A 72089-nucleotide genomic window follows, 5' to 3' on the forward strand; every position below is an offset into this window, starting at 1 on the left:
CTTCATAAAATTTAACTGTCTGTTCTCACAGAGGTAAAATGTTGGCTAACACCTGTCCCTGTGATAACCAATGCACTTTAGAATGATGTAGCAAATCCACACTGAACTTCAACTTCAGTTGCAAAATTGATGATGATATCTTGCATTTGCATGAATATAGTTATCAATACTTATAACTTGTTGCAGTGTCATTTAAAATAGTAGCTTTAGCACAGAGATTTTGCTAATACAATGAAAAGAAATGAAAGCATCTGGCTCTGTTAATACTTCTTTTTTTTTTTTAATCTGGCTCTGTTAATACTTCTTTTTTTTTTTAATCTATGCAATAATCCCTTCATATTTTCCTGTCATGGAAGGTGCATTGTCTGTACATACACTCTCTAAATTTGCCAAATTCAGTCCAATCTCACAACATTTATCTTGAAAGTTGTTGAAGCATTTATTCCCCATGTTCTCTTTACAAGAGTGCCCAAACCGAGTAACTCTTCATAGCAAAGAAAATCTTCTGTTATGGCCCAAATGAAGTATAGAACCTGTACTGAGTCAGTAGTATCAGTTGATTAATCCAAAGCGATTGAATAATATATACTTTCCTTTTGAAGTATTGCATGAAATTGTTCCTTTAAGTTGAAGGCCAATTCATGCTGCTAATCAGTTATGGTTCTCCTTGAAAAAGGTAGTTGTTTGTACTTTGAAATGTTATCCTGTGGCCTAAGCATCCTACAACTTCAACAATGCATTCTTTCACAATTTCTACATCACTGAATGGCTTCCTTTTTTTCCTGAGTATATAAGCTACTTTATAAGTTGCTTCAATGCCATTATTTCCAGGTCTTACTGCTGCTTATAAGAATTGCCTTTGCTTTTGCTTTTCATCTTTTAATTTCTGCAATACAACCTTTTGCACCTCTCTCTCTAATTTAAAATATTTGTGGTCCTGAGTATTATGATGCTGATGAGCATTGAATTTCTTCAATCTTGCTATTGTTGAAGTATCAGAAAGCAAGCAAATCATCTTATCTTTAGCAGAAACATGATAATACTGCAACTCCCAATCCTCATTAAAACATCTGTTTTCTTCCTTCAGTGTTCTCTTGGTCTTCTTTGACATGATGGGCTGTTAAGCAGACAGACTGAAAAATTATTGTTGAGCTGTGCAGTTACTCACAAATTCCACTTCAAACAGAAACACAGTGCACCATTTTAAAAGATAATAACAGACTGGTGTACTCGATTCCCACAAACTCTTGCCAATCAGCCTCATGTGGTAGTGGCACCAGTCAGGCAGGGGAAGTTAAAACTAAATCATGAGCGTAGCAGCCCTCAATTTAGCCCTTAAGGCATACCAGTGTTCTAATTGTGCCGGTCAATCTGGGAGGATTATTTTGCTGACACTTATTTTATTCTTTGGTATTTTAAATATTCATTTTAAAAATAAAATAAAAATATAAAAGATGAACACAAATGTTTTAATAAAAATAAAAGGATTTGTTCTGCAAAATTTGGATTCGGTCAAAAGGCCACACTTAAGGACCCAGAAGGCCACATCTGGCCCTAAGGCCACTGGTTCCCCATCCTTGGTATAGCCTATTACTCCTAGACTACAAAGCTGAACAGCATATTACTGTACTGCATACTGTAGGCAGTTATAAAACAATAGTAAGTATTTGTGTTTTTAAACATAGAAAAGCTACAGTAAAAATATGATATTATAATCTTATGGGACCACCATTGTATGTGTGTTCCATTGTTGACTGAAACTTCATTATGTGGCACATGACTGTGTATCATTAATGCTTATCATCATTTCTTACATAGATATGTCTCCAGTCATTTGAGTTGTCTAGAGTTTATTCCCTGATAGATACCTCTAGAAGGGCTCATGGGAACAATATTCCTTGAGTTCTTATATGTTCCTAATAGTTTTTCTGTGGCCTTTATACTTGAAAGTCAGTTTGGGTTGATAATATTAATAAAATCCTTGGCTCACATTTTCTATCTTCGAAGATCTTAAATATGTTATTTTATTGTCTCCTAGAATAAAGTGTTGCTGTTGAAAACTGATGATAAATCTGATTTCCTTTCCCTTTGCCTGTGCCCAAAGGATATTATATTTCTCTTTTTATCCAGTATTTTACTAGAATATATCCAGGTATTGGTCATTCTGTGATGTAGTGTGTCCTTTCAATATGTAGCTTAATTTTTTTTTTCTGGAGAGCTTTTATTTAATTACAGTATTTCATATTTATTCTGTTTCACCACTTTGATTTTCTTCTTCAGGAACTCCTATTGTATATACGCTAGATTTTTTTTTTTTTTTTTTGAGACAGGGTTTCACTCTGTTACCCAGGTTGGAGTGCAGTAGCCTCATCATAGCACACTGCAGCTTTGAACTCCTGGGCTTAAAGTGATCCTCCTGCCTCAGCCTCCCAAGTAGCTGGGACTACAGGTGCGTGTCGCTATGCCCGGCTAATTTTTGTACTTTCTGTAGAGAGGGGGTCTCACTGTTGCTCAGGGTGGTCCTGAACTCCTGGCTCCAAGCACTCCTCCCACCTCGGCTTCCCAAAATGCTAGGATTACAGGAGTGAGCTGCTGCACCTGACAGATTTTTTCTGAAACCTATTTTCTGTATTTGTCATTTTCTCTGAAATTCTTTATCTTTTTATTTCTCTTTCTTCTTTTTCTCTCTGTTTTCTTTTTTGAATCTGTTTGTTTTAAGGCAGTGTTTTTTATATTTATTTACTCTTTTGGTTCTTTTGATGTTTATTTCTAAAATGCTTTTTTCTTTTGTTTCTAATTCTTGTCCAAGTTCTATCACCCCACATCAGAATTTTTCTAATTGTGATTTATGCTTTTTAAATATATTTTATCATTTTCTTAATTTCCTTTACTGTGTTTTGAAGTATTAGGTTATAGTTTTCATAGTTCTCATGGGTATGTCTTTTCTGGCATGATTTTATTATTTCTAGGGAGGTTGTCAACTTTATTTAATTTTTTTACGATACTTTTCATGAGGCTGATTATGATTCATTTTTATTGCTCATTTTTATGCAAAATTAGTTTTTTTAAACTTATAGGAGAGTGTGGTGAGTGAGTGGAGTTTTTCTAGTTTCCACAACTGTAGAGCTGTAGAACTCCCTTGTGTTTGTGTGTATGTGTGTGTATGTGAGTGTGAGATTAAAAAGTATGGCCTGGCTGGGCGAGGTGGCTCATGCCTGTAATCCTAGCACTCTGGGAGGCTGAGGCGGGTGGATCGCTCGAGGTCAGGAGTTCGAGACCAGCCTGAGCAAGAGCGAGACCCCGTCTCTACTAAAAATAGAAAGAAGTTATATGGACATCTAAAAATATATATAGAAAAAAAAATTAGCTGGGCATGGTGGCACATGCCTATAGTCCCAGCTACTTGGTAGGCTGAGGCAGAAGGATTGCTTGAGCCCAGGAGTTTGAGGTTGCTGTGAGCTAGGCTGACGCCACAGCACTCTGGCCAGGGTGACAGAGCGAGACTCTGTCTCAAAAAAAAAAAAAAAAAAAAAAAAATGGCTATTGCTTTCTGAGATATTCTGATTTTGTTTCCCTCCTCCAGTTTTATTTGAGCTTTCTATTTCCTTTGCCCCAGTTGTTTATGTTCTGTTCAATATGGAGTCTTCTCCCAAATCTTTCTTAATAGGGGATTTTATTTGTGGAAGTTTTGGCTTGTTGGTTTTGTGAGTTCACAGGGCACGGAGTGCTTTCGGCCCTTCAGACTTCCCATGGATATGTGAACCCACCCATAACTTGGGGTATACAAAACATGCTTGCTTTCTGTTGCTATTTTAAAATATGCCTGCTGCCCTGTCCCATGAGTATGTGTTTGAGAGCAAGGAAGAGCATGAACATGAACGACAATGTGTAGGCCAGTTAGGAAATTTCTAGGAAGGCTTCTAGGGGCCAGATTCTCTATGCCTTACTATGCTCAGTGAAAATGAACATAATCACAGGTATATACTTAGTTTTTATGTATTAGTAAATGTTGTGTATACAATTAAAAATTTACAGAGAAAATCAAATTATCAACTTTGCTTTTAAAAAGGGAAATAAAATTTCTTTTGTACAAAATATTAATATATGCTGTGTCATACAGAAGCCAGTGTCAATTTAGATCAAGGAGGGAAAGCTGATTAAAATGTTTAAAGACATGCTACATTGATTTAAATGTTCATTAATTCTAATTAAATATATAAGCCCACTTACTTGTTATGTAGACTGATTCAGAATATCCCAGTGATTGAGAGTTTAGCCTCTGGAATGACAGACCTAGATTTGAATTTCCAAGCTACTACTTACTAGCTATTGACTTCTGGTGAGTTACTTAATTGCTCATGAAGTGCTTTGTACAGTGCCTGGTACTTAATAAGTACCCAAGAAAGTTGGTGATTTTAAGTATTATTCTTGGTCTGTGTGCATGGTTAGATAGATTTCCTACCTGAGAGAATGAAGGAAGCACTTAACAGTGATATTAACTTTGTTTTCATATTGAGTCTTCCTCTGGCAAGAATAGTTTTTGCCTGCTTGCACAATCTTATGTGTGTATTCTTTCTTCATGATTTGTTTTGATTCCATCATGCCTTGCACATAGTAAATGCTAAATAAATATTTGATAACTGTTTTTGTCTTCACAGAATATGAGTAGCACATTATCTGTTCTTAGATAATCTAGTTAAGGTTCTGGTGAGCCATGCCCAGTTTTATCTTCATGTTCATGCTTTCTCATCACCTGTACTTTCAGTCTTCCCAGCCACTGGGGGTTGTTTCTCTAGAAACTGATGGCTGTTGCTAGATTTGAGATTGCTGCTTCATATATCATTACCCTCACAAAGATGTATAGGCACATCTGTGGATATTTTCATATTTCTGACTGATCTATTCCATATTTACAATTGCTTATTCACCATCAGTGACAGAAACTCTGAAATTCTGTATTCTTTGGAGTATTTACCTGGTCAATTTCTGTTGTCATTGACTCTGGAACATCATTTTATTAATGGCGTATTGGTATTGCATATTTCTTTCTTCTCTTTCTGTGGGCTGCGTGTAAGTGCTATGTGGAATGCAAAGAGGAGTTTCACTACAATTTTAAGGAACTGAAGAAGTTTAATTGCTTAAAAATTAGATAAATTTAGCAAAGCACAGCAGAGCAGCAGTAGTTCAGAAAGGTCTTCTAGAGTAACGGAGCTAGGTTCTATTTAGCATCCAGGTGATGCTGAGACTGTTGGATCTGTGGACCATACTTTGAATATCAAGGCCTTAGAGCAAAAATATGATTTTATCAAATATGTAATGAACTATTAAAACACATTTTGCCTTCCATTTATATTTTTATGGGAATTAATTTTATGAAATATCTTGGAGCTGGCAAATTATTTATATTAAATATAAATATCAAAGGTATATAAGAGTAAGATCTCTTATTTCCAGTTTTTATCTTCATTGGGGATGGATTAGGAAGTATATTTAAGGGTTGAGCTTACGTATTAAATTTTTTTCTGACGTTGCCAGAGTATTTTATTTTTATATGTACCCCAATGAATTATTATTATAAGAACCCTATAAATTAGATTAATATTCCTATTTTACATATAAATAAATTGAGATTCAGGAAATTTAAACAACTTCCTTAAAGCTTTTTAGTACATGGTAAAGCTGGGATGAACTTAGATCTGACATTGAAACTAGTTCTTTTTGCACTGCAATCAGCTGCCTTCCTAAGATTGTTTTCCTGGGAAATAGTCTTTATATAAAGGTTTGAAAATGTCTTATGGAAGGAATCCTTTAAAGGAGCTTACATGTTTGTCTGAGAAAATTTCGATAGTTTAGCTTTGCGAGTCTTTACTGTGTAGAGTTCTGTGGTCCTTACAGTAGTGAGGGAATGGTATGTGTGTGTGTGCACATGAGCTTGCTTTCCTTAAATGAGATGAAATATTGTAAGGAGTTATTTCCTCCTTTCTATATCCAGGGGCCTGAACTAGATGATTTCTAAGATTCCTTCAAGTCCAAATATGCTACCATGGATGTGATATTTTTATTTTAGAAAACAGCTTGTGTGGTATATGGGGGCTGGGAGAGAGATGTAAAACATTTCTACCAGCAGATGGCACTCCAGCATTTCTACAGCTGGCAACCTTTAGCTAGCCCCAAAGTAGAAATGAGGCAAAACTGGACACACAAAAAGAAAAAGGAAAAGGAAAAAAGTATGAAATATTTCAGTCATTGTTGTGATGCAAAATTACAAATATATCAACTAATAGACTCCTATATATACATAAACTGATTGTAAGCCATAATCCTTTACTGGGCTCCACAGCACTTTTCGCCACGCTATTATAGCACTTACCAAATAGATTTGTTAACCTGTTCATTTTTCCAGATAGACTGTGAGATTTCCAAGGGCAGGAGGTTCTTATTCATCTTTGGATTCCAGGATTAGGAGAGAGTACACAATATTTAGTCCATAGTCAGCACTTAATAAATATTTCTCCCTTTCATTCCCCAGAAAATTGGTTAAGTATTACCTTGAATGAGGGAGAATATTTATGAACATTGGTCCATGCAAAGCTTTTTGTTTTATATTCTTTTCCTTTCAACAGTTACCTTATAGGCATCAACTCTAATGTGTTTCATGAATGAACTTGGATATTTTTATATCCTTGTGAAATGTATTGTTTCATGTATGTATTTAATTTCTAGTAACATTATTGTTTTATAGATATCATTCTGTTTTCTGTATTTCTCACCTATCATTGTATTTAAAACACTTAGTTTTAAATACATTTAGTATTTAAATTTAGTTCATTTAGTTCATTGCTTCTAACAGTTGCCCTTCTCATTTTACTTATCCATTTCCCTTGTAATGGACATCTAGGTGCCTCTAATTCCTCACTATTAAAGTCAATACTTTACTGACCATCCTCATTCACATTCTTTTATAAGCTTTTTGCAAATTTTACTACTGGGGTTTATGACCAGTAGTGGGATTTTTGGCTCTTAGGGACTACACATACTTAATTTCACTGAATATTGCCAGATCACGTTCCAGAATGGCACAATTAGTTTACACTCTCATAGCATGCAAGAAGGTTTTGATTTTCCTACACCCACAGTTAGTGGTAAGCAGTATTTCAAATTTTGCCAACCAGGTGGTATAAAGTAAAAATATTTCTTAAGTGAAAGAATCATCACTGGAGAATCCATTAAAGCTAATAGGATTTTACGCTATTTGTTTGCATAACTTTCCCCCTTAGAGAATGGTCCATCACTATTTTAACTTTCACTGTCTAACCTTAGGGAACAGAATAGATTCCAATATATATATGTTTTTAGATATATCTCTTATATTCTGAACTCTTGCTCTCCTCATTATCTGAAATCTAAGAATCAAATAGATTCAAATAACATGGTGTCCCTTGTCATCTAAATTTGCTCTCTGAAACTAGAAACCAAATGAATTTGTATAGGATATGCTCAGGCTCCACTCCATATCAGTTATTAAAAAGCTCCTTAGATGATTTTAGTGTGCAGCCAGGGCTGAGAATCACTGATCTAGACTCTCACATTATCATTTCTATCTGAAAGGGAAAAAGATTATTTTTAAGTATTTAAACATAGGAAATACTATTTTATTATGTAAGCCAGGCTTCAGAAAATCAAAATTTGTATGATGAAAATTAAACATACTTCCTAAGAATCATCAGTATGTCAGTGTCTGTAGGTAATCAAAAGGACTAGAAGAATTGGAAAATTTTGGTGAGAGTTAATGCTGATAAGGTTTAACATAACTGCACTGAAATAAAGAAGGACTTGGATCTGCTTATGTGGAGACACAACTACTCCAAAGAATTAAGAGTCTAGATGTTAATTCAGACAAAGGTAAAGTATTCAATTAAATAAGTATTAATATATACCAGTAAAGTTTTATCAGCTGATTTTTATTATTGAAGAGTGGATTGAACCAGTGGTAAGCCTTCTATTATCAACATTTGCTTAACTTTCATTATTATGAACTAAGCACATTAGGGTATTTAAAAAGGTCAAAGTGTGCCATTAGTCTAGGGAACAAAAGAAAATACAATCACAGCTAGTCACTTTTTTTGAGTCAACAAACACAATTATGTTCCAGGAAAATATTTTATTACAGGTCCAGTTTCTCAGTGTTGAAGTTAATATAGTGTACATATTGAGATAAATATATATGATTTATATATTTAACTTTCTTAGACATTATCTTTAGCATTAATTAATGCTTAAGAATTATCTGACTAGGAAAACGGTATGTATAAACAACTTATACATACATATATAGTTAATGAAGCTATAGAACATGAGGAAAACAATCTGAATTTTTTCTCTGGGATATTACATATAAAAGTTGTCAAGTATTTTCAATAACAAACATACCAAAAGTGTAGTCTAGTTGTCAGTCAATAGAGCTGGCTTTAGTTTTAGGTTCTTCAAGAAACATCTTGAAATTTCTGATTGTTTTCTTCCCTGAATTATGAGTATAAAGCCTGTCTTATCTATGCTATGAGCATAAAATGAAATGGCATGCATGTAAGTTATTATTATAATAGTTCAGAGCCTTAGGTTATAATTTCCTTCCATACTATCTATGCAAATTATATTTGTTTACACAATAAAATCAAACTAGGAGAAGGAAAATGACCTTTATTGAGTAGCAGCTATATGCCAGGTACCAAAGATACTCATTTAATTCTCACAACACATGTGGAGGGAAGTATACTTATGGCTATTTTATACATGGAGAATTGGGACTCAGCGAGGATAAATGATTTGTTCAACCAAGATCACATTAGCATCTAGCAAATTGTGAATTAGATTTTAATCAGTCTTTTTCCAGACTCCAAACTCCAGATGATTTTCAGGACTTATCTGAATGTACAAAAGGCAAAATGGGCTATGATGGTAAAAGATAGGCTCTTCAATGGGTGTGACTAAGACTTGAATAATTTTAATCTGTTTTTCTGTTAGTTTGTTTTTTATCTATAGCAGTTTCTCAAATAAGTGTCATCCCTACCCCCAAACATGCTAAGGGATTTCAAACTGAACTCATTAGAATTAACCATATTTATTACGGTTATGATCTTCCCCACATAATAAGTTCACTTCTTGATGGCAGTAATGAGGACAAAGACTATCCAGCCGGAGTTTTATTTTTTTATTTACTTCAGCATATTATGGGGGTACACAAGTTTAGGTTACGTATATTGCCCTTGCCCCCACCCCCCACCCTCAGAGGCAGAGCTTGAAGCATGTCCGTCCCCCAGATGGTGCGCATCGCACTTATTATGTATGTATACACCCATCCCCTCCCCCCTCATCTGCCAAACACCCAATTAATGTTATTCCTATATGTGCTCTTACATGTTGATCAGTGAAACCAATTTGATGGTGAGTGCATGTGGTGCTTATTTTTCCATTCTTGGGATACTTCACTTAGTAGAATGGGTTCCAGCTCTATCCAGGAAAATACAAGACGTGCTATATGACCCTTGTTTCTTATAGCTGAGTAGTACTCCATGGTATACATATACCACATTTTATTAATCCACTCATGTATTGATGGGCACTTGGGTTGTTTCCACATCTTTGCTATTGTGAATTGTGCTGCTATAAACATTCGAGTGCAGATGTCTTTTTTATAGAATGTCTTTTGTTCATTTGGGTAGATGCCCAGTAATGGGATTGCTGGATCAAATGGTAGGTCTACTTGTATCTGTTTAAGGTATTTCCATATTGCTTTCCACAGAGGTTGCACTAGTTTGCAGTCCCACCAGCAGTGTATGAGTGTTCCTATCTCTCCACATCCATGCCACCATTTATTGTTTTGGGACTTATTGATAAAGGCCATTCTCATTGGCGACAAGTGCTATCTCATTGTGGTTTTGATTTGCATTTCCCTGATGATTAGAGATGTTGAGCATTTTTTCATATGGTTGTTGGCCATTGTTCTGTCTTCTTTTGAAAAGTTTCTGTTCATGTCCTTTGCCCACTTTTTGATAGGGTTGTTTGATTTTTTCTTGCTGATTTTCCTGAGTTCTAAATAGATTCTAGTTATCAGCCCTTTATCGGATGTGTAACATGCAAAAATTTTTTCCCATTCTGTAGGTTGTCTATTTGCTCTCGTGACAGAGTTTTCTTATATGATGAGGTGGAACAATCACAGAGTTATAAATTTCTTTCTCCTTCAACATTATATATGAAGAAAATGTTATCATCCCTTGCTCCTCAAGGCAGGACACAGACACTGTCTTTGACACAATCTTTGATGGTAAAATAACATACTTTGTAACCAGAGGTCCCTAGCACTGTCCTTTGCCTATTCCTGTCTCCCCTCTGCTAGTGAAAAATTGATGACATGTAAAACCTACTCAAATTTTCTTCCTTTTTTAGAAGCTAGTCACAGGCAGATGAACCTACATGGTTAAAATATGTTATGGACTTGTTTGATTACTGCATTTATTGACACCATATTAGATAGTGTTGACTTTTTTTTTCCAAGTTTACCACTAAGTCATTTATGTAACTTAATTCTTACCCTAGTCATCAGTTAAGAGGGTGTATTGTGGCAAGTGTGGAAGACAGGGAATAAGAATGAACTAAGAAACAAATAGCATAATTGTATAATATTTTAGAATTTATAAAGCGCTTTCTCTATACATAACCTTACTCAGTTCTTACTCTACTCTTGGACATTATATTAATTGTATAGGATAGGCAGCTGAGGCTTAGAACAGTTAAAAATTTTACCCAAGGCCACAAAGCTAGATCTGGCAAATCAGGACTTAAAACTAAGTCCTACAACTCGGCCGGGCGCGGTGGCTCACGCCTGTAATCCTAGCACTCTGGGAGGCTGAGGCGGGTGGATTGTTTGAGCTCAAGAGTTCGAGACCAGCCTGAGCAAGAGCGAGACCCCGTCTCTACTAAAAATAGAAAGAAATTATCTGGCCAACTAAAATATATATATAGAAAAAATTAGCTGGGCATGGTGGCTCATGCCTGTTGTCCCAGCTACCCAGGAGGCTGAGGCAGTAGGATCGCTTAAGCCCAGGAGTTTGAGGTTGCTGGGAGCTAGGCTGACTCCATGGCACTCACTCTAGCCCGGGCAACGAAGTGAGGCTCTGTCTGAAAAACAAACAAACAAACAAACAAAAACAACTAAGTCCTACAACTCATAGTTCAAGTTTTTTTTTCCACTATACATTAATAAGTTATAGAGGCTTAAGCAATATTTTAGCCACTTACAATTAAGTGTGGTGGCTTAAGAACACAAACATAAGCTTTTGAGTCAGGTTGCCCTGGGCTTAATCTTGTGTTGCCACTTATTAGCTGTGTACAATGAGAAAGTTGCTTAACATCTGAGTCTGAATTTTCTTATATGTAAAGTAGGTATAATAAGGAATTATGGATACCTCTCAGAGTTATATGAGAAGATTAGTAGGATAGTCCTGAGCACCATGCTTGAATCATTAGATCTCAATAAATAGTAGTCATCATGAACAAGTACACTGGCAGTGAGTGATCAAACAGTGGACTGGCTGTTACATCTTCATGTTTATCAATCCTGGCTGTGGTGGAAGGTATTTTTTTTTTCTTGCTATAGACAGCTAGGTATAATTATTTAAGAAGGGGATAATGGGAATAGTGATAACTAGGCTTCGAATGTTTAATAGAAGGAAAGGGAGGAGGTATATAGAGTCCATGAGTTTGTAATAGGCTGCAAGTAAGAAAAAGGTATAGGAAAAGTGAAAAGAAATCATTGTAGTCAAAATGTCCATCAACAAAAAGCATTTACATCTTGCAGCAACACTGTATGTGACAAAGCAGAATTTGGCCATAAACCCAGGATATATCAGTAGTCCAGTCACTAGTCCTAGTACCCATGTTGGTCACTGGTATATATTTCCACTTATCTGAGATGAAATGATAAAAATGATAGTATGGTGATTTTTCATAAAGCTACATTTATTCAGTTTAAACTCTTGCTCTTTATTTTGACATATCATCTCAGCTTTTTTTTGAATATTGAAATGTTCTTTTCTTTTGGAAAGTAATAGTGATAAGTAGTTGATAGTTTTTTTTAAGGTCCTTACTAGACAAAATAAAAAGTTGGCAAACATATGTCCATTCCTCCCCACTAACTAATATTTATTTTGAAATCCCAAAGTCTAGAAATGACTGAATCAGTTAATCTTCAAGTTTTCTTACAGTTCTGGGAACCTAGGCTCCTAGATATCAAAGGAATTTATCTATGAAGACCATTCAGTGGACACCAAGCAGTGTTACCAAGGAGACATCAATACATCTAGTTCTTAACAGTTCATATTTTATACAGAGCCCCAATTCTTGTCTCCTAAGGAAATTACAGTCTAAGACAGAACAGAGATGCAGATTGTTGTCACCCAGCACACAGAAGATAGGATAGAAACATCAATCTAGTATACAGATTAATAATGAGCTACTTAAAGCATATAATTTAGGGCTGGATGAGAGGCAAGACAAAAACCATGATATGGTGTGTGTGTGTGTGTGTGTGTGTGTGTGTGTGTGTGTGTGTGTGTTGGGGGGCTATTTACAAAGAATAGTTCTAGAGAGATCTGTACCCAAAAACTAGACCAAAGGACCAAACAATCATATCATCTTGGAGTCAACCAGGGCTATTCAATGTTATTGAATTGATTTCTTTCCCCTGATGTCCTGTGGCTGGACATGACTATAGCATTTCAATGGCTAGACTAGAGAAATGGTTTTAATCATGAATTAAGAAGACAACTGCTTTTTTTTGTTGGCTTTGATTTTAATACCGCATACAGGTTCTGATAAAAACATTAAATACTGCTTAAAGTAACTAGGCCAACAAACCAGTATAAAGTAGTTCAGTTGATAAGCAAAAATTGTGAAAATTTGTAATTAAGCAGATTCTCATTATATACCCAATTCAACCTTAGTCACAGGAGTAGGTATTTTTGAAAGGTACATTAATTATAGTTATCTATTTGGTAAGTGATTTATTTCATTTAAATAATCTTCCACTGGTCCCACTTAATGTGGCTCCTAAAAGTATATTTACTTGTAAGCAAGGGGGTGTTTAGGGCCTTGGAAAAATCTGGCTTATTGTTAAAAATACATAATTTGTTTTAATTCTGAATATAGCAAATGAACTAATGGCTTTGCAAGATAAGTATTTCTTGAAGGAAATGGCCAGGAAACTGTTAATAATTGGGAAAACAAATTATTGAACAGAGACCCCAAAACACAATTTACTGTGACAAATAAAAGTATTTATTTTTCACATTCTTCTAGAGAGTAACATATGATTTCAATGTGTTGAGCCTGAGTTGATTTACCGTTAAATTATTTCGCAGATATTTATTGAGTGCCTACTAAGTGCCCGGGTCTGGGAATACAAAGATAAAAGGCTTTGCTTACTAGGCTGTTACCATCTCTAAGAGGTGCTCAGTACACATGTAAAAATTAAAATAATTTCTGCTGGAACTTACACCACACCACACACCCACACACAGACATACACACATATTTTAAAGGATCTAGGTATTTTACAAATGCTCAGGAACTGAAGGAAACAGGCCTTAGAGCTGGCACCAACACCTAATACTTCAGTATGTAACAGATTGATTTAAAAAATGGTCTTTACACAATATCACTTGGATTTTCTTTCTCCTTTAGCCTCATTTTATGCAGTCCTGTTTCCATAAGGTCTTCACGGCACTTTCCAGTCTAATGCAACATATTTTAATTTTTAGATTTCCTGGATGCTTAAATTGGTAGAGACTCTTCAGGGAATCTCAGTTGAAGGTCATCTACTCCAGCCCTTTTCAGATTTGTTAATCCTATCTATGGGGAGGGAAGGGGGAGACAGGTTGCTGTTACAGCATTTGTTGGGCTCTGGGACTGTCCCTTGCGCATCCACCTCTAAGGAAAACCCTTGCTCTGCATTTTAGAGTTTTGCTTGTTTGATACCAAGGAGGCCCAGGCCTCTCCTGGGTACACACGCTACATAAAGTAGTTGTCTTCATCTGCCAGGTATAAGGTCCATTTTGTTCCAAAAGGAAGCCAAAAGTGGGGCTCAGCAGTGTGAGTTCAGCAAAGTATTTCTGCACTTTAGAATGGAACCCAGGGCTCAATCTGCCAGCTGTCGTGGGTTCGGGCTTGAGGAGCAGGGGGCGGGTCATGCTGCTCTGGCAAGTTCCCTGGCATCCAGCAGCTACTGCCGGCAAACTGGTTTTGGCTGGGGCCAGATTGAAACCCCTACAGTGCCACTCTTTTCCCCTCTGGCACCGTACAGAGCACTTCTCTGCAGAAGGGGTAAGCCCAGGGGTTGGCCCTGAGGAGGGGCTGGAGGAGCAGCTCTGCCTGTGCAGTGAAATACAGTGGCCATGCAGTGACACAAATGGGCGCAGAGCTGCCCTGACTAAGCCAGGCACAATGGAGGTGGCTTTGGCTTGTCCAAAGCCAGCTGTATATCGAAGCCCCCAAGACCTTATGCCTTGGCTGCAGGGAGAGCACAGAAGAGCCATGGCGCAGACCGGTCCCTTTTGTCCCATGGAGAAACCCTTTGACGTGGTCACTCTGTGTTTTCCTTCTGGCCACTCCTTGCGCTTTCGAGGTGTCAGCACACTTCTGTGTAGCTGCCCAGCACATTGCAGAGGTCTAGGCTCCTGTTCACTAAATCTGCTTCTGCACTCTATACTTTGGCAAAAATCACCACCGCCAGACCCCTTTGCAACTTAGCAACACTTCCTATTGCTGCTTCAACTCAAAGAGAAGGCCCCTGAGCGGACGATATGCCTTATGCTGTCAGGACAAACTAGCGCGGGGTCAGTGGGAACACGTTACCCCAGGGCCAGGCTGGGGCTTTCGCGTCTGGGTCGGAGCTCGAACCGCCCTCCCTGGAGCCTCGCAAGGAGGGAAGTGAAAACAAGACGTCCCGCCCTGTACCCGAGAAGTTACAATAGTTCTGTTTGGATCCCTCCCTCCGCTTTCTGGCACTAGAGGGTTAAATCAGGAGGGTACAACGTTATCCTTTCCTCCCCCTCCTCGCCTCCCACCCCCCTTTTACCTTTAAAAAGTTAAAAAATGTCTGCAGTCAAAATCTGTTAAAGGGGCGGTGCTGGTGTACGAGCTCTCTTGGCACGAGTCGCTGAGAAGGCTGGCTAGGGGCGTGAGTTCGCTCCACCAGCACCAAAACACTGAAAAAAGAGAGAGAGAAAGAGAGAGAGAGAGATCAGAGTGGGGGGGGGGGCGGGGGAGGCAGACACACACTTTAGATAAGGACAATTAGTCACTAGCAAAACCCAGTAGGAAGAGAGGTTTGAATCAGAGGGATTGAATGAGGGTGCTCTGTGCCTTCCCTGAAGCCATGCCCTCCAGCAACTCCCGCCCCTCTGCGTGCCTAGCCCCGGGGACTCTCTGCTTGGCTCTGTTGCTCCATCTCTCTCTTTCCTCCCAAGCTGGAGACAGGAGACTCTTGCCTGTAGCCAGAGCTCCAGGTTTGAAGGAAAAGACCCTGATTCTACTTGATGTGAGCACCAAGAACCCAGTCAGGACAGTCAATGAGAACTTCCTCTCTCTGCAGCTGGATCCGTCCATCATTCATGATGGCTGGCTCGATTTCTTAAGGTAAGGCAGGGGCTTCGATGGATCATTTTAAATTTTTTTAGTAAACACCCCCGCAACCCCTTCCTATGCCCCAGTCAAAAAGGGGAAGATAGAAGAAGAAAAAGAAGAAGGAAGAAGAGGAAGAAGAAGAAGAGGAGGAGGAGGAAGAAGAAGAGGAAGAAGAAATAATAATAAGCCAAGAGGATCTCTCAAAGAGAAGAAAGGTTTTACTTTTCCTGGAATATTTGCTGAGGCTGTAACTAGTGATTGAGAAAAGCAATGTTTTCTATTAAGATGCACATGTTTGCAATGCAGAAGGCATTTCAGAAACTTATCAGTTATGACTGAAAAAATGTTGTGCTTACATATATCCACAATTAGCCTCCCCGTCTCCTTCTGAAAAAGAAACAAGAGGTTCAGGTCAGTTACAAAAGCTAAGAAAAGGTCTTGAGCAACAAAGACCCGAAAGGAATGGCTGTGTGTGTGTGTGTGTGTGTGTGTGTGTGTGTGTGTGTGAGAGAGAGAGAGAGAGAGAGAGAGAGAGAAAGAGAGAGAGAGAGAGAGAGGAAAGAGAGAGAGAGTTCCTGTGTGTCTGAGTGTTCAAGCGAGTATTGCATGAAAGTGGACTTTTCCACGTAAAGATCGTTTTGTCAGTTCTCTCCCACTCCCAGACAGAAAACGAATTTAAGGAGAGGCTTGAGAGGTGGGCAAGTTGGATCGGAGTTTTAAAATTTTATTTTATATCCTTCGCTGTCATCTCTAGACTTTAGGACTTTGTAAGGCACTTTTTATAGACGGACCCCCACCCCCTTCCTCCTCCTTAAATCTCCTGCGGTAACTGCATACTTTAGGTTTGCTTTAAAGAAAAAAAAATCCTCGCTGGGGTCACAGCGTTTATAAGGGGAGCGGTAAGGGTCTTAGAAATTACTCCAGGGATGTTTCGGAGGTCTGAACCCGGCACCGGTGGATTAGCAAACCAGGAGATTTGTGATCTCCTTTGCTGTAGGGCTTGGAGTCTAATTGGGCTCACCCTTTCCCCGGGTTGTTACAGTTTAGGAGTTAGGCAACCGCGATCCTTTCCCATCAGGACAGAGTGGCAGTGTAAAAAAAATAAATAAATAAAAAATTGCCTGCAATGTTGAATCCAAGTGTTGAGTTTTTAAAAATCTCCCCCAAGTTGGAACCTCAGCTGTGGGTTCCCCCCAAGCCTGAGAGCTCTCAATCCTACTCTGCCCTGAGGCCGCGTCCGCCGTGCGTCTTTCGTGAGTATTTTTCACTCCTTGAGAAATTCGAGTTTTGCTTTTTGGGATGCGCCCGCCCCTCAGCTCTCGGGGTGTCCCCCTGACCTCGGCGGGGTCTGGGGACGCGGCAGGTAGGAGCAGGCGCCACGTGGAGTGCTTCTTCCACGTGGAGGGAAAGTAGTTGGAGATCTGAGTGGTCGTCGCCGCCACTGCGGAGGCCGTTTCGGTTCCCTGCGGGTGCAGCCGCGGCAAGGGCGGAACAGCTAGTTCTGCTTGGCTGGCTTCTCGAAAACTTCTGTGCGGCAGAGCTTGTCTCTGAGGTCGTCTGAATGTGGAGTGCGACAGGGGTTTTCCGAAATGCACACCCCACTTGCATTGCATTCCTCCAGCTTCATGAACTCCTCGGGTTTCTTTCTTTTTAAAATCAGCCTGTTCGCGCTAAATGCTTGCCTGCCTCAGAAAAGATTCTGGAAGGAAGCTTTTCGGGGAAGAAGCCGTGGCGGGGCGCATTTGCATTGGCTGTGCAGGCTTCCGGATGGAAGGTTGTTGGAAATGCCCTTTCCGCGGCACCAGATTCGCGCAGACGTCTGTTCTGCCCACAGCCAGCCCACGGGACGCCTTGACTGCGCCCGCCTTGGAGACCTCAGCCAAACGACCCTTTTGGCTACAGGACCTCTGAGGTGGCCACGTCTCTTCTCAAAAACTCTCCAAAAGCGGAGTCTACGGTTTTTTTCTTTCTCAAATCCACATCCTTTATGATGCTCTTTACTTTCTTCATTTGGATTTGGATTTTCAGAACTGAACCAGCAAAGCGTTGAAAATAATTTACAGATCTGGAGCTCAATAGCTGATCCCTTAAGCATTATCAGCGTCTATATTGCTCCTTCCCTACTCCTTCCCAAATGTAGTAGCGTTTGGCTTAAAAAAAAAAAACTAGTGATGCAAACCCTCAACTTAAAGGCATGTTAATGCTATTTTGTTCGGGTCCTCCTTGAGTTTGCCCAGACACGCTGGTTCCGCATTACGGCAAACCTCACATTTTACCCAGCGCTTCCGAACGGCCCCAAGTGGGAAGGAAAAAAGATGGAGCTCAATGGTGGTGGGGTGGGGAGGAGGATGTTACCTTTCTTGAGATCAGGCTGAATATTTCAGGGGGTTTTGCTTTTACTGCTGAGGGGTGAGAGGGGGCAGTGTTCTCGGAAAAGCAAGGATTTACCTCGAGAATTTCTCCGCCCGGAATTTGGGAAACAATGAGGTTGTTAGAATGTAGTGAACAAGGAAATCAGGCATTAAAAGAAAAAAAAAAGTCAGAATCCACCTGACATCAAGCGCCATCCCTTTTCTGAGAGAAAGAAGGCAAGTTTGATCTCCTACACTGAGGTTGTGGGGCTCCTGGGGCCAACGCGGCAGTGCCAGTTTTCCTCGTAGAAGTTTGGCAACGGCCAGAGGCCGGCGATCCGTGCGCCTTGCGCGTCTCCTCCAGGAGCGCTTTCCTGGCAGTGGCAGAAGCAGGGCAGCTGCGCCTTGGCGCCCTGTTAGCAGCACGTATCCTCCTATCCCATACACACACCCTGAGAACAAACATCATCTCTAACCCTTTGGAAATGGTCTGGAAGTCTGCAGGAGGGGGCCACTGCGGTCGGCTGGGCGCAGGAGGGGTAGCCCCCAAGAGTTGGGCGGCCGAGGGCTGGGCGGGCTGGGGTGCAGGGCGCACGAGAGACGCTGCAGAGCGGCCGGGGGCTAGCGTGGACCGTGGGCTGGGGCGGGCACAGAATCCCTAGCCCAGGCTAGGTCTCCCGCAGGGAATGGGAGGAGGGCCCTGCTCCGTGCCCCGCGCACTCTCGCCTTCTCCCTGGATCCTTTCCTCTCTTTCTCTACCTTTGCAGCTCCAAGCGTCTGGTGACCCTAGCCCGGGGACTTTCTCCCGCCTTTCTGCGCTTCGGGGGCAAAAGAACAGACTTCCTGCAGTTCCAGAATCTGAGGAACCCGGCGAAAAGCCGCGGGGGCCCGGGCCCGGATTACTATCTCAAAAACTATGAGGATGGTGAGAAACTTGATTACCATTCTTGCGGGGTGGAGGGAAATCTGGGGAGCCGAAGAGAGTATCCGCTGTGTGTGTGTGTGTGTGTGTGTGTGTGTGTGTGTGTGTGTGTGTGTGTGTGTGTGGTCTGTGTCTGTGTGAGCGCAAGAGGCAAATTTGGAGGGGGGCCTGGTTGAAGCTCCCCTAAAAAGCTGCAAGCCGCGAACAGTGGGACACCGCATTGTGGGACCCTGACGTGTTATGCAAAGGGCTCGGTAGGTTGACTGCGTCCCAGCTGCCGGTCTTCACTGGGCATCTAAGTCTCCGAGGCCGCGAACTGGAAGCCAAAACTGGCAGGCTAGTCCTGGGGGGAGAAGATGCGGCGAGTTTCTTGAGAAACTTCATCCAGCTTCATAGATTACTAAAGGGTTAGGGTCACGTTGCATTCCTAAAACTCTAGGCAAAAGTGTCTTTTTGTTTTTCTTATTTCTTGCCTTCCTGGGATAAGAATAGGAGGGATTCATCCTTTTCTGGAATAATCCCTTTTAGATTGATCCTTGGTTGAAGAATGTTTGAAAATCTCCACAGTGGGTTCTCTTTCAGACTGCTTAATCTCAGAGTCGCAATTTTTCTGTTTTAAAATGGGATTACAAATGCCAGCCTTCTTTCCTGCCAAGATCAGATGAATTAAGTGTTGGAAGGGCTTTAAAACTCGAAATCCTATTACAATGTGAGAGGCTGATCTTTTTTGATTTTAACAGTCTCAGCTTTACTGCGGAAAAAATGAAAATGTTATTTAAAAATTTTTGTTTAGAAGGTTTGGTGTTAATATCTGTGAACTTTCTGTTTGAGTAGAGGGACATACTTTTGAAGAGGCACTAATTTCCAATTTGGTGTATCTTTAGCCTACTGACGCTGATTGAACAGAAGAGTCATTAGTGTCCGTTCTTCAAGGGCTATCTCTCCCCTGCCATTTCTTCTCATAAGTAAACTACAGTTTTATTTTTAAAGGGCTCAGGAACAGGTTTTCAGAACCCCCTGGATTTTGTTACATCTTGTCCTTATAAATCAGGTAAACGAGGAAATGCCATTTTATTTTCTGGGACCTTCACTGAATGGGACTTCTGGAGAGGTACTGGGATCTATTTTAAGGGTGACTGAGGAAGATTTTTTTTTTTTTATGTGCCAGAATAAAGAAAGAGGGCAAGGCTGAGGCTTCTTGAGTTTGAAGCAGCATGTCTAGGACTTACTCTTTTATAACATATGCCAAAACATGTAGGTGTTTAAGGCTTTATCTTTTCAAAGGTAAAAATCATTGCCATAAAAATGTGGATTGCAAGTAGATTTTTGCTGTCAGTATAAATGCTGAAAGGTAGAAAATAATCTTTAACAGCAACTCTTTTGGTAATTTGACTCAGCACCTTATATCTCCCAGGGTCACTGTGATCAGACACAAGAAGGGAGAATATTAATTGTTTTCCTGATGAGACTGTTCTTCTTCCAATCCATTTGAACTACTTCTTCTTTTGTTTGTGGAAAGATCCGCAGGAATTTCTGGGGAAAAAGGGACTATTATAAATTTAGAAATTGGCCAATTTTCCTAACCTTATATCTGGGATTATATTACTGATTCATTTAAAACAGTGAGATCTGCTTTAAAGGAAGGTAACAATTTGTTTCCCTTTGTAAAAGGAGAAAGTAGGCATCAGGGGGAGAAAAGAAATTGGCAGAAGGCCGTGCCCCATAAAACTTTACAGAATTAAAAAACTCAGAAATGGAAAAGATCTAAGAGATCATCTTCTGTCCTTCTACTACTTTAGGGGCCAGTATAGGATCCTTCCATATGGAATCCTTTTCTTGTTTTGCCCAACTTGGCATTAAATATCTCTAGGAATGTGGTTTTCACCACTCCTGGGGGAGAGAGTTCTTCTGTCCCATAGGTTTTTGCCAGAAAATTACTCCTGAATTTTCCCTTTATAAATATTTATAATTATTTATAATAATTTATAATTATTCCTATTTGCATTTTTTAGACAACTGCATTCAAAATAATTTTGTCTGTGGTGTGGGTGTTAGCTTTGAAAAAAGGTTTCTCATAGCTGTTTTTTATCTAGACTACCTGGACCTAATTCTTTTAAAACTTTCTTTAAAGTCAGTCCTTCCAGACACTAATCTGTTTTATTGCTCCTAGCTGAACTCCTTTTGATTTATACCTCCCTGGTAATAAGATGCTCTGAACTATATCAGTATTTGAGGCCTTAGCAGAGTTAAAGAGAATAGGAATGTCCTATTTCTGCCCTTTGATGCTCACATATCCTTAAATCACCCATACTATCTTCGTTGTTGCATGTTGCATTGCAGAATTCAAGGCAAAAATGTTTTTGGGATAGTCTCAGCAATTTTGCAGACATTATACTTCATTTGTCACTTTTCATCCAGTGATAACTGTTATCATCAAGAACATATTAAAATAATTAGATGCTCTTAGAAAATGGCCCTGTAATAAGCACTTGGGCATAAAGATACTTTATGATTAATAAAAATATATTTCCTTAAACATAATAGAGAATAACTACATACATTTTAAGTAATAAGATACACCTACTGGCACATTATGAAACTGAATGCTATGGTGAAGAGAAAATGGAATTTGGATTTAGAAAGCCTACATTGCAAGGCCTGGCTCCATCACTTATGAATATGTGGCCCTGGGTTTACTGTTTCTCTATAACATGTGGATCATGATACTAACTGCTGTACATTTCTTCTCTGAGTGTTCTAAGAGATAACGTTTGTAAAATATTTTATTGATTGAAAAACACTATAAGCAAGCTACTTTTATAAAGGCAGCTTCAGGAAATTTATAACATATATTTAATGTATTAAAGTGGGATTAAGAAGTGAGTAAGATTAGGTGAGACAAACTTATACAGAAGGAAAGAGGTAAATTTAGGGAATCATTTTAGAGGATTAAGAGTATGTAGGGAGAATTATGTTTAAGGAACAGGGATGAAAACCTAAGGTGTGGTTTTTTTTTTTTTTGATATGTGTATGTGGTGATGAGAGAAGAGGTTAATCTTTAGTTTTGTTATATGCTAATATTAAAATGAACTGATAGTTCCAGCTTGGGCCAAAATCACTATTTTTCTGGTTAATTCATGCATTTGCAACCTGATGTGATGTTTTTTGTTGTTGTTTCCCCCTGAAATATTTTTATTTATTTATTTATTTATTTTTTTTAGAGACAGAGTCTTACTCTGTTGCCCAGGCTGGGGTGCAGTGGTGTGATCATAGCTCACTGCAGCCTCAAACTCCTGGGCTTAAGTAATCCTCCTGCCTCAGCCTCCCGATTAGCTGGGCCACAGGCATGCACCACCATGCCCAGCTAATTTTTTAATTTTATTTTTGTAGAGATAGGGTCTTGCTTGCTGTCCAGACTGGTCACGAACTCCTGGGCTCAAGCTGTCCCAAAGTGTTGGGAGTATAGGTGTGGTCCACTGTGCCCAGCTCCTTGAATTAATAATGCAATTAACAAGCTTCCATTTTTCAAATATTGTTTGAGCATAGTAATGCAACTGCCTTTTTTCTAACTTTGTAAAGCCACTGTTTATATAACGCTTTGGGAGTGTCTCTGGTTACTCCTTTAATACATTTAACTATTCCACTCTATGCTTAGGCACCTTGAATTCCATATAAACATAGTGATGATGGAGGAAGTAAAAATAGAATTGTTACTCATATGCTAGGAGTCTTACCTTTGTCTAACTTCCTTTCTGTTCTGTGTGATGTTATGCTTTACTTGCTCCTAACAAAGAAATCTTGGGTTAATCTTCTGTTCTTAATTTTATTTTGTTTCAGTCTGTCCCTCTTTGTTATATATTCAGTGTACCTTATTTGTGTGTGTTTCTTTATGGCTATAACAGTATCTTTAATGAAGATGTACACCATTTATTAGGCACATCAAAAGCCAGCTTACTGTTTCTAAAATGTCATATTCATCATGTCACTCTTTTGCTAAAAAACCTTTGTTATTTTTGGATTGCTTATAAAAAATGTTCAAACTCCTTAACTTGGCATTCAAAACCTTTCACATTTCAGTCTCAGCTTACTTTTACTACCCTATGTTTCCATATACCTTTTAATACAGCCCTATTTGATTATTCACTGTCTCCTTAAAGCACCTTCATTATCTCAACCCCTACCTTTGTTCAGCTAACCTATCACTGCCTTGAATGTCTTTCTCTTGGCTCTGTTCAGATCTTACCCCATCCCACTCAATTTTTTGATGGCCCATTGCAAATGGTTCTTATTAGTACAAACCCTTTCTTGAACAGGTCATTCCACAGTGATCTCTCCTTTCTCTAGGCTGTTGTAGCTTTTATTCTTTATGCTGTTCCTTTGTCCCTTTCTGCCTTGTTTTGCTGTTTAACTTTACATATATCTATATATTTGTTTGTTTTACCTTTCCAACTAGAATGCAAATTCTTATAGGAAGGGACTATGTCTAATTATTATATATCCCACAATGTCTAGCATATATGAAACACGGTAGATCTTCAGCAAATATTCTAGGCACATAATAGGTTGAGAGCACTGTGAAAGGCCCTGGGCAATTGGAGGTGACCAATGGAGAAATGGATGAAGGATTCTATGGAGATTCTATTCATTTGAACCTGCAACACATATTCCCATGAAGCCCATTCTTGATGCTTGTTTTCAATGACATTCTTTACTATTTTAATCATGTACTTCTTATGTTTTGTTATCTAAGTTGTCTTGGTTTCATGTTGTGTGTTAAATTAATTTTATCACCCAGTTTAAAGCCTTGCACTTGGAACCAGACTATTTTTTTTTAATTGAGTCTGTTTCTTCCTTGCTTTTACTTTTGCTTTTCCTGGTTAGCCCTTTGTAATTTCTATCCCTGATTTTCCAATTCCTAATAATAATGCCTTTTCACAACTTTCAAATATCTTTTATCTCTGTCTCCTGAAGATTTTTCTCTTCAGAGTTCTTAAATTCTAAATGATGAATACAAGTACACTTTGGAAACTCTAAGGCATTATACAATTATTATTATCCTCTTTTCTCCAGGAAGTTTTCCTAGTTATCACAGAGGTGAGTTAGTGAATTCTTTTTATTTATATTCCCATTCTATCAATCAAGATATATGACATAAGAACAGTACAACTGCCAAAATAGATATTTGTCTTGAATGTATCTAGCTTTCATTATCTTATTTTATTAATATTTCACATAATGGTTCTTAAAATTCAGTTACATTTAACAAGTATTTACTGATTACTTACTCTGTGTTTAGTCTCATTTTGGGCAAAGAATGACAGAATATAAAATATTATAAATAAAAGATGCTATCCCAAATCACCATTAGAGCACAACAGTAATGATTGCTTTAGCTCTTCAGTGTTGAAATTAGTAGGTGAAGCTTTAAAGGAAAAGAGGGTATTTGCGTAGCCTCCAAGTATGTCTTCCATAATATCTATTAATTAATTACTGTGGTGGTTTTAGGGTATGTCCACAAATTTTCCTCCTCTAGGAAGTGGAGCCTAATTCTTCTCCCCTAGATTATGGGTTAGATTTAATGACTTGATTCTAAAGAAAAGAGTCTGGAAAGGGGAAAATAGTAACCTTACAGTGGAGAAACTGACAGATATCATTTTAACAGTGATTAACATCAGCAGATAAGTCATACTGATACCATGTATTTTCTGATATGATATGATGAGAAGGGCACTTCATCTTGTGATATTCTTTCCCCAAATCCACAACTCTCAGTACACTTGAGAAAGCATCAGTCAAACCCAAAAAGAAGGATACTCTAGAAGATAACTGACCTGTACTCCTTAATAGATGATGTCCCTGCTGTTAATGAACCAATAGAGTTGTTGGTGAGATAATATTTACACTGATGAAACTGAAAAGTAACAGAAAGACAATATAGAATTAAGTGCTAAGTGGAATTTAATAGTTTGCCAGAGTATTATAGGAAAAGTGGAGATGAATGCTAGTCAGACTAGGTCTGACTAGGACGTATAGGTCGGAGTAGGACATATAGGTAGACTTTGGAGAGATAGAGACAAGAAGAGGATATTTTAGCTCAAGGGAAGGAACATGAGGCAAAGCCTTGTGTGTATTTGGGCAGGAAGGAGACCACCTTGGATGCCTAGAAACGTTACAGATTATCTAAGTTCATGTGCTAGAACCGTGTTGAATTCTTTTTTAAAAAAGCCTATATGCACATTTTTGTTCATTCAGAAATGTTTGTAATTAAAGAAAAATATATACAAAATAAAGTACATGTTAGAAATTATCCCAAGCAAAACTCCTATTGCTAGAATTATGTCTAAATTGGGTTTTAAGACCTAATGTGGCCAGGCGCGGTGGCTCACGCCTGTAATCCTAGCACTCTGGGAGGTCGAGGCAGGCGGATCGTTTGAGCTCAGGAGTTTGAGACCAGCCTGAGCAAGAGCAAGACCCCGTCTCTACTAAAAATAGAAAGAAATTAGCCAAACAACTAAAATATATACAAAAAAATTAGCCGGGCATGGTGGTGCATGCCTGTAGTCCCAGCTACTTGGGAGGCTGAGGCAGAAGGATCACCTGAGCCCAGGAGTTTGAGGTTGCTGTGAGCTAGGCTGACTGACGCCACAGCACTCTAGCCTGGGGAACAGAGTGAGACTCTGTCTCAAAAAAAAAAAAAAAAAAAAGACCTAATGTATTTTTGTTAGCTCTAAAATATGTAATTTAAAAAGAAGAGGAAGAAGAAAGTACATGTGTGGCAGAAGAGGTTGGTTGGGTAAATACAGATAAGATTATGGGAATCTTGTATTTTAGGCATAGTAAAATGGAATTGGCCCTGAAAGAAAAAAGAGGCTATTATAACTTCTTTTACTTCATTGGAGAAGGGAAGGACATATTTTCAACATGGGCTTTCTGTGACACTTGCATTCTCTGATCGTCCCTTTCTAAATCACTGTGTTATATTTACTGCCCTAGGCAAGGTTTAAGTTATGAAGCATGCTTGAAAGACAGATAATTTAAAATTGAATTATTAATTAATTCTTATAGGTAGGATTATAAAATAAAGGTCTTAAAGTTTGCTTAATAATTTTGTTATTCTTCCTTTGTAGAGTAAAAATAGTATTTTATAATATTCATTTATTCATTCTTTTACTTATTTAGTGAGCATCCATTTCCAGACCCCTGTTTGACACTGAGGCTGGGAAGATAAATGAGGCCCAGGTATCATTGTCAAATTACTTATTACTGACCTCGAGTCACTTTAGTAGCATCAGCCAAAAGCAGTTTCTAGAGACTTTTAGCCCCAAGAAAAGCCTCCATTCCAGCTTCATTTGGCATTTCATGATTTGTCTGTCAGTAACTTTAGAAGGATTTCATATAATTTAATATTGTATTAAAGGGTATCAGTAATCACCTGAAGTTTTATATATGTCTTATTCTGCCTTTTGGAAAAAAAAGTGGGTGTATTTCTGTATCATCATTGAAATTTGGTACCCAGGTCCTGAATGTGAGCTGAAGTTCACTGTACCTCTGTGAATTTGAATTTAGTGTCAAAGATTTAGTCATCATGTCATTTAGTCACAATTTAGTCATTGTGGCCATGTACATAGTCCTGAAAGTGGCAGAGATCAAGAAACACTGGTCTATTGCTTGTGGAGGTGGCTTAATTAATTTCAGTGAATCAGAAAAGTCAGTAAATAAACCTTTCAATGTTGACTACATTTATATAATTTACCACCTGGTCATTAGGGATGAAGGTAATCCATCAAATTTCCTGTACAACACAAACTGTGCTACTGTCGACAATACCAAATATCATTATTTCTCCTGCCAAATTTATTTAATTCTCTCTCCTGTTCTCCTATGTCCTACTGATGGGATGGGGACCTCATGGAAGACAAACGGTTTCTTTCAAAATTCCAAGGGCCCATTTAGACGGCCTGGAGTTAGGAGCCTCTTCTGAGAATCCTTCATCAAAATGGATTGGATGTTAAGAATCTTAACTTCAGTGCTTCTTAGTGCTTTAATTAAGCTTTCAGTTGTCTCAGTCTATGAGGCAATAGATTCAAACTGTGAGCAGTGTGTGTGTGTATGTGTGTGTGTGTGTGTGTGTGTGCATGATGAGGTCAGGGGATAGGAAGGGAGAGAGAGAATGAAATATGAGAATGAAAGAATTTGGGGTTTTATTCCATGCATTTGTCCACTGATGGTGATTTAGGCTAAGTGAATATGCATTTCCAGACTAGTGGTTAGTGCTATTCAAGGTATAGATATCTTGTACAACTTTTTTGAACTTGTTTATCCTTTGGCTTTCATGTTCTCATTGAGTTGGGTTCAGTCTCATTCTTTCTTCACCTTAGTATGGTGAAAAACAGTGTAATTTTGTTCAATTCAATAAACATTTCTGATTATCAGTTATATGCCAGGCTTAGTGCTAGATATTGGGGCTACCAAGAGGTATAAGACATGTACTGTACTCTCAAAGTTTTGTGGTCTTATATATTCAGTGTAATTTCATAATAGTCTCCAGTATCATCTCTCTGCTTTAGTCAGGCTAACCTTTGTTTAGCCATTCTACCTCTTCAATTCACATATACTATAGCCTCCACCTTGAACACACATCGCCCCTCCCCCAATTCAAAATTTTACTTGTCCTTTCCTTTCAAATTCTGCCTAAGTCCCCTCTTTTGTTGTTTTTTGCTAAATCAATCCCCATTGATCTCTCCTTCTTTTTCTGAATTGTTCTGAAATTCTTCTCTGAATATGCAATCTAATTTAGTACAAGTGCCCAGAATTTATGTTTGATTGACTTAAGCAAATCATTTTTGTCCCTAGGAATTTATAATCAAAACATCCTGGCATTGATACACACACACAAAACCATGTATACATAACCATCATCATACTGCATGGAACAGACACATTAAGTCAAAGTATTATGTTATTTAAAAAGCTAAGTACATGTGTCTTGGTTTTTGTGTGGCAAGTAATGAGTGAAAAATGTAAGCTACATATTTAGAAAACATGGGGTACATGTATATATCTATATGTTTGTGCTGAGGGAGTTGGGGGCTAACCAGTAACTTATTTTCACTTGGTTTGAAAAGGCAAAAATGCCTTGAAGGATGGAAAGTGAGGTTAGAAAACTGGAAAAGGTAAATAGCCCAGCTATGGGGCATTGTCTCTGAAATAATATGGAAGAACGGATGTTTCTCTGCAGCCTAATAATAGTAATACTATAATAATATTATCTAACATTATTGAGTACTTATTTTGTGCCAGGTACTGTTTTAAGCAATTTACATGCATTAACACATTTAATCCTCTCATCAACCCTATGAGGAAAATACTGTTTACCCCACTTGATAAATGGGGAAACCAAGGCACAGAGAGGTTAAGTAACTCATCTAGCTAATGAGTTGTGGAGCTGGGACCCAAGGATATCAGTCATTAAACCTAAAGCACTTATTGTCTAAAAATCACTCCTTTGGCTATTTTCATATTGTTATTCTTCAGTAAATACTTGTTGACTGGTTGTTTCCCACTTATTTGGTAGCCTAACATGCTAAAGGGCATAATCTCTTTTCCATTTATTGTTCCTGCTTTTTAAAAAAATTTGTAGGATATTTCTGGTTGGCACTTAATGTCTTTATTCATACTTTAACAGATTTATGCTTTTTACTCATTTCATTAATTACCAATATAATTAATGTGCACATTAATACACATTTAATAATACATATATCAAATAAAAAGTGAAAACCTTCTTTCATGTTCTGTCTCCAATCCCTCTCCGTAGATATAAACACTTTTAATAGCCTGGCATGTATGTTTTCAGAGTTTTGCTATGCATACAGAATTATATACATTTAAAAAAAATTTTAATTTTATTTAATTAAATTTTATTTATTTATTTTTTATTTCAATAGATTTAGGAGGTATAATTGGTTTTTTGTTACATGGATGAATTATATAGGGTTTTATTGTACCTGTCACTCAAATAGTATACATTGTACTGGTAGGTAGTTTTTGATCCCTCACCCTGCTCCCACTCGCCCTCCTTCCAAATCTCCAAAGTCTCTTATACCAGTCTGTGTGACCATGTATACCCATCGTTCAGCTCCCACTTATAAGTGAGTACATGTGGTATTTGTTTTTCCATTTCTGAGATACATCATTTAGGATACGCCATTTAGGATAATGGCTTCCATGGTTCCATCCAAGTTACTGCAAAAGACATTATTTCATTCTTTTTTATGACAGAGTAGTATTCCATGGTGTGTGTGTGTGTGTACATATATATATATATATATATATGTGGAGAGAGAGAGAATGCACATCTTCTTTATGTACTCATCAGTTGATGGGCACTTAGGTTAGTTTCATATCTTTGCAATTATGAATTGTGCTGAGATAAACATATGTCTTTTTGACATAATGAGTTCTTTTCCTTTGGGTATATACCCAGTAGTGGGATTGCTGGATTGAAGGGTAGGTCTACTTTTAGGTCTTTGAGGAATCTTCATACTATTTTCCATAGAGGTTGTACTAATTACCATTCCTACAAACAGTGAATAGCATTCCCTTTTCACCACATCTGTGCCAACATCTGTTGGTTTTTGGTTTTTTAGTAATGGTCATTCTGACAGGGGTAAGGTGGTATCTCATTGTGGTTTTCATTTGCATTTCCCTGATGATTAATGATATTAAACATTTACATTTAAACATGCACATATAAGTGGAATCATATTTTTGTGCAACTTGCTTATCTAGAACCTTTTAGTTCATAATTATTCTCTGTTTTTTGGTGGCTAAAGAATAATCTGTGTGTGGAGGAACTGTTATGTAGCTATTCTCTTTCATTGGTTCTTTCCTCTTTTTTATAAGAACCTATCTATTTGCTATTTGTCTATAGTTTCTAACAAAGCAGCACTGTAGTGTCACATTTCTCTGATATATTTCTTTTCCTTTAATGTCTTTTTAAACACCCTTATCCATCTTAATCCTTTTAACTATAATACATTCTTTGGGTAAATGTCATGAAAATGGCCATAGCAAAACTAACCCTATGCATCAAAGTATGGTTTCCTTTAGTAAAGCAAGTGTGTTGTAAAGTTTTGGATACAGATGGAAAGTGACACTAAAATTATTTTGACTTTTGGTTCAAATAGAGTATCACTATGTAATTTGCAAGAGACCCTGATTGAGGATTTTTTGATACTCTTTGGATGTCACATATCTTATTAAAGCTGCTCTGTGAATTTGAACACTAGTTAGCCTGCAAAGAGAGATTGATAAAGACCTGGCATGATGTTTGGTTAGAAACAAACTAAAGAAGGCAGAAGGTAGTCATTTTTGAGGAGAAAAATAATTATACTTCATATTTGTAATGTTCTTTAAAGATTATAAAAACTCCTCTGATCCTCACAATACAGTAATCTTATTTTAAATTGGCAGCTTCATTTTATAAATGAGAAAACAGACTCCAAGGAAGTTGCTCCAAGTAACATGGCTTTTATGTGGCAGAGCTGGGATTAGAACTCAATACTTCTACCTTCAAGCTTGACACTCTTAAATGAAGTATCACAGCTAAAAGTAATCCCTTTACTCCAATGAAGTGAACTGGGGTAGGTGCTTGTGTTCTGTGGTGGCTGGGCCAATCTGAAGCAGGTTTTCTGGGAAGCTAGAATGGGGCTGTGATTTCTGGGAGAGGACATATCTGCTTTAGCTGTGCTGGGATCAGTCCTCGATTGTTCCATGTTTTTGAACTGTTCTTTATTGACAAACTCTTAAACAGGCTGCAGAATGCCATTCTTGGATGACTAGGACTTGAATCCTAAACTCCCTTTAGCATAGGCCCCCAAACCCATGGTATAGTTAGAACCAGTCTAGAGAATGGGACAGAGGAGACTTTGAGAGCACTCTGTGGGATGCCAAAATCACTTCAGAGACTTCTAACAAAGATTTTAAAAGCCTTTTAAATGCTGATATTCATTATCTATTACAGTGTAGCCCGTGAGAGGGAGGAAGAGTGTTTCATTTACTACGGAGGAGACCCCTAGTGAGTAAGCAGAGGAGCTGGAAATAGAACTTGAGTTTTCTGGTGAAATAGTCATTAAACCATGCACACTTTAAATGCATATAATCACCATTGAGATAAATCTTTGTGTATCTCTCAGTGACCTGATAGGTGTGCTATTCTTCTCTGGGTGTGTATTTCCTTGTAATTGTTGGAAAACCAGATCATGGACTTATTTGTCTGGCCATTATGAATTTTCTTGGAAGGGTAGACTCAGGGTAAATCCTGTGAGATGTAGATTCAGAAAGTACTACAGGCTAGGTTTAGCCAAGTTAAAATCCACAGGTGAAACTAAACATGTAACCTAGAACTATTAGAAAAATAAATGCTATTGTTTCCTAGAATATTTGTAGAAGCAAATGAATGGCACCCCAGTCTAAAGGTCAGGATTTTCAACAACTTGCAGCAGAAAACTTACACTTATTGAATGTCTTCACTAGGGGTTTTTGTGTTAGTGGATGACTGAGGTCTTTTGTTTCATTTGTTTTCTTCATGGCAATAAAGTTGAAATTTAGCAAGCTTTCAAAATGAAATTTCTCATAGAAGTTATAACCACAGGTTTTAAGTTTTCATCACCTAAATGTGGAACAGAACAATTGAAAACTTGAGGGGAGGGGAAAAGCGAGTTGAGGACACATGTGGTGTGTATCAAGAATCAGTGTAAGTCAGGAAGGTGGGGTAAGGGGGATTTCCTATGTTGCAGACCTGCGGAAATAATACTGCCCCACATCCATCATTAAATTTCAAATGAAGGTGCTGACCTTTCTGACACCTTGCAGAGGTGGTTTGCCCCTTACCTGACACTCCTGAGTTTTCTTGAAGCTGCAGTCCACAGTTTGCAGCTAGAAAAAAGCTCATCTTTGGGGATAATGTGTTATTTGATTGTGTCAGTTATCTACCTGTAGCTTGGGGCCAGACTAGTACACTTGAGCCTATTCTTTTTATCCGTGCTGTAGCGATAATTCATTTCTAGGTTTCCAAGTATAATAATAATAACAACTATGATTTATTGAGAACTTAAAAGTCCCAAGTACTAGGGCCAAGAACTTTTCAAGGTGATCAGATTTAGTCTTCACAATCCCATGAGGCAGGTACTATTAATTGTCCCATTTGATAGAAGCTAACAGAAGTTAATTGGTGGTTCCCAATGCTAGCTGCCTGTTAGTATTCGCTAGGAGAGCTTTAAAAAATATTGGGTTCTAGGAATCTCTAGGGTGGAGCTGAGGCATTGTGATTTAAAAAAATCTCCCCAGTTAGTTCTAAAGTGCACACCAGGGTAAGAATCTCTGGGTGAAGTGATTTGCCTAAGGCACCCAAAGGTACTCTTGCTGGTCTGTAGTAGAGTTAAAATCCAGAATCCAAGCATAGCCAGTCTGAATCTAAAGCCCATGCATAGCCAACTCTACTGCAGAGATGCCTAACTTTTAATGTGCATATGAATCACCTGGGGATCTAATTAAAAATGAGTTGCTGCATTTCTGATAAACTCGCAGGTGATGCCCTCCTCCTGGCCTACGAAGGCCACTTGGAGCAGCAAAGCTTTGCTACTATATGCTAGTATTAGTACTTATTGTAGCCAGAAGGTGAAAATGTTGACTGAAAGGCAGCAGTAAGATGGAGAACTGCTCATCCATTTTGCTTTAGTGATGATGGCAGGATCATAGGCTAATTATATAACCTCCTCATTGTTTTCCTAGGGGTATCCTAGAGTTTCCTAGGGCTTAAATCACCTGTTGCAGCTTATTTCCCTGTTATTGAGAACCTTGGAACTTCAAGACTATGGTGAAACTAGTAAAACTTCACTTGCTGAGGAATTTTTATCTGTCAGGTAAAGATGTGGTTGTAATTGCTAAATTGGTCAGTTGTCAAAACCCTTTTCTCCTATTCTTAAAGGGGGCTAAAAGAGGAATTCAGATCAATGAAAAATTATTAGAAATCCGTGGCCGGGCATGATGGCTCATGCCTGTAATCCCAGCACTTTGGGAGGCCAAAGCAGCAGGATTGCTTGAGGATGGAAGTTTGAGACCAGCCTGGGCAACATTGTGAGACCCCCAGCCGCCCCCCGCCCCCCACCACACCTCCTACCTCTACAAAAAAAAAATTAGCTGGGCATGGTGGTGCAATGCCTTATAGTCCCAGCTACTAAGGAGGCTGCGGCAGGAGGATTCCTTGAGCCCAAGAGTTCAAGGCTGCAGTTAGCTGTGATTGTGCCACTTCACCCCAGCCTGAGACCTTGTTGCTAAAAAAAAAATGCTGAAGTTTGTTAAATATTTTTTATGCATCTATTAAAATGATCATATGGTGTATGTTGAACCATCTCTGTATCCCTGGAATAAATTCCACTTGACCATAGTGAATGATCCCCTTAATGTGCTCTTGAACTTAGTTTGATAGTATTTTGTTGAAGATTTTTGCAATTATGTTCATCAGGGTCATTGGCCTGTAATTTTTTTTTTATTGTAGTGTCCTTGTCTGGCTTTGCTATCAGGGTAATATTGGTCTTTTAAAATGAGTTTGGAAGTATTCCCTCTCCTTCAATTCTTTGAAGAGTTTGGGAAGGATTGTTATTAGTTTTTTTTTTTTTTTTAACTGTTTGCTAGCATTCAGCAGTGAAGCCATCAGATCCTTGGTCTTTGATGAGAAACCATTTATTATTGATTCAATCTTCTTGCTCATTATTGGTCTGTTTCTTCATGATTCAGTCATGATAGGTTGTATGTGTCTAGGAAGTTGTCCATTTATCTAGGTTATTGAATTTGTTTGCCTTAATTGCTTATAGCAGTTTCTTATGATCTCTTATATATTTTACAAGTTGTAATGCATCCTATGTCATTTATAATTTTACTTATTTTAGTCTTCTCTCTTTTTTTCTTAGTCTAGCTAAAGTTTTGTTGATTTTGTTTATCTTTTCAAAAACAAACTCTTAGTTTTTGTTAATCTTCTCTATGTTTTTCTAGTAACTATTTTATTATTTTTGCTCTGATCTTTACTATTTCCCTCTTCTATTAACTTTGGGCTTAGTTTGTTCTTCTTTTTCTAGTTCCTTGACCTCTAATTTTAGGATGTTTGAGATCTTTCTCTTTTTTTGATGTGTTTATTGCTATAAACTTCCCTCTTAGAATGACTTTTGCTGCATCCTGTAAGTTTTGATATGTCTTGTTTCCATTTTCATTTGTCTTACAATATTTTAAAATTTCTCTTTTAAGTTTTTCATTGAAGCATTGGTTCAGCACCATGTTTTTTTAATTTTATGTATTAGTGAATTTTCTGAAATTTCTCCTGTTATTGATTTCTAGTTTTATACCATTGTGATGGAAAAAATATTTGACATAATTTCACTCTACTTAAATGTTAAGACTTGTTTTGTGGCCTAACATATCCTGCAGAATGTTCCATTTGCACTTGAGAAAAATGTGTAATGTGCTGCTGTTACATGGAGTGTTTTATATATGTCTGCTATGTCTGTTTGGTTTACAGTGTCATTTAAGTCCAATGTTTTCTTATTTGCATTCTGGATGATCTTTCCTTTTCTGAAAGTAGAGTATTGAAGTCCTCTACTATTATAATTACTCTATCACTGCCTTCAAATCTATGAGTATTTGCTTTATATATTTAGGCACTTTGATGTTTGGTGCCTATATATTTACAATTGTTATATCTTCTTGATTAATCAACTCCTTTATCATTATATAATGACCTTTTTTGTGTTAGTTGACAGTTTTTGACTTAAAGTCTATTTTATCTGATAGGTACTCCTGTTCTCCTTTGGTTTGCATTTGCATGGAAGATGTTTTCCTATCTCTTCACTTTCAGTCATATGTGTCCTAAAAGGAGAAGTGAATCTCTTGCAGGCAGCATAGAGTTGGATTTTATTTTATTTTTTTAATACATTCAGCCACTCTATCTTTTGATTGGAGAATTTAATTCATTTACATTCAAGGTAATTATTGATAGATATGGATTTATTGCTGTCATTTTGTAAATTATTTTCTGGTTCTTTTATAGATTCTTTGCTTCTATCTTCATTTGTGATTAGTTAGGTGATTTTCTTTGGTGGTATGCTTTGATTCCTTACATTTTTATCTTTTGTGTACAGTAGTCCCCCTTTATCTACTCTTTTGCTTTCTGTATTTTCAATTAGCTATGATACAATCTAGTAAGATATTTTGAAACAGAAAGAGAGAGAGAGAGAGAGTGAGAGAGCACATTTGCATAACTTTTATTATAATATATTATTATAATTATTCTATTTTATTATTAGTTATTAATTTCTCACTGTGCCTAATTTATAAGTTAAACTTTACCTTGGTATGTATACATAGGAAAAATAATGTATATTTTATATAAAATATAATGTATATAGTATATATAAGGTTTGTTCTGTCTATGGTTTCAGGCGTCCACTGTGGGTCTTGGAACAGAACCCTTATGGATGAGGAGGGACTCTTGCACCTACTATAGGTTTTTTGGTTTGTGTTTACAATGAGGTTTACATACAACATAGTTATTACAGGGCATTTTAAACTGATAATAACTTAGCTTTCATCTCATAAAAAGACTCAACACTTTTACTCCAGCCCTTTCACATTTTATGCTTTTGGCACAAAAATTTGCACCTTTTATATTGTATATTCTTTAAAAACTTTTATTGTTAAAGTTCCCTTATTGTAGCTATTATTATTTTTAATAATTTTGTCTTTTAAGTTTCATATTAAAGATATAACTCATTTATACTCTACATTATTAAATTATTCTGAATTTGACTATGTGTTTACCTTTGCCAATGAGTTTTATATTTTCATAGGATTTTGTGCTAATTAGCATCTTTTTCTTTCAGAACACCCTTTAGCATTTCTTGTAAGACATGTCTGGTGGTGATGACTCCCTCAGTTTTTTTTTTTTTTTGGTCTGGGAATGTCTATGTCTCCTTTATTTCTGAAGGACAGATTCGCTGGGCACAGTATTCTTTGTTGGTATTTTTTATCCTTTAGCACTTTGGATATATCATCCCACTCTATCCTGACCTGTTGCTGAGAAGTCTGCTGATAGCCTAATTGGAACTACTTTCTATGTGATTTACTTCTCTTCTCTTGCTGCTTTCAGGATACTCTTTGTCTTTGATTTTTAACAGTTTGATTATAATATATCTTGGTGTAGTCTTTTTTGGATTGCAATTGACTAGACCTCTTTGACCTTCTTGTTACTGAATGTTTATATCTTTATGCAGATTTGGGAAGTTTTCTGCTATTATTTCTTTAAATAAGCTTTCCATCCCTTTGCCTCTCTCTTCACCTTCTTGATCTCTTATATTTCAAAGATTGGCTCTTCTGATGGTGTCTCATGAATCCTGTAAATTCATTCCTTTCATTTTTTTCTCCTCTGACTATATATTTTCAAATACCTTTCTTTAGAGTTCATTGATTCTTCTGTTTGATCAGTTCTGCTGTTGATGCTTTCTGTTGGATTTTTATTTTGCTTACTGTATTTTTTAGCTCCAGAATTTGATTTTTTAAAAAATAATTTAAATCTCTGTTACATTTTTACTTTTGGCTATTTATTGGTTTCCTGATTTCATCTAATTTTTTCTTCATGCAGATGACCCTTGAGCAACATGAGGATAGTTCCATTAGTGAGGCAGCAGTGGGAAAGAAAAGGATAGTTAGGGAGTTGTTACAAAGGAAATAATTGATAGGATATGGTTATTCATTTGATATGGATAATATCCTTTGCAAATAATTTATGTTTGAGTTGCAACATGAAAGGGAGACATTTATTTGTTTTTTTTTTGGAGAATTTATTGGGATTAAATAATGCTTATAAACCAAGGGATTAACAGCATGGACATGAGTAAAATTTAATTTTTAAAAATTCAGTCAATGCAGAGAAGATTTTCAGCTCTGTCAATTCAATGGAAAACAATTTCCCTTTTCTACTTTTTTTTTTTTGCCTGAACCCTCTCCAGGCAAAATAAAACGTAGCCAGACTATTTGATAGTTGAGAATGGAGTTAAAACAATGTTTTCCAAGTATTGGTACATGGGCAGAAAACACTTTTGTATTTGAGACTCCCCCTTATACAGACATATATAACAAATTGGTGTGATAGATATGTATGAATCTAGTTAACATATAGGGGAAATCTTTTCTGTAGCTAATACTGGACTCCTAACCTGCCCTGTTATCTTATAATTATATTAATATGTTCTTGATTATAAATACGGACTAGGTAAGTGAGTGAATGGCTCAGTTAGTTGTCATCATCATTGTTGTCATCATTATCTGGATGTTTTTATTAATAACTTTTATTAAACATTTGATATGAACCACACATTGTACCCATGTTATACCTACTATTTTATTTTATTTTCATAACTATCTTATGAGGTGGGTACCATTTTTATTATTGAACAAATGAAGAAACTTAGGCTCAGAGATGTTAAATAACCTGTTCAAGGTTGTGGCAGAGCCAGGATAGAAACTTAGATAATTTTGACCTCAAAGCTCTATTATATCTGGTGAAACACTTCCAAGTACATCTTCAGCAGACATGGAGGATAATCAGTTTTAAACTTGTGGTGTAATATTATTGTACCTACTAAAGAAAAATGTGGTTACAAGGATAAGGAGTTATTTATAAAATGTTTGATGTCGTGTTTCCAGGTGCCTGTCAATTCACTACATTCTGAACACATTTCATTAAGTTAGTGACTAATAGTAATGAGTCACTATCTGCTCAGGTAGTTTTTTTCTTTATTGTGGTAAAAAACATGTAACATTTACCGTCTTTGAACTTATAAATAAATTCAGTAAAGTTGCAGGATACAAAGTCAGCATACAAAAATAAGTTGCATTTCTATACACTAACAATAAACTCTCTGATAAGGTAATTAAGAAAACAATCCCATTTATAATAGCATCAAAGAGAATAAAAAACTTAGGAGTAAACTTAAGGAGGTAAAAGACTTGTATATTGAAAACTACAAAATATTGATGAAAGAAATTGAAGAAGACACAAATAAATGGAAAGACATCCCATGTTCATGGATTAGATGAATTAATATTGTTAAAAATATCCATACTACCCAAAGAGATATACAGATGCAATGCAATCCTTATCAAAATCTCAATGGAATTTTTAACAGAAATAGAAAAAACAATTCATTCCAAATAAATTAATTTGGAATCACAGTAGACCTTGAATAGCAATGAGATCTTAAAAAAGAAGAACAAAACTGGAGATGTCACACATCCTGATTTCAAAATATCTTATAAAGCAACAATAATTAAAACAGTATGGTGCTGGCATAAAGACAGACATATAGACCAGAGGAACAGAATGGAGAGCCCAGAAATAAGCCCATGCTTATTTCCAGTTGATTTTTGAAAAGGATGCCAAAAAATGCACAATGGGGAAATGATAGTCTCTTCAACAAATAATGTTGGAAAACTGTATACCTACATGCAAAAGGATGAAATGGGGCCATTATTTTGTACCATACACAAAAATCAAGTCAAGATGGACTTAAATATAAGACCTGAAACTTTATAACTCCTAGGAGAAAGAAAGTATAGGAGAAGAACTTTATGTTGTCAGTTCTGGCAATGATTTCTTGGTTATGACACCTGATGCACAAGCAACAAAAGCAAAAATCAACAAGTGTGACTACCTCAAACTAAAAAGTTTCTGCACAGCAAAGGAAATAATTAACATAATGAAAAGGCAACTTATGGAATGAGAGAAAATATTTACAAACCATATATCCAATAAGGGGTTAATATTTAAAATATAAAAGGAATTCCTTCAGATCAACAGCAAAAAATCCAAATAACCTGATTTTAAAAAGGACACAGGACTTGAATAAACATTTCTTCAAAGAAGACATGCAAGTGGTCAACAAATATATGACAAGATACTCAATATCACTAATCATCAGAGAAATGCCAGTTAAACCACAGTGAGATGTCACCTTATACCTGTTAAAATGGCTCTTTTTTTTTTGGGGATACAGAGTCTCCTTCTGTTACCCTGGGTAGAGTGCAGTGGTGTAATCATAGCTTACTGCAGCCTCGAACTCCTGGGCTCAAGCCATCTTCCTTCCTTAGCCTCCGAAGTAGCTGGGACTACAAGTGTGCGCCACCACGCCTGGCTAATTTTTAAAATTTTTTTCTAGAGATGGGGATCTCGCTATGTTGCTCAGGCTGGTTTTGAAGTCCTGGACTCAAGTGATCCTCCTGTTTTGACCTCCCAAAGTGCTGGGATTACAGGTGGGAGCCACCATGCTTGGCCTTGTATGGCTACTGTATATATATAAAAGATAAAAGATAAGAGATGTTGATGGGGGTGTGGAAAAATTAGAACCCTTGTGCATTGTTGGTGTGAATGTAAAATGGTGCAGGCACTATGGAAAATAGTATGGAAGTTCATCAAAAAATTAAAAATAAAATATGGTCCAGCAATACTCTGGGTATTTATCAAAGAGAATTGAAATTAAGATCTCAAAGAGATATTTGCACTCCCATGTTTATTTCTGCAGTATTCACAATAGTCAAGATCTGGAAACAACTTAAATGTCTATTGACAAAAGAATGATTAAAGAAAATGTGAGAGATATATATATGTATTTATATATAAATACACATGCAAAACAATGAAATATTATTCAGCCTTAAAAAGAAGGCAGTTCTACCATATGTGACAACATGGATGAACCTGGAGTACATTATGCTAAGTGAAATAAACCAGTGACAGAAGGATAAATATTGCATGATTCCACTTGTATGAGGTATCTAAAATTGTCAAAGTCATAGAAGCAAAGAGTAGAATGGTGGTTGCTGGATGCTGGAAGGAAGGGAAAATGGGCAGTTGCTATTCAACAGGTATAAAGTTTCAGTTATGCAAAGTGATTACATTCTAGAGATCTGCTATACAACATTGTGCCTATAGTTAACAACCCTGTATTGTACACTTAAAAATTTAAGAGGGTGAATCTCATGTTGAGTGTTTTTACCACAATAATATAAAAAATATTGCCATCATAATCTTCATATTATAAACTGTAAAGTTTATATATATTAAATATATAATATAATATGTTAAATATTATATTATTTATTTTATATACTTTATTAAACATTACATAATATAGTAAATAATATAATTTAAACATAATATATTGAATATATTATATATAATATTTATTTAATATACTATAAAGTTTGTGTATATTAAATATATTTATATATAATATATTAAATATATATTATATGTTAAATAAATAAATAAATATATAAAGTTTTAAAATGTGCCATAAGTCTTAGTTATACTTGAGTCATCAGTGATGATTTGCCATTTCAATGAAATATCATCTACCATATTATATTGATGATAATTTAAATTTTATGGGTTTTTTCAGCTTGTTTCTATGTAACTTATAAATTTGTTTGGTTTTTGTAGTTACTTAAGAATTATAGGTAAAGGCTGGATTTTATGTTTTTTAAATATTAAGGTAGCATGATGAAAATAATTTATTTCAAGTTTTGGGGTAGTCCATGAGAATTTCTTTTCCTTTCCTTGTCTTTAAAGGGTGATCTAAATCTTAAATTTGGAAGACACTGCCAGGGAATGTCATAGATATTCTACTCTGCCCTCTGTTGTCCTCAGTCACAACAGCATGCTACTCCCAGGTCTAGAAATTTAAATAGTGGACTCTTGACTTTTTTGATAGTGTCCTTCTGTTAGTAAAACCTTTTTGAGCACATTCACAAATTTCATTTGTATATTTATTTGTAAATTATATATTTACATTAGTGTATTAATTATTTGCTATACTAATATAGCATATACACAAAACAGAAATTATAACAGATTAAATGTATAAATAGGTATTACATTAGTTTCTCTTCATATTCCCTGGTGCATACATAACACACTTTGGAGATGACTGGTATAGAAGATATTGTTAGATTAAGTCAGAAGTCTGGGTTCTATTTCTGGCTCCATTGCCTTAGCCAAATAATTTATTATTTCTAGGCCTCTGTTTATTCTTAAAACTTGAATTTCATAGGCTGTTTTTACTTTTTTTTTAACTTATAAATAACAACTTATAAATAAACACTGCTCTTTCTTACAATACAGTTAGTTTAGAGTTGTAGTTGTAAATATTAATTGTAAGAGTTAGGAGATTTTAACATGATTCTTGCCAACATTATCTATATTTTATTTGTGGTGGTTTAACTCCTTGGATTTTTTTAGCAAAGGATGTTTCTATGATCTTGAATATCTTTGAATTGTCAAATATGTTTGTGAAACATCAGGTTAAGCCAAGTTAAACAGGTTTCTTCAAGGAGCTTTTAACTTTTAATATACTAATATGCCATGTCAATATCCAAGAGGGGGTAAAGTATGTTATTTCATGAGACCAGTTTTCCATAAAACGTGCTTTGAGAAACTGTGGGTTTGAGAATTTTTTTGGTAGTCAAAGTGGTATGGCAGTTAAGGACATTGGATTTAGTGTCAGACAGACCTATATTTGAACTCTTAACTGTGTTTTCTTGGACAAATTATTTAATTATCCTAGGCCTCAGTTTATTTTTTAAATCTGTAAAACAGAGATAATAAATGGCTAACATTTACTGAGCACCTTATTTAATCTTCACAGAAATTCTGTGAGATAGATTCTATCATTATATCTGTTTTATAGATCGATGTGGAAACTAAGAAACAAAGAGGTTATGTGACTTCTCCAAGGTCACTCATCTTGTAAGCGGTGAAGTGAAAAAAATCCCACTTAAGCAGTCTGATTCTAGAACTTGTGCTCTTTATTTTATTTTTTATTTTTAGTTTTTTGAGACAGAGTGTTGCTTTGTTGCCCTGGCTAGAGTGAGTGCCGTGGCGTCAGCCTAGCTCACCACAACCTCAAACTCCTGGGCTTAAGCGATCCTACTGCCTCAGCCTCCTGGGTAGCTGGGACAACAGGCATGAGCCACCATGCCCAGCTAATTTTTTCTATATATATATTTTAGTTGGTCAGATAATTTCTTTCTATTTTTAGTAGAGACGGGGGTCTCGCTCTTGCTCAGGCTGGTCTCGAACCCCTGACCTCGAGCGATCCACCTGCCTCGGCCTTCCATAGTGCTAGGATTACAGGCGTGAGCCACCTCACCCGGCCTGTGCTCTTAATTAATTACTCTGTATTGCCACATTCTGTTGTAGAATGACAACATATTTTATATGTAAAGTATTAACACAGTGCCCAATACATAGTAGGTACTTAATAAATGGTAGTTATTCTGTTCCTTTAGATGAGTCACTGCATCATTGCCCCATAAAGTGATCTGTGACACGAAGGACTCTGTACTGAAAGAATTTAGAAAAACCCCACAGAGAGGTAGGCAGAGGGGGAGATTAATGTAGGGTAAAAGAGCATCTATCTAGGCTAGTTGTCGGAGGGTTAGAGGCCCTCTCTCTGCAGCTGAAGCTGATCAGAGTAGCCCTTAGGCCCCTGCTGGCTAAGGGAAGAGCAAGAACTTCCTATCAGGCAGTGTGTTCAATTAATTCAGAGGAAAGTAAGACATTCTGGGATCTTTCAAGAGTTTACCTCTGTCTCAAAAAGGACCCACTGTTTTCTTTAGAGCCACAATCAGAGCCATTCAGAAGATTATATTCTAAAAACAAAAACAAGCAAAGAGGCAACCAAAACAATAGAAAAATCTGTGCTTGACATGGCATTGGTACCATGCAGTCAAGTGAGTTCTTTCAGGGCACTAACTTTGGCACTTCCTAATTTAGGGTTAAGCTGCAGTTTTCATATGGGTCTGATGTCATTTTGTGCATAGCTCCCACTAGGCAATCATCAAACTTTGCAGCAGAGAGCACTTTATTAGAATTTCAACACAATGACAAAACCACTTACGTAAGTTCATACTTTTTATTGAGGGCCCCTCCTTCCAAACTTGGGGTCTTTTTCTCCTCTATTGTCTACTCTGACATGTGGAAAAGAAGAAAAAGATAGGTGTTTCTGCCTTTTGGGGAAATGTGGGATCTTTCATTTAAACTTGCTCTCATGTGTGTTTTGCTTTCTTGGCCTGTTTATATAAATATAAGAAGCCAGAAGCCAGTGAAAATAAAAATCATGAAGTTATCCATGAGACGTGCAGAAGCAGCCTCCTTGAATGATAAACAAGCTCAGCTGCAGGAAGATCTGTGGTCTGATATTCATTACTGAAAAACTTCCACTGGATGGACAGTTTGTCCAGATGAGTTAATTAATTTTAAGAGTTCTCTTCTTCTTAGAAATATAGCATTCCAGATTGGCTGAAAGCATGTTTACTTTGAACATTCATCAGTAATTCTGGGTCAGCCACCCACAGCTTGGTTTGCTTTGGTGCCAGCTGCATGTGGCAGAAAAGTTAATTAGATGTCTCGTGTTAAAAGGGGAAAAGTCATGTGGGGGAACAGGACTCTTGCAGAGAGGAGAGAGTGTGGAATTTCCAGTTTTCCTCAGGACTGAGAAGTCATGAACATATAGACTAGTCCATATGGATCCATGAGGAACTCAGAGAATTTTTCCAAGGATTGCTTCACATCTCTGCAAATGAATTGCCATTTAGATATTCTAAAAATATTTAAACAAATTATTTCACTTGTCCAAAGGATTTCTATCCCAGATTATCCTTACTTCCAAGTCCTATTTGAGTCCTACCTTTACTCCAAATGTTCTCTTATTGCAATGGCTTTAAGATCAAGCCTCCTTTTTTGTTTGATGTTCTAAAGCACTAGGAGATAATAACCATGGTCTTTTCCAAGGTATTGTACTGTTTGCTGCTGTTTCAAGTTTAGCAGGTCTCTCGATTAGGTTTAAGTGAGGAATTACCTTGTGAGTGGGTAAAACAGTGACAACCTTTGCAAATGATTATTTAAAAAATTCTTCTTCCTCCTTTTCCTCAGCCCCTTTTTATTGGTTAGCATTATTAAGATAAAATTTGTCAGTTTTTAAGTGCACAATTTGGTGAGTCTTGATAAATATGTTCCTTGGTTAACCACTACCATAATCATGGTATAGAACATTTCTATTCCTCAAAAAGTTTCTTCTTGCCCCTTTATATTCAACCCTCCACCTCATTGCCCCTAGAAACTATTGTTCTGCTTTATGTCACTATAGTTGGTCTGCTTTCTCTTAGTGTAATAATGCTTTGGTGATTAATCAATGTTGTGTGTATTAGTAGTTGGTTCCTTTTTATTAAGTAGTATTCCATTGAATGTATATGCAGTCATCCCTCAGTATCTACAGGAATTGGTTTCAGGTCCTGCTGCAGAAAGCAAAATCCATGGGTGCTCAAGTCCTGAAGTTGGCCCTGCAGAACCCCTGGATACTCATTTGCTTACTATACAATTTGCTAATCTGTTTGACACCTGACGGAAATTTGGGTTCTTTCCAGTGTTTGGCCATTATGGATGAAACTGCCATGAATATTTATGTCTTTTCATGGGCATATGTTTCTATTTCTTTGGGGCAAATACCTAGGAGTGGTTTTGCTGGATTGTGTGGTAAGTGTATGTTTAACTTTTTAAGAAATTGCCAAACTTTTTCTCACAGTAGTTGGACCCTTTCCATTCCCACCAGCAATGTAGGAAAGTTAAGGTTGTTCCACATCCTCATCAAAGCTTGTTATAGCCAGACTTTTTGATTTTAGCTATTCTAGAGGATGTGCTATTCTAGCAGGTATCCCATTGTGTTTTCATTTGCATTTCCCTACTGAATAATTATACTGAACATTGTTTTGTGTGCTTAATTGGCATCTGTATGTTTTCTTTGGTGAAATCTCTATATAAATCCCTTCTTCATCTTTAAATTGGTTTGTTTGTCTTATTATTGAGTTGTAAGAGTTTTTATATATTCTGAATATAAGTTCTTTGTCAGGTATTTGTTTTTTAAATACTTTTTTTTCTGTATCTGGTTTGCCTTTTTATTTTTTTAAAGTATCTTTGGAAGAGTGAAAGTTTTTAATTTTGACGCAGTCCAATTCATCATTAAAAACATTATTTGTGGTTTTTGTGTCCTAGAGTTTACAAAATACATTTTAAAATAACCAGAGTCTACTTAAAAATATTATATTGCTTTATGCATAGTATAAATACAATATTTGTCTTTGTATACCTCATGCTGTTGATATCATAATTTTATTTTAACATATCCTATAAACAAAATTCATTGTTCCCATTTTTGCTTGAAATATTCAGTTATCTTTTAGAGTAATTAAAAATAAGAAAAAACAGACTTTGTTTTACCTTCATTTATTCCTTTTCTGACATGCTTCAATTTTTTTATGTTCAAGTTTATGACATATATCATATTTTTTCTGCCTGAAGGCCTTTTCTTTAATATTTCTTAAAGAGTAGGTAGGAATGCTGTAAGGTTTTTGTTTGAGAAAGTATTAATACTTCTCCTTCATTTTTGAAGGATATTTTTGCGTAGTCTAGAGTTCTGAGTTAACATTTTTTTCTTTCAACACTTTAAAGATGTCACTATTTTCTGCCATGGTTTTTTATGAGAAGTCTGCTGTAATTCTTATTATTGTTCCTTTGTAGGCAATAGGTCTTTTTCTTCTGGCTACTTTCAAGATTTTGTCTTTGGTTTTTAGCAGGTTGACTATGATATGCCTGGGGGCAGTGTGTGTGTGTGTGTGTGTGTATGTGTGTGTGTATGTGTGTGTGTGCATGTGTGTTGATGTTTATGGTTATTTATCCTGCTTAGTGTTATCTGAGCTTATTGGATATGGCCATGGTTTGTCGTCTGTCACTGATTTTGGAAAATTCTCAGCCATTATTTCTTTTGCCCTGTTCTTTCTTTGCCTCCTAGGATGACAATTATGCATATAATACACCATTTAATATTGCTCTTCTACTATTGCTCTGACTCTCTGTTCAGTTTTCTTTTTATTCTTTTTTTCTTCTTTTCATTTCATTTAGAGAATCTCTACTGACCTGTCTCTCTTGCTTGCATTGTTTCTGAAAAAATGTTTTCTATCATTCCTCCCTCCTCCCCTAATCCTATTTTTCTCTACTTAATGTGTCTCTTTCCTTTGGCTACTATTAAAATTTTCTCTTCATCTCCAGTTTTTACCAATTTCATTTGTGTTCTTTTCTTCCTGTTTCTTCCTCCTAAGGTTCTCTGGGCTTATAGTTTTAATCTAATTAGAAGTTTTTTGGCTATTGTTTTTTTCAAAAAATTTTCTGTTTCTCCTATCACTCTTTTTGAACACCAATTACTTATATGTGAGGCCAGTATTGTCTGATAGCTCAGTGATGCACTGTTAATGTTTTCTCAATCTTTTTCTCTTTGTATATGTATCATTTTGGATAGTTTCTATTGCTGTGTCTTCATTTCCATGGATATTTTCTTATGCGGTTTCTAAGTTACTGTTAATTCAATCCAGTGATTTTTCATTTCAGTTATTATATATTTCTAGAAATTCAGTTCATTTCTTTTACATATATTATATTTCTGATCTTAGTTCTTGTGCTTTCCTCCCTCTACTTGAACATATGGAATATATTTTTAGCAGATTTTTCATATCTTTGTCTATTGCTTCCACCATCTGTATCATTTCTGTGTGTGTTTATATTTACTGATTTTTCTCTTCTTTCTGGGGCATATTTTTCTTCTTTGTAGTCTGATAATTTTTAATTATGTTTTTTATGTTTTTGGGTGTTAGATTATTTAATATTCTTTTAAATATATTTTTTTCTGGAATGAAGTTACATTCCTGAGAGTCAGTTAGATTTTTTATTCATGGCTTTTTTTCAAAATTTATTAGAGTGGTCAAAAATAGTTTTTGGTCTGTGGCTAATTTGGCTTCTCTATTCAGGTAATACCTTTTGAAGGCAATACCTTTCTCCATTTATACTCTTTTTACTCAATGCCTTGTGTGTTATGAAGTCTTTTCAGTCTGGTTGTCCAGAAGATGAACTATTCCTGGTCCTGGTTGAACTGTGGTGATTGTTTCACTTACTCCTTCCTGGTGGTTCTTTTCCGTGCCTCGGTAGTTTTCTCACATACATGCACAGATTATTACCTAAAGATGGCAGGGGACTCCTCTGTAGATCCCCGGAACTCTTGTTCTTTGTGTAGCTCTCTCCTCTCCTGTACTCTGTCATGTAAATTCTAGTTGCTTTGGCCTCTCCTAACTCTGAATTCTGTATCCTCAACTTAGTAAGAATATGGAATTCTGTTTAGGTTTCCCCTCCCTGTAGTACAGCCTGAAAACTGTCTCTAGACAGTGAGATAGGGCACTTAGAGGGATCACTTTGTTTTTCCTTACTCAGGTATCATTGTCTAGCGCTTTCTGTTTTTCTATGTCTGAAACTATTGTTTCATGTATTTTGATTTTTTAAAGTTATTTAAGATAGGATGGTTAATCTGATTCCTGTTATTCCATCATTACTGGATATCAAAATTTATGTTATGATTTTAAGTTTCCCAGAATGTCTCCCTGTCCCCAAATATCTCCCTACTGCCTTTCTGGGTGCTTATAATTTCACCATTAAATAATTATTAACTTGGATATTTTGGTATTTGAATACTCTGTTAAGATGCAAAAGTGTCCCATGGGAAAGGAAGCATAACAGCACAAGCAGCGCACTACATATTTCTAGGGTATCTGAAAGCATAGACGTGTTATAGAACTAGAAGTCTGGGTACCTGGCTCCAGTCTTGGATCTACCACAAACTAACTGTAACCTGGTCATGTTAGTTGACTTATCTGGACGCAGGTTTATCATTTATAAAATAAGTTAGAGGTGTGTGAAATAGGTGATTAGTTGACCTCTGGCTGAGAGCACAGCCCTGTGTAAATCAAGCAGAGTGTAGAAGTCTTGAAATTAGAGGCAGTCGGGGAGCTGGGGAAGATCATTAAAAGGAAAGAAGTAAGGAGGCCTCATTCAAAATTATCCTTAAAACTAGTACATTAATTTGCTAGGGATGCCATAACAAAATACCACAGACTAGGTGGCTTAAACATCAGAGATTTATATAGAACAAGAGAAATTTATTAATATTTCTCATAGTTCTGGAAGCTAGAAAGCCAAGATTAAGGTGCTAACAGGTTTGGTTTCTTCTGAGACCTCTCTTCTTGGCTTGCAGATGGCTCTGCCTTTTCATTGTGTCCACATGGTCTTTCCTCTGTGTGGGTTTGTCCCTGATGTCTGTCTCCTTGTGTATCCTAATCTCTCTCTTATGAGGAAAACAGTCAGATTGGATTAGGGCACACCCTAATGCCCTCATTTTAACTTAATTAACTATTTATTTATTTATTTATTTTTTTATTTCAGCTTATTATGGGGGTACAAAAGTTCAGGTTATATATATTGCCCATGTCCCGCCCATCCCCCTGAGTCAGAGCTTCAAGCGTGTCCATTCTCTAGACAGTGCGCCTGGCACTCACCATGTAGTTATACTTCCATCCCTTCCCCCCACCTCCCACCTCCCCAAGTCAGCACCTTCAAGCATGACCATTCCCCAGATGGTGCACAACGCACTCATCATGTAGGCATACACCCCCTCCCCCCCCGCCTCAGTCTGATATCCAATTGGTATCATTCCCCAATATGCATTTAGGTGATGGTCAGGGAAACCAGTTTTCTGGTGAGTACATGTGGTGCTTGTTTTTCCATTCTTGGGATACTTCACTTAATATAATGGGTTCCGACTCTCTCCAGGAGAACCAAAAAGATGTTGTATCACCGTTATTTCTTATCACTGAGTAATACTCCATGGTATACATATACCACAAATTACTAATCCATTCGTGAATTGGTGGGCATTTGGGTTGTTTCCACATTTTTAACTCTTTATTTATTTTTATTTTTTTATTTTTATTTTTTGAGACAGAGTCTCACTCTGTTACCCTTAGTGGAGTGCCGTGGGGTCACCGTAGCTCACAGCAACCTCAAACTGTTGGATTCCAGAGATCCTCCTGCCTCAGCCTGTGGAGTAGCTGTGACTACAGGCTAATTTGTCTATTTTTAGTAGAGATGTGTATGTGTGGGGTGTCTCGCTCTTGCTCAGGCTGGTCTCGAACTCCTGACCTCAAGGGATCCTCCCACCTTGGCTTCCCAGAGTGCTAGGATTACAGGTGTGAGCCACCATTCCTGGCCTTAATTAACTCTTTAAAGGCCCTATCTCCAAATACAGTCACATTCTGAGGCACTAGGGGTTAAGACTTCAACATATGAATTTTGGGGAGACAATTCATCCTATAATAGCTAGTATTTCCATAAGTACAACATTGACAGGTACCTAATTATTGACTACAAACACTGAATTTCTGTGATTTGTCTTAGGGATGTTACCAATCTAGGATTGGAAGTGAATGATCTTAAGTATTGATACCTTAAATTTTCAGGATAGAGCATAGCATAATGGTCATTACTATAACATGGAGGCTTGGTCCCATAGTGCAACCAATATTGGCCATACATTTCCTGTATGTTTAGGTCTATGATAGGAGCTATAGAAGCTACAAAAGTAGGCCCATGCCTTAGTCCTTAAGGAACTTAAATATAGTCGGAGAACACAACAAATTTCCTTAAAACTCCAGCAAATCATAAAGGACAATGTAGTAGAATATTATCTCTGCTAAGTGCTATGAGAATTCAGATGTCAGAGCTAGGAAGGTCTGAAGAAGTAAGGTAAGGCTTTGTGGCAAAAAATGGAACTTCAGGTGTTCCTTGAAGGATGGATGTTTTTGGATAAGTCAAAGAGGACAAAAGTAGGGGGAAATAAAATGTTCACCTTTGTTAGAAAAATTTCATTGTCTAATGAGAGTTTAGTCTTTTGAGACTGGATCAATTATAGGGTGTCATTTGTGAAGATGGAAGTAATTGTTCATTTTCTTGAACACTAAGGGATGACAACAATATTTTAATTGTGGTTATAACTATTGTAGTTATTTCGAGAAGGTTATAATATAATCTTTTCAGAGTTATGAGTTTTGCAGACCCTTTCAAGTGTTTATTAAACAAATCCCAGATCTAATTTGTATTACAAATAACATTTACTAAAGTTCTTCATATATCACTTATCCCCTTAGCTTCTCCTGTGTTCCCTACCTTGGATAAGGGCATTGGTCTCTACCTTGTGGCTTAAGGTAAACTTTGAACTATTTTTGACTCTTTCCTGAGTCTAATCTTCTGTATTTATTTGCCCACTAGGTATAGTTGTTCTTACCTCTGGAATCCTCTTTCCTGCCACTGCTGTGCTACTAGCCTTTCTTACCTCTTTCCCAGACTAAAGGTTCTCTGTGCTCCAGATCTCCAAATATGTTCATTATACTGCTATTAGAGTAATTCTAGTGAATAGCCTTTGGTAGACCCATTTTCTGATTCAGAGCTTCTGATATCTCTTCAGAGATTGGAGGATAAGGTTCAAATCATAAATTTGTTCCCAGCCTCTTTTTCCTGCTTTTTTATTCTAGTCTTAGTATTCTGAGTATGGCAGCCAGTGGAAAAGGGAGTATTCTAAATAGGAAACAGAATTAGCAGAGGCCTAAAAATATATAATGTACTTGGATTATCCATTATATGAACTTCTATTTACCCTTTAAGGCTTGGTGAAGATGTCATCCCCTTTATTACACATTCCTTGGCATCATCTCCTTTCTCGATTTATGCAGATTATAAGTACTTACTACATTGTTTCAGAGTTATTTCTTTTCTTGCATGTTTCCATAGTAGACTGTGAGCTCCATGAGGGTCACAGTTCATCTTTGTATTCCTAGTGTCCAGTATAGTGTGTTGAGTACATTGTAGGAGCTGATGTGTTTGTTTGAATTGATCATCAGCATACATAACCTATACTCTTTCTTGAAAGCCAGGTCCTTTCCAGGGCTCCTAGCTCTGTAGGTCCCCAGAGGCTGCCACTAGGAGGCTCCAAAGCCATCCACATGAGGAAATTTGGTTTACCTCCAGGTTAAGCAAAGAACTGATGATGCTTGACAAATTCTTATCAGTAATTCAGATGTCTAAACCTTTGTTTTTTTTTTTTAGAATTCTGTTTTGTTTTCAGGTTGACTTTGGCATTTAGCAGCTTTGGATTACACATCACTCTTTGGAGAACTTATACATAAATGATGATAAGTCAGGAATATGAACATTCTCCTCCTAGCCAGTCTACTCATACCATGGGGTGGGGGGGATAGTGGGGAAGTCAACTCTCAAAAAAGCTAAATGAGTTTTCTCAGGCACAGAATCAAGGCAAGGGCTGCTAACTCCATAATTTAGGGCCTTAAATAATTCTTCTCTTCTTCATCAGAAAGGATGTATTAAGTGTGATTATTGGCTCCTGTCTTTGTCTATCATTCATTTAACTTCCAAAAGATTTTAATATACAAGATTCCAACAGAAATTGCCATTTAAGATTGCTGCTGCTCAATGGCCAAATATTCCAAACTATTGGCTCTAATTGGCATTCATGACTGCTACTTTGGTGTAGTCAATTCTAAACCATTTCTTTGAAGGTTGTCTTTTTAGGGTCCTCTTGATATTGTGATAATTCTAGAGCTTCTGAGTAGCTTTTCCTGCTTGGAGGTGGGACGTAAGAGAGAAACCTACAGAGCTACATAGATCTCTTCATGCACCCCTGTGAAAGAAAAGTCTTTTCACATCTGAATTCTATTGTCTTCATGGCTGAGTTCATCTTCTATGAGGGCTTCTCCAGACTGTAATAGTCTCTCTGTTTTCTAAATTCAGAATAACTAAATCTTAGAGCTATAAGAACTTCAGGTAATGTAGTCCAATTTTCTACCCAGTGTATGGATTCTACCAAGTATGGTTTAAAATGGTCCCAGATACACTGAGTGAACCAGCAAATGGTTTGGTTTTGGCCTAGGCTGGTTATGTGACTGTTCTTGTTTGTGCCCAGTCCTCTCCTAAGAACTAATGCTTTGCTTCAAGCTGTGTGTATCACTGTTGAGGTATTTTTTTTTAGGAAAACAAATTATTTTATTATACGTTTAGTGCAGCTGGCCACAGCCAAAGATTTTTCCACACAAACTGAAATCAGCAAGCGATTTTATTTTAGTTTTCTGTTGTTTCACCATTCCAAGTCAGTTTCATTCTTACCTATAATCTCTTTGTTCTTCTGTGGATCTATTTTAACCCTGTTACTCATATCCATGGAAGAAGTTCTATAGCATTTCACTTACATAGACAGGAGTGATGGATCACTGTAGCCTCTTCCCTGTAGCAATTAAATATTTTTTATTTATATAAACTTATTTGGTGCAAGCACAATGTTGTTACATGCATAGATTGCCTATGCATAGTGGTCAAGTCAGGGATTTAGGGTATCCATCACCTAAGTAATGTATATTTTACTCATTAAATAATTTATTATTATCCACCCCACTGCCACTCCCTTGCCCTTCAAAGTTTCCATTGTCTGTCCATTCTCTACATCAATGTGCACACATTTTTTAGCACCCACTTATGAGTGAGAGCATGCAATGTTTGACTTTCTGTGTCTGTTTTGTTTCACTTAAGATAATGACCTCCAGTTCCATCCATGTTGCTGCAAAAGACATGCTTTCATTCTTTTTTATGACTGAATAGCATTCCATTGTATATATTAATATATACCACATTTTCTTTATCCAGTCATTGTTGATGGACACTGAGGTTGATTCTGTATCTTTGCGATTATGAATAATGCTGTAGTAAACATGCAAGTGCAGGTATCTTTTTGATATATTTATTTGGTTCCCTTTGGGTAGATACCCAGTAATGGGATTGCTGGATTGAATGGTAGTTCTACTTTTAATTCTTTGAGAAATCTCCATACTGTTTTTGCACAGAAGTTGTACTATTTATATTCCTACCAAGAGTGTATAAGAGTTCCCTTTTCTCTGCATCCTCACCATCTGTTATTTTCTATCTTTTCTTTTTTTTTTTTTTAAGAGACAGGGTCTTACTGTCACTCTCTCACTCAGGCTGGAGTGCAGGGTGCAATCATAGCAGAAGGTTTTTACTTTAATTAAAGTCCCATTTGTCTATTTTTTTTGTTGTTTTTGTTGCCTGTGCTTTTGAGGTCTTATTCATAAATTCTTTGCTTAGACCAATGTCCAGAAGAGTTTTCCCTAGGGTTTCTTCTAGTACTTTTATAGTTTTGGGTCTTACATTTAAAATTTTAATTCACCTTGAGTTGATTTTTGTATACAGTGAGAGATAAGGGTCCAGTTTCATTCTTCTGCATATGGCAATCCAATTTTCTCAGCACCATTTATTGAAAAGGGTATCTTTTCCCCAATGTATGTTCTTGTTGACTTTGCCAAGGATCAGTGGCTGTAAATATGTGGTTCTATTTCTGAGTTCTCTATTCTATTCCATTGTTCTATGTGTCTGTTTTTATACCAGTACCATACTGTTTTGGTTACCATAACCTTGTAATATAATTTGATGTCAGGTATTGTGATGCCTCCAGCTTAATTCTTTTTGCTCAGAATTGCTTTGGCTATTTGGGTTCTATTTTGGCTCCACATGAATTTTAGGGTTGTTTTTCTAATTCTGTTTAAAATGACTTTGGTATTTTGATAGGGATTGTATCGAATCTGTAGATTGCTTTGGGTAGTGTGGCCATTTTGATATTAATTCTTTTAATCCATGAGCATGGGATGTTTTTACATTTGTTGGGATCATCTACAATTTCTTTACCAGTGTTCTGTAGTTTTTCTTGTAGAGATCTTTTACCTCCTTGGTTAAATTTATTCCTAGATATTTTACACATGTTAATAGACATTGTAAATGGAATTGCCTTCTTGATTTAACTCTTAGTTATTGATGTATAGAAGCACTACTGATTTTTATATATTGATTTTGTATCCTGCAACTTTACTGAATTCATTTATTAGTTCTAAGAGTTTTTTGGTGGAGTCTTTAGGTTTTTCTAGATATAACATCATGTCATCAGCAAAAAGGGATAATTTGACTATCTCTTTTCCAGTTTGGATGACTTGTATTTCTTTCTCTTCCCTCATTGCTCTGGCTGGGACTTTCCCACTGCTGATATTTTTTTTGTTTTTTATTTCAGCATATTATGGGGGTACAAATGTTTAGGTTATGTATATTGCCCTTGCTCCACATGAGTCAGAGCTTCAAGCATGTCTATCCCCCAGATGGTGCACATCACACTCATTATGTGTGTATATACCAATCCCCTCCTCCCCTCTCCCATATGCCCAATACTCAATGAATGTTATTGCTATATGTGCAGTTAAGTGTTGATTACTATAAGAATTCTAGAAGAAAATGTTGGAAAAACTCTTACAGACATTGGCCTAGGCAAAGAATTTATGAAGAAGATCCCAAAGGCAATCACAGCAACAACAAAAATAAATAAATGGGATCTGATCAAATTAAAAAGCTTCTACACAGCCAAAGAAACTATCATGAGAGCAAACAGACAACCTACAGAATGGGAGAAAATATTCACATGTTACACATCTGATAAGGGGCTGATAACTAGAATCTATATAGAACTCAGGAAAATCACCAAGAAAAAATCAAACAACCCTATCAAAAAGTGGGCAAAGGACATGAACAGAAATTTTTCAAAAGAAGACAGAAGAATGGCCAATAAACATATGAAAAAATGCTCAACATCTCTAATCATCAGGGAAATGCAAATCAAAACCGCAATGAGATATCACTTAACTCCAGTGAGAATGGCCTTTATCAAAAAGTCCCATAACAACAAATGTTGGCGTGGATGCAGAGAGACAGGAACACTCATACACTGCTGGTGGGACTGCAAACTAGTGCAACCTCTGTGGAAAGCAATATGGAGATACCTTAAACAGATACAAGTAGACTTACCATTTAATCCAGCAATCCCATTATTGGGCATCTACCCAAATGAACAAAAGACATTCTATAACAAAGATATCTGTACCTGAATGTTTATAGTAGCACAATTCACAATTGTGAAGATGTGGAAACAACCCAAGTGCCCATCAATACATGAGTGGATTAATAAAATGTGGTATACGTATACCATGGAGTACTACTCAGCTGTAAGAAACAATGGTGATATAACACCTCTTGTATTTTCCTGGGAAGAGTTCAACCCATTCTACTAAGTGAAGTATACCAAGAATGGAAAAATAAGCACCACATGTACTCACCATCAAATTGGTTTCACTGATCATCACCTAAGAGCACATTTAGGAATAACATTGATCAGGTGTCAGGCAGATGTGGGTGGGAGAGGGGATGGGTGTATACATACATAATGAATGCGATGCCCACTGTCTAGGGGATGGACGTGTTTGAAGCTCTGACTCTGGGGCATGGAGGGGGGGCAAGGGAAATATACATAACCTAAACTTTTGTGCCTCCACAATATGCTGAAATAAGAATTAAAAAAAATTTAAAAAAAAGAAGGTATCATAATCATTGAAATTCTTCTTCACTCTTTATGGCACGCTTTTGTACAAGTTTTGTAATCTTTTCTGAAAAAACGTCATCCATATTTCTTTTCCACATATTCAGTATGGTATACCACTGTAACAGTATAATTGTTTTTCTTTTTAGTTCCTCACTTTCATTGCTTAATGTAATTCTACTATTAAGCTTATGAGTTTCCATATAGGAGTAACTTCTGGCAAGAGCGCCGAACTTGGTTTTGAAACTCTCTGGACTTGAGGACTGACCAGGCTTTGTGAACTTGTGCAAGTCACTTAAGCTTTGTTAACCTCAGTTTCCTTATATATAAGATAGGTGTAATAATATTATTCTTTATCATGTAGGATTACAAAAACAGGTTAGGCTTTTAAAAAACAGGTAACTGACTATTAGTGGTTTATATAAATAGTGCATTTGTCTCATATAACAAGAAAGCAAAAGATGGGCCGTCTACACAAATATGGTAGGTCAATAAATACTTAGGCTCTACATTTTTCTGTTCAGCATTCTTAGTATGTAATCCTTTGCTGTCTTGCTTCTTGACTCATGGCCACAAAGTGGTTACTGTAACTCTGGGTCTCATGTCTGTTTCTATTCTATGTTAAGGAATAGAAAGGACTAAAAGTCTGAAGGGAAAAACTTTTTTCTTTTTTTGTTTTTTGTCTCAGTGAGGCTCTGTCTTAATTGGGCAAAGGAAGTCCCCCTTTTGGATGTCTGCCTGTAGCTCATTGGCCAGAACTATGTACATGACCACCCTTTGCTCCAAGGAATGCTGGGAAATTATATAGTGTAGGTGTTCAGTCTCTACAATAGATTAAGGCAAGTGAGAAAGGATTGTGTTTTAACGTTTTGGGTCAGCCAGTCAACAGTGTTTGCCACATACTTTGATAGGATTGTTAGAAGGATTCAATAGGACAATGTAATTAAAAAGTTTTACAGCATTTAATTTAAATAAATGTAAACTATTTATTATTCCTCTTGCCTTCTATTTGATGGTCTTAAAAACTAGAGTGTATTCTTGAACTAATTTATTCTAATTCTGTATTTAAGTTTCAGAAAATGTATTTGATTAGTTATTTATGTTAAGTGAGTTCACTTTATTGCTCATATTCTAGAAATTGGTTTAAATATGTGAAGGTGTAATAGTGCATTGTTTCTAATCATCTCTCCTGTTTTAATCTAAGAATTAATGAGGACCATTTTCACATCCAGCTAATCTTTGTGTGCCATACATCCTTACCTTCATAGTCATGGGTTTGTATTTATATCTGGGCTTTTCTTTTAGAGACCTTAAAATAAAGACTACTTATCTAGAACAATGTTTCACCCTTCATGTCACATGCACTGTTTTCTCTTAGGTGTTACTACTGAGCATTGCTTAAAGAGCCAGCTCTTTCCTATTGGTACCATTAACATGAGCATTAGCTTTTTCCCTTTTAAAACTATTGTTGACAGTCGCAGAGCAGTTACTTTTAGCTCCATCTTCTAAAATCCTTCAGTTTGCTATGAAAGTTTCTAGAGTTGCCATGTAGATTGATGCTGGTGATATCATTTGTTTCTATGCGAATCAGTTGAATTATATTTTAATTTTTAAAAATTAACAAATAACTTCAGGGCATGAGAGCTGTATGCCAGTAGGGAAGCAGTGTATATGAATGTTTCTTTTTGAGGAAGGCTATTTTCTGGAAAGTACATCTGCTTTGAGTGAAAATCATACTTAAATATAAAAAGCAGCCTATTACTAATGGGAAAATAATTGGGGAAGAGGCAGATCTGCAGAGTGACCTCCTCTTGCTCTCTTCAGTGACTCACAAAATATTTCTGGATTGAAAGAGTGATTACTGAGTCAGGATGAAGCTACATTCTTAGAGGTGCATGAAAAATAGCAGGAGAAACCCTGATGAGGTGACCTATAGAATGGCAGCCCTAACTTGAGCTGAGTGGGCTAGCTGGCAAGTTAATTTAAAAATAGGCCAAGTATCTTAAGTACACATGCTGGAGCTATCACATGGTCCTGTGACATGCAATAGAGGAAATGACCTTCATAGTCAATAATATTCAAAGTTGTATTATTTTTCCTATGGAAAATAATAAAAGATGTTAACAAAAGGCTCCAGGAGATAAATAAGTCCTGGAGGTGAGCTGGGAAGGAGAATGGAGACGTGAGAATCTCAAATGATGTCAAAGAGAGCTAAGAAACAGAGAACTCTCCAAAGAATTTGGAAATGACCAGATGAAATTGCAGGATGTGTCCTGGAGTTGGAGACCCTTCCGGTTTATTATTTCTGCATCTTTTCAGTCTGATAAAAATGCTAGTTGCTTAAAAATTTTGTCATTTTTGGTGAAACAAGACTTTGATGTGTGTATGGTTTTTTGTTTTATTTTAGTTTTTGTTTTTACTGCCTGCTTTCTTTCTTTCTTTTTGTAGATATTGTTCGAAGTGATGTTGCCTTAGATAAACAGAAGGGCTGCAAGATTGCCCAGCACCCTGATGTTATGCTGGAGCTCCAGAGAGAGAAGGCAGCTCAGATGCATCTGGTTCTTCTAAAGGAGCAATTCTCTAATACTTACAGTAATCTTATATTAACAGGTAAGACTATTGGAGTCAGCTGAAGTCTTAGAGCATTTAGTTAATAGCTTGATGCTTGGGGGACACTACAGTGGGATCCAGATAAACCCACATCTGTCTGTCTCCATCCACTGTATCACCTTTTAAATTGTGATGACTTGTCTTTCTACAACAAATATTTCTTGTAGTTTGCAGATGTATTTTGGTTTGAAGCTACGGGCAATTCAGCAAGTGTTTTCTCAAAAGGCAGAACCAATGAAAACCAATGAAGCCTTGTAAACATATGAATTTTTAGATGTGTGCCAATAGATTTGAGAGAATTACTAAATTTGGTGTCTTTTAAGAAGCAGATATTTCCCTCTTTCTGTATATGCCCTTTCTATGAACTCAGTGAATATAAAGATGAAATGTAAAAGAGATAATGATCCTCAGGCAGAGCTGAGAATGTTCTATTCCTAGTGGACTTTGAAAATATCCGGGGAATTTGATTTTCTTTTTAAGAGCAAAGAGACTATGAAACTGAGGCATACGCCCTTACATCCTTGGTTCTAGGAGGAAAGTAAATATGTGTCAGAATTGCAAGGAGAAGCAACTTTTTGTAGGGCTGCCTGCAAACTTTGCTGGTAAGGAGTATGTGAGTTGCATGCCTTTTGTCAGGCTTGGAAAAGATTGTAATAGCAGATTGTTATGTGAGAATCATTAAGGACTTGAGATGAACTAAGAAAAGTAGTAGTCCAAGTTACCTCCATTTTCTTGAGTTCATGCAAGACAGACCTCCATTATATTGATTCAAATAAACTTTAAAAAATAAAAAATATGTGTTTTCTCTTGTTTATGAATATTTAAAAAATAAAAAGATGGAATGTTTGACAGGCAATGAACATCTCACACTTATTTTTGTAAACTCTAAGTTAGGAAAATTTTAACTTTTTTTTACGGCTTCCTGGCATTTCACCAGGAATAGCTGAGTGGCAACCAAATTGTTTTGCTTTTAAAAAAGCACCAGACTCTTCTAGCTTTTCATCTTGTACCTGGTGGAAAACCCAACAGCATGAGATGAAAGCCAGACTTCAATGTGGCTTTGGTGAAGAGAGAAGAGGATTATGGATTCCACAAGTATAGGTTCTGCTTTTTGCTCTTTGATAGGTCATTAAGGAAGGAAAACTTAAAAGTAATTTATGGCCAATGCATGTATTTTCCTAAATTGGTTAATGAAACTGGGTTAAAGTTTAGACATTTGGGAAGAACATAGATTTTTCTCCAAGTTTCTTCAGTCTACCTCAAATGTACAAAGTATGTATACGTGTGTGTGTGTGTATGTGTGTGTGTGTATGTATGTAGGGGGGGGGAGAGAGAGAGAGAAATGAAATGTTTTTTTTTTATTGCATCCTTATTCTAATATTTTTAGGCACATATTATAGGGGTCAGACGTTGTGTACTTTAATGTGGCATAGAAAAAGCTTAGGGTAATTCTAACCCTAAACTGTGGATCCAGAGTGTAGCTTGAAGGCATATTATCTTTGAAAATACAAGGTTCTATCAAGTTCAATGGAATCTTTTCTAATTCTCAGTAACATAATCCCTTTGGATGTTTATTCGCAGTTCAAACTGTTGGAATCAACATTGTCAACTTTTACCCTGACAACTTGCTTACTTTCCACTAAACAAACTTACCCTAGAGAAGAGCCTCTTTCCTGCTCTCACTTCTCCCAAGCTGCTTCAAAGAGTCCTCAGGCATTTTCCACATTTTTCACCCAAATGCCTGTGCAGAGGTGGTACCTTGCTGCAGACAGAGTATTTTGTGTGTGCCCTAGTTTGTTTACATGAAAGTTCAATAGGTTTTGGTTCCAGGTGTTGGGAAGAAATGGAATCATTTCAGTTTAGCACCAATGGTAAAACTATTTTAATTTCCTTTAACTAAGTCTTTGATTTTACACAGTGTGGTTTTCTAATTGTTATGAAGTTTAATCCTTGATTTCTTGTATAAATCTTGAGAACATGGTCTCCAGACAGCTAAACATAATATTTAAACATAACTAAACTAACTTTTGTAAATATTTCCCTTTTCAGTGATGAATGTATATTGGTAAGGAGGGTGAGGTTGAAGGGGCAGAGACCTCTCAAATGAACTGACTTTCTTTACCAACACATTCAGAACACCTACTCTAGGATTTCTGCTTGGTGATACTGAACTTAGTTTGAATAACTCTGGCATAATGTTTCCAATATCTGCACTGAAAGTATTTATTTGGGAACAAAATGAGGAAACTGGGCCTCTAAAATCTCAGAAAGAGATCACTTTTTTATACTCCACCTTTCCCCCTAATTATTTACAGAATTTCATGTATATGGGTAGCAGTGTATAATAATTGTTTCCTGGTAAGTTAGTGGTATGTTCTTTATTTTAAAAATGGGACAACCAAGATCTCAGGATAGTTTGTCTCTCTTTGCAATTTCCTCTTCCCACCCTTATTCCTTAGCTGCCTCAGAACTGTTATCTGTCCCTAAATGTCATACACAGACTGTCTCCAACTTAACAATGGTTTGACTTATGATTTTTCAACTTCGCAGTGGTTACATTTAGTAGAAACCATACTTTAAATACCCATACAGCCATTCTGTGTTTTACTTTTCCAGTGCAGTGTTCAATAAATTACTTGAAATATTCAGCACTTTATTATTAATATAGTAGTAAATAATAGTCTTTGTGTTAGATGATACTGGCCAACTGTAGGCTAAGTGTTGTGAGCACATTTAAAATAGGCTAGGCTAAGCTATGATGTTCAATAAGTTAGGTGTATTAAATGCAATTTTGACTTATGGTATTTTCAACTTACGATGAGTTTGTTGGGATATAACCCCATGGCAAGTCTAGGAGCATCTGTAAATGGAACAATAAAGTGATTGTGTGTATCTGGTTTCTTTCACTTATAATGTTTTTAGAGATTCATTCATCTTGTTGCATATATCACCATTTCATCCCTTTTATTGCTGAATAATGTTTCGTTATATGGATATTCTACGATTTGTTTATCACTTCATCAGTTTATGGATATTGGGTTTGTTTCTAGTTTTCAGTAATTATGAATAAAGCTGCTAAAAGATTTGTGCTCAGATCCTTGTGTTGCCATATATTGTCATTTCCCTTGGGTAGATACTATGAGTGGGGTTGCTTGGCTTTATGCTAAGTGTCTATTTAACTTTATAAGAAACTCTCAGATTGTTTTACAAAGTGGCTGTACCATTTTACATTCCCAACTAATAGTGTGTGAGGGTTTTAGTTCTTCTGCATCTTTCCTAGCACTTGGTAGTGTGTCTTTTAAATTTTAGCTATTTTTGAGGGTGTATAGTGGTATGTCATTGTGTTTTTAATTTGCATTTCTCTGTGACTGACATTGAATATCTCTTCATGTGCTTATTTGCCATCTGTACATCTTTTTTAGTGAAATGTGTGTTCAAGTCTTTTGCCTGTTTAAAAAAATGAGTTTTGCTTTCTTATTATTGAGTTTTGAGAGTTCTGTATATGCTCTGGGATTCAAGTTCTTTTGTCAGATATGTGAATTTCAAATATTTTTTCCCAGTATGTAACTTGTCTTATTATTTTCTTAATAATTTATTTCAAAAGAGCAGACGCTTTTAATTTTGATCAAGTCCAATTTATGAATTTTTTCTTTTATAGTTTGCATTTTAAATTTTAATGCATCTTGCCAGACATCCTTCAAAAAAGATTATAGCAATTTCCATTCCCATTAGCGGTGTATCAGAGCAGTTATTTCCCACATTTTCATTAGCACTGGGTATTAGTGTTCTTTTTAATCATTTTCAGTCTAGCAGATGAAAAACATCTCATTCTTGCAGTTTTCTGTCTATAGCCAGGATACATATATTTTCACAAGTTTATTGGTGATTTGTATTTCCTCTTTGGCAAATTACCTATTCAAATTCTTTGCCCTTTTTATTGAGTGTTGATCTTTTTCTTATCAGTTTGTAATTGCTCTTTGTGAATTAAGAATGTTAATCCTTTGTCATGTGTATCGCAAACTATTTTTCTCTCTGGATATCATTTATATTTTGGCTCAGTTTAACTTAGAGCTTTAATCTTTTACTGTGATTGGAATTTGTGTTTATATATAGTATGATGTAAGTATATAACATTGTTTTCTTAAAAATGACTAGCCGGCTTTGCCTATACCGTTTTGAAAACATTCTTTTGCCATTGAATTGAAATACCATATATTATACTCCCACATACATTTGTACCTATTTCTGAACTGTTTTCTGTAATTTTTCTGTTCTTTCTTTCTTTGCCAATGCTATGTACTCCCTCATTTTTCTTTTTTAAGGTTTTCTTGGCTATTCTCATATACCTATACTTTTTAAAATGAACTTTTCACTTTCTCTAGTTCAAGAAAATTTATCACTGGATTCTGTGTAGAATTACACTCAGTTTATAGCCTAATTTGGGAAGGATTGATATTTTTTTTTGATTTGTATTCTACTTAAGAACATAGTATATCTCTCCATTTGTTCAGTTCTTATTTTATATCACTTGGTAATATTTTATAATTTTCTTCCTATACCTTTCTTATTAAACTTATTTTTAAATATTTTATAGTTTTGTTGATGTTGAGAGTGGATTTCTTTCTCCTTATAACTTTTTCCTAGTATGAAAAAAGAAAAGAGAGAAGATATTGATTTTAATTATTTTAAATTATTTAATTATTTTTAGCTTATATTCATTCCCTTTACCAAATTTTCTTATTAATTCTAATAGCTTATCATTAGCTATTGTGTTTTATAGATACAAAGTCCTATCAAAGATAAGATAAATGTAGATTTTCTCTTTTCTAAACTTTTACCACTTACTTTCATTTTAATTCCTCAAAACACCCAAACAATACTGAGAAATAGTGGTGAGAGCTGCTTTTCACATGATTTTAATGCAAATGACTTCACTATTTCATGTGGATAAACATATGAATATTTTCCCACTAAAACCAATACCTTTGAAGTTAAAATAAGTTGATATATTTAAAAATAGAATGACTTCTGTTGCTATTTCTGATTACAATAGAGATAAAAACATTTTGACTAATGGTCTTCCATGCATCTCTTGATCCATACTCACAAACTTGAGTCATAAGCATAGAAATACATACATGCATATAATTTTATATAAATCAAGTAATACAGTACGTGCCTATTTTGTTACTATCTTCTTAAAATTTTGTCGACATCTTTCTGTATCAATGAATATAAATTCATATTATTTTTGATGACTTCATTAGAATTATATTGTATGAATATGTCATAATTATTTAATTTATCTTCTGTTGATAGATATCATGGATGTCTCTAATTTTTCATAATTATAAACAATGTTGTGAACTTCATTGCAAGTGTATCTTTGTACAATTCCTAGAAATATGATTGCTTTGTCAAAGGAATGCATATTTAAAATTTTAATGTATTTAACAAATACACTTTCATAAATGTCATGCCAGTTTGTATTTAATACTTATACCAACAATGCATAAGAGAGCTCATTTATCTTATCAGTTGTTAAGACTGATTATTTTGCATTCTTTTTATCTATGTCAGTGTAGTAGACAATAATTGATATGGGATTGTTGTTTTTAATTATATTTCATTGTTTTTTAGTGAGATTAACTGTCTTTTTATATTCTTTGTTATTTTTATTCTTCTGTGAATTATCTGTTTTTTAGCCCACTTTTTATTGGGGTATTGGTTAGTCTTATTGAATTATAAGATCTCTTTATGTGTTAAGGGTAGGAATTTCTTTGCAATATGTTGCAAAAATGTATTCTCAGGCTTTTAAAATTTGTTTTTGTTGTATGTATTGTTTAACAGTCTTTCTATTTTGTTTTTCTTTTCTCTCTCTTTCTCCTTCTGTGCTCACCACTGATAGGTTAGCAGTTTGAGGATTGTCTCTATCCTGTCCTTGGTGTTCCCAGTCCAGAATCAGGTTTTACAGTGGTGTTTGGGGGCTTTTGCTCTGTAGTGATATTTGGGGGTGTTATACATTCAGTCCTTGAGCCACATGACCTGCCTGCATTCTAGGTGGCAGGGCTAAGCATTTATCCTCTTTTACTGCATCCTTTTTCTCTTTTTCTCCCTGCCAATTCCCATCAACTGCTGCTTCTGGCAGCAGGCCAACAGTACTTTTAAAAATTTTCTAGTGAGTGAGTCTGGCTCTGGTCCTTCATCTCTCATGGGGCACTTTTTTATCACATTATTTCTTAGTGGTCCAACTACTGGATGTCACTGTGGCAGTGATGAGATTGGCAGGTTTGGAGCAGGCATTACTTTAGATACGGCAGTCAGAGGAGGACTCTCTTGGCTGAGACTTTCCAGCTGTGTAATCATTAGTGTTACAAGCCTCAGCATCCTCATATTTAATAGGTGAGTAGTAATATTTGCATTGCTTTTGTCTTAGGGTTATTTTTGGGAATCATAATCATAGAGAGTCTCACAACTGGAGGAATAATGTTCTATTTTTGTATTTGAATAATAAGATAATGAGTGTAAAAATACTTCATAATGGTAAGAAATCTGCTTCATCTCTTTAAAGATGAATGAATCATAGTGGTCCCTTGGTGCAGAAATGTGCAAGTGGTTGGACAGCTTTAATTCCATATAGCATATTGATTCACCTTGGAATTAGACTGTCTGAGTTTGAATCTAGATCAGCCACTTACTAGCCCTGTTGTCTTGGGCAAAACAAGCTTATCCTCTGTTTAGCTTTAATTTTCTAAAATGCTAATTGCATCAGTACCTACGGAGAGAGTTGTTTGAGCATTAAACGATGTTATGGACATAATGCATTTGGCACATTACCTGGAATACAGTAAGTATTCAATAAATGTTAGAGTTTATTAGTATGATTAATCTTTTATGCCTCCAAATGTGAATATTACCCTTGGGTAGCTTAGTTTCTTTTCTGGTACTAAAATTTCTCCACTTTTAAAACCTCAGTTGACACAGTGTGTTAAAGTGGAACCAATCAGAAATATTTGAGTCTCCTGTTAACTTGTGATAACTTAATGACAAATCTCCCACCAGTCTGAACCTTGAATTTCTCAGTTATCTAGGATGTGTGTAAGGATTAGTGAAATAAAACACAAAGAATTACTCAGTTCGCTAGAAAATGAAGTCTGAAAATGTGTCTTGGAAAGCATTGTTCATAATCTTTTGGCCAAGCATTTTGAGTTCTTTAAAGGCATGATACTAACAAGAGGAACATTAGTTGGTTTTAGAATTCTTCCTGATTACCCTAAAATGAAGCTGAGCTGAAGAGAAATTGGATGATATTTTATATATTTAGAGTGAGCCTAATACTATTATCAACACAATAAAATGTCTGTATAAAAGTCAGTGGTCATGCACAAATGCAGTCATGAGGTTAAAAAGCACATGACTAGAAGTTCCCCTTTTCTCAGCTGCTTTGCGTATAGTTTTAAGTATTAATACAAACTTTTAAGTAAGCTTTAAATACAAAGAAATACTCTGTTGCCTGCAAGTCCTCTCACAACCATCATATAAATGAAGAATTTTTTTACTAGCTCAATTTTTTATTAGAGTCAACCTTCATAAAATACATTTTATACGTACCAAAAAACATAATATGGGAGAAAAAAATATAATTATAAAAGTTGTACATGTTGTATAGTAAAAGCGTTGTTTTGACAATTATAGAGAATCACCAAAGTATGTTTTCTAAAAGGTGCTTATGTTATGCTTTTCCCAAAATTAGACTTGAGAGGATTGATTGATTTCTCTCCCAAGTTGATGGAAGGTTTGTCTTTATGAATCATGGAATAAACTTCCCCCTTATTTGTAGCAGTCTTTGTGTTAGACCTTGAGAGAAGGTGATTACTTCCTGCTTTTCACCCTTACTTTGTTAAAGATGATGTAGGAGAAAGTTCTTTCAATTCATTTTAATTTTAGCTCTCCTGTTTTCTCAGTGTCAGAAGCAGTTTCTTATAGGTTCGTTCATTTAGGCTGATGGTATCATATGAAAATATAATAGAATAAAATCACTTTCTTGGACAGTGAATTACATGAAGACAGTTCTTTGTAGGTCTGGTTGAATCCATGGGTGGATTTTAGAGTATTTACATCAGTGCTCTCCAAAGTTGGATGAGGGCTGGAGAAGGTGTAGAGGTACTCTAGAAGATGTGTAGGAAAATCCACTGGGTGAGGGAGTTTGCTAATAATTAATCATGCAGTCAACTTGTCAGCAGATTACTTGTTTTGTACATTTCTGATTTATTCTGAGACTAGAGTGGGAATTTTCTGAATCCATTGGTTTGTTTCCAGTGTATTTCAACATATTGCAGATCACATGTCCCCAGCTAAAGGTATTTAAGGGGATTTTTGAAAAGACACTGGATTAAATATAGTACTAATAATGTCAGCACAAAGGAACAGCAAGAAAGTTGCAAAGTTAATGGTTTGTCTTTTAATATGAACTCTGTCAGCCACATAATGAGGTAAAAATAATCTGACAAGAAGTGACCCCAAAATGTCTAAATTATCAAAAAGACCATTTGAAATTATATTTATATTTATTATTTTTAGTGAGCCTTACTGAAAGTTTGTTTAATGTCCAGAACATAATTATTACTACTATTTTAAAAATAGGAGCAAAAAAGATTTTTGAACAGTTATCAAAATAAAACAAAATTTTAAATATTTATTTAATTTTTAGCTGATTAATTTAAAATGCTATTTTGACTTGTTTATAATGTAACTAAATTAAGTATTACCACAGTAGGTGCATGTGTAATATGTGTGTGTATGTGTGTGTATATGTATATATGTATATGAATGATATATGCTCAAAATGTTTTACTAAGTATATACAATAAAAAAATTTAGAGATCAACAACCTACCAAGTCCTTTGTTCTTCAAAGCAGCATGAAAGAATGGATATGAGCAGGAGCTTTGGGGTTAAACAGACTTTAGTTTGGACTTACAACATACTAATTGTGTGAAGCTTGGGCAAACTACTCAATCTCACTCCCATTTGTAAAATTCAGAAAATAATGTAAGGATTTGTGAGGATTAGGTTAGCTAATATTATTGAGTGCTTAGTACAAAGCCATGAATCTCAGTGAATAGTAGCTATTGTTGTTATTATTATATCGTTATTAATAGAGAGGTTGCCCATCCTTAAGGGAATCTTCCATAAGAAAGCTCATGTCTCAGATATAATTTCCAAGTATCCTGACTCTTTCATGTGTGTGTGTGTGTGTGTGTGCACGCGTGCGCGTATGTGTGTTTATTTGTTGGTATAAGGGTCTGGGCTTTGGAGGAAATAGAGTTTATTATAGAGATTATGTGGTCAATGGCAGGTGAACATACTTGCCATGCTTCTTTCCCAGAGCAGTTCCAGTCTCTTGTTAGAGTTCTGAAGAGGAGAAATGCAACTGTCCTACAATTTCTTGCCTGTTTCCTTTGAATGTAATGGTTTCAGCTGTTATATGTTACCTGTTCCTTCTCTTAGTATGAAGAAAATTTAGAGATCTGCTTCACACATAATCTGGTGAGGGTAGAAGTGTGGTAGGAATACGAAGTGATAAATTGTACTATGCAGCAGGGAAAATAACTTTTTCTTCATTTGAAATAGCCATTTTATTTTCCTGTGGCTTATGTTATAAAATATACAATAGTGTTTATAACAGTAATTGATAGTTATTGTTTTAGGGAGAAATTTCAGAGTTGAGGAACCTAGATTTTAGCGTTGCCTTTTGCTTCCCATGTATCTTGGGGCAAGCCTTAGCTTTCTCATTCATAAACTTGGAATTCTAGTATGTGCCTTTTGTTAATATTTATTCAACCCATATTTGAGCACCTATTGTGTGTAGCACTGTGCTACTAGGGATATGTAAATGATAAGACTTGATCCAATCCTGCCCTCACTCAAGTTACAGTCCAATAAGTAGATAAATATGCCAAATAATTATAGTTCACTAGGATTATGGCTATATTGGAGGAATTTGTCTGAATTGGCCCAGGGGAATCAGAGGGGTCTTCATGAAGGAAGTGGTGCTAAAAATTTCCTACTTGTATTAAAATTCTTATTAGCAGCTCTTTTGGAAATTAAGGACTATTTGACGAACTAAAAGGCATAGGCACAGCATCACAGTTTTCTTCAAAGTTGCTGGTAGTCTCTGATGCTTTAAAATAAAATTAGTTTACATACCTTTTTCTGTATACCAGTATTAAAGGTATTATATTTAGGTACCTGCAGATGTGGTTTGGAATTAGAATTGTTGAGCAACTTGGAAGGAACTCAGTTTTTCTTCCTTCTTGCTCTTTTTCTTCATTTCTCTCTTTTGCTTGTATAAGGCTATACATCAGGAGCTCAGCTCTCTGCTTTCTCCATCCAGGTTTTAATCCACATTTATGACTTAAACTGTCACACAGAGGTGAATCCTGGTTTTGTGGGGTCTGTAGCTTATAGAATTTTAGAGGCTGTCTTTCAGAAAAAGAATACAAAATTATGAACTCAAAATTACATACAAAAGTTTATATGGAAAGGCAAAAGACTCAGAGTAGCCAACACAATACTGAAGAAGAAGAAAGTCAGAGGACTGATAATACTCAAATACTTACTGTGGAGTGATGGTAATCAAGAGAGTGTGGTATTGGCTAAAGAGTTGAAAAATAGATTAATGGGACAGAATAGAGAGCTCAGAATAGAGACTCACACATATATAGTCAAGTGATCTTTGGCAAAGGAGAAAAGGCAATTCAATGGAGAAAGGATAGCCTTTCAACACATGTTGCTGGAACAACTGGATATCTACATACAAAAGAAAAATGAACCTAGAAACAGACCTTGCATCTTTCATAACAATTAACTCATAGATTAAAAATGAATTAATGGATCATCTTAAAGGGTCATTAAAATGGATTATAGACTAAGGATAAAATGGTAAACTATAAAACTTCTAGAAGATAACATAGAAGAAAATCTAGGTGACCTTGGGTTTGGTGATGAGTTTTTACGTATAACAACAAAAGCATGATGATGATGTGACACAAAATAATGACAACTTGACTAATGCTTTTACAAATCTTTTGAGTAATTTCAATAGAATTTTTGTGTTTGTTAATCCATTAATAAAGGAGAGATAGAATAAAAGTAGCATTTTCTTCTGTCATCAGAATTTAAGTATAATATTTATTTTATCCAGGCTCAGTTCAGTAGCTCGCACCTTGGGAGGTCGAGGCAAGAGGATTGCTTGAGTGCAGGAGTTCGAGACCAGCCTGAGCAACATAGTGAGACCCCATCTCTACAAAAAATATAAAGATTGTCTGGGCTTGATGGCACACACCTGTAGTCCCAGCTATTCAGGAGGCTGAGGTGGGAAGATCACTTGAGCCTAGGAGTTTGTGGTTGTAGTGAGCTATGGTCATGCCACTACACTCCAGCCTGGGTGACAGAGACCCTGCCTCAAAAAAATTATTTTATCCAATAAGATCCTTATTTTCTATTGCTAATTTCCATTTACCCTAAACATATATTCCCAGGATGACCATTTTCTCAACTCATTTTGTGAAAATGGTACTTTATACATCCTTGTATAGGTGAGTCTGTCTTCTTCAAAATCTTCCCCTTTCCAGTACATTGATGTCACACTTTATGGTGGAAGGGAAGAGAATACTCATTATTCTCTTCTCCTAAGGCAAGGAGACATGGCATTCCTTTCAAGAGTGGAGATTTTGCACATACCCTGAGGAGCAGTTTCCACCCATATGGAAAGCTGTGACTGCTGCTTTGTTTTCTTCAGAGAGGATTTAGGGTTGAAGAGCCACGCAGGAGCTGAGAATATAGTCTCCTTTTCAAGTGGGCCTAGCCAAAAGAAGAGTATATACTAAGCAGGAAACAGTACAGTAAACTAATGTTAATGAATAGGTCCTTTTCTTTTAAAATAGCTTTAAGATTATATTCTCTTAGAAGGAAAAAGCCCCAAACTAACATTCTTGTGTCTTTGATTTAGATAATTGTTTTCATGATGTATAAGAGATGTTTGCTTACGATACAAACTTATTTGCTAGCATATGATTTCTGGAGAACAAATTGGCCCACCTTCTTTAAAGAATTTTGATTATACTCCTCTTCCCCTTCACTTCACTGACTCCAGGCCTGTATTTTTTTATCTTCCATATGAGTGGATTCACAGAACCTGATTTTCATGAGACCTCATACAACCAAACAGCCTCATATTCAATGGTGATGTTTACTACTTTATTTCTTTCAACTTAATTGTATCTGTGGTAACTTCATAATATTTTTTATGAACTAGCAATACCCAACCCAGTATATGGAAAAATTTTCTTCATGTCATCTTTAACTTCTTTGTAAAAGAGGAGAATAGAAGAGGAGAAAGGGGCTCATACTGGTTTTGCAGCCAAAACACATTTTGGAGTGTTTGTTGGGTACTGAATGCTGCCAGTTTTGTTCTTGAGAAAAACACTTCTCTTGAGAAGAAGAGGCAGTAAGGAGACAACCCCATCTAGCACAAGAGCTTCCTGTTTAGCATTATAATTCTATTCTTGGAGTTGCCCAGTTTTAGCTGGGAATTAATCCATTCCACCCTGTTGGGAATGACTCTTTTGTTTGCTTGGCCGAAGTTGTCATTTCAGCATTTAGTACTCTAGGCAAGGATTCCAAGAAACTCATAAAAAGCTAACCAGATAAAAAATTTTCCACATTAAATAAAATTTATAGCTGAAATGTCATTAGAAGTCAAGTCTAACCCTGCCACATTATAGATGAATAAACTGAGGCTACTCATTCAAGGTCACACAGTTTGCCTAGGTGAGACTAAAATCCCAACTTTGGATTCTTGAGTTCATTGTTCTTCCTGCTACACTGCAAAATGCTTTCTTTCTTTCCTGGAAATGAAATAACATTTTTTCCAATTGAAAAAAAGTTATACAATTAAAGACAATTTGTATATGTACTCCAGAATTTTTATTGAAGGGCTGCTCTATTGAATATAGAGGTAGACACTTGCAATATGGCTCTGGATGAGCCTATGTGACCTACGGGCATATGCATGACAACACATGGAGATTAAGTGCTCTACTTTCAGAGAGAGGGATAAAGTATTGTGGGATCCAAAGTAACTCTGCTCAGGGGATAGAGAAGGGCTTCACTAAGTGGATGTCTTACCAAAGTCTTGAAGGAAGCATATGAATTGTAATGTGCATGAAAGGAAATATTTTAATTTTATTGAAAATGTGACATACATTTAACCTTTTTTGTCTTCCTGAAACTTTCAAGTCCCTGTAGTAGAGGCGACACAAGAGAATCTAATTTAAGAAAATAATTCATGCTAAGAGGATTAAGTATACAGTATAAATCCAGGGGGGACTTTTAATTCTCTTTAAGTCTTTCATTTTGATTTTTGGTGGCTGGTGGTAGTTGTTAACATGGTCTCTTTTTAGGGTAATGATTAGACTTTAGGTATAGATGATGGAGAAAAATAGAATATCACTCTGTCATGTGCTTGTGTTTCTAATACAATTATGATTGTTTACCTATGTGATGATATAAATTAACCATGGAATATTATATAGAAAGAAATTGGAAGAAACAGATTTATATTCTAAACATGAGGGGTATACTGTGTTACTAAAATAAACTGTGGGTTTTTTCCTAAAAAGTATCTTCTCTTGGTCTTACCACAGGCTGTCACAGGTCATTTTCAGTAGGCCCTCTCTTTTTAGCTTATGCCTGACTGTTAGTCTGAAATTATGAAATATGTGGTAAGTACTTTTCTGCTAATCTCTCAGAGCACAGTAAGCTTTCAGTAGAATCTCAAATCCTCCAGCAAAAGTCAGTTTTCCAACTGCCTAGTTACCTATCCCTGTATTTCTTGGTTCTTAGCTTTTTTCTATTTAGTAGCTCAAAGTAACAGTGTCATCTTTTAACTCTCCAATATCTTTGAATTATCTTTTGAAGAGAAGGCATGCACTGT

At 36.3% G+C, this 72089-nt stretch overlaps 1 protein-coding gene across 1 annotated transcript; it reads left to right on the top strand.

Annotated features, from left to right (window-relative positions):
• The first annotated feature begins 15430 nt into the window (after positions 1-15430).
• On the top strand, positions 15431-59734 carry LOC123649727 (inactive heparanase-2-like). The gene is made up of 4 exons (XM_045567905.1): positions 15431-15690; positions 18797-18954; positions 57930-58091; positions 59673-59734. Exons 1-4 carry the CDS (start codon positions 15431-15433, stop codon positions 59732-59734), a joined length of 642 nt encoding a protein of 213 aa, XP_045423861.1.
• Positions 59735-72089: the final 12355 nt, after the last annotated feature.

Source organism: Lemur catta, chromosome 14, assembly GCF_020740605.2.
Source record: "Lemur catta isolate mLemCat1 chromosome 14, mLemCat1.pri, whole genome shotgun sequence".
In the NCBI taxonomy this organism is placed as follows: Eukaryota; Metazoa; Chordata; class Mammalia; order Primates; family Lemuridae; genus Lemur; species Lemur catta.

Bases quoted from the DNA above. Each gene is read 5' to 3' on its own strand.
- LOC123649727 (XM_045567905.1), top strand. From the start codon at position 15,431: ATGCCCTCCAGCAACTCCCGCCCCTCTGCGTGCCTAGCCCCGGGGACT. The intron at 18,955-57,929 runs GTGAGAAACTTG...TTCTTTTTGTAG, and splicing joins TCTCAAAAACTATGAGGATG to ATATTGTTCGAAGTGATGTT. The intron at 58,092-59,672 runs GTAAGACTATTG...GTTTATTCGCAG, and splicing joins CAGTAATCTTATATTAACAG to TTCAAACTGTTGGAATCAAC.